The sequence below is a fragment of the Capsicum annuum genome, chromosome 7 (assembly GCF_002878395.1).
Source record: "Capsicum annuum cultivar UCD-10X-F1 chromosome 7, UCD10Xv1.1, whole genome shotgun sequence".
Taxonomy (NCBI): domain Eukaryota; kingdom Viridiplantae; phylum Streptophyta; class Magnoliopsida; order Solanales; family Solanaceae; genus Capsicum; species Capsicum annuum.
Genome location: NC_061117.1, coordinates 25,350,255 through 25,422,343, shown reverse-complemented (window position 1 = coordinate 25,422,343; position 72,089 = coordinate 25,350,255). Strand labels below are relative to the sequence as shown.

Sequence of the window (72,089 nt, the reverse complement as noted above, 5' to 3'; positions counted from 1 at the left end):
TGTAGGTGACGTGCTCATAATATGTATTTATATACCTTATCTTCGACTTTGTTCATTCAGTCTATGATATCTACTGAGTACAAATGGACTTTACTCATCCCTACTGTGCCCTTTCAATATAGATATAGGTATGAGTGCATCGTGCGACAGCTGAGTTCATAAGGAGATTTGTTATACATTGAGGTAGTGGCCATTTTATTCTTCCAAAGTTGACTTCCGACCTCATCCGATCTAGTTTGTATCTTATTTTAGATTTTGAGACAGACTTGTAGTTTTCCAAACTCTCGGTAGTATTTTCAGATTTTGAGATGTATTTAGAGTGTTATTACATTGTGACACCAAGATTTTGGGATGGTTTATGATTTTTATTTCTCTCAAACTTCTTCTATTATTGTGCATGAATGGTTGGTCTTCATTCTAGAAGTCTCGCCTTTGGATTGGTGTTATAATTTTCTATTACATATCAGTTTGGGTGATCGACTTACTTATCAAGGCTTAGCCGTAATAAGGGCCATCATGACTTGAGTTTTTGGGACATGAAAAATTAGTATCAGATCCAAGTTCATCGATCATATTTGTGTAAGAACAGGGTGTCTTGTAGAGTCTTGTGGATCGATATGTAGACGTTCAAAAATATCTTCAAGAGGCTATAATATATCTTTAGGAAACTTTTCTTCTTTTATTCCTTATCATGAAGATTTTTCTATACCTTATATTCTAAACTGAGTTTCACTCTTTTGTACGTATATGGTGAGTGTTATATCTTGTTTTGATGATGAGCAGCTGACAACGAGGGACCAGGTCCCTAGATCTTCATAGAACCATAGAGCTGTCACATGGCCTGAACAGTTGTGTCTTCCAGTGTAAAAAATTATGCAGGTAAGATGTGTACCTTTTAGGACACTTGGTCCAATCAGATTTCTACCCTAATAATTATTCCACTATAAAAGGAAAAGAATGTTGTTCAATGAATCAGTTTTTGTAAAATCAAAATTAAAAAGAGTGAAAATGTGAAAACTCAATCCAGATTCATTGCTTAAGTATTGTTCAAGTTTTTATATCTTTATGCACTAAAAGAGTAAGGGTTTTTTTGTTGAGTTCTAAATTGTAAACGAATTACTCAATCTGTAAGAGTAATGTTTTTTTGTTTCTTGAGAGTGCTTAGGTAGAGTTTCCTATGTTCAATATTGGTTAGAGTTAATCAATATTGGAGTGAGTACTTGACAGAGCTGTCAAAGTAGGTTTGTAGTAGAGTTATTAAAAGAAGGTGGAACCTAGAGTTAGGTTCATTGGAGTCTGTAATGAAGAGGTTGATTATTGTGGACTGTTGAAGTGCTTGTGTGGGCAAGCCATGGTTTTTGCTCCCATGATAGAGGAGGTTTCCATGTTAAAATCTTTGTGTCTTTACTTTCCCACAATGTCTTTAGTTTTCCAGTGCTTCATTATTGATTGTCTGTGACTGACTTTAAGTAGCCTGGTCCCTCACAATATGGTGCAACCCTCTGAGTTTCATCAATAGTATCAGAGCCAAAACACTCTAAAAGGTTAACACCTAGAGTGATTTAGTTATTATGGTTTTTCCACCTAATCTGGAAGAAGGGAAATCTACCACTAGACCACCTAGATTTAATGGGCAGTTTTACGGGTGGTGGAAAACAAGGATGTTTGGTTTCATTATGGATAAGGATAGTGAGCTAATGGATGTAATAATAGATGGTCCTCGTGTCCAGTTAAAGAGGTCAAAGAAGGAGAAATAACCAGAATGGTTGTTAAAAGTCAAAGAGAGTATAATGATGAAGATAGAAGGAAAATTAAGAAGAATTACAAGGACAAGAAATTGCTAGTTTGTGGCATAGGGCCTGATGAATACAATAGGATTTCTATATGTGAAAATGTTAAAGAAATCTAGGATTTCTTGAAAATTACTCATGAGGGAACTATAAATGTGAAGGATTCCAAAGTTTACATGCTAACTATTCAGTATGAAAGCTTCACCATGAGAGAATGAGAAATAATACAGGAAATACATACAAGATTCAGTTCTATCATAAATGAGTTACACTGCTTAGGAGAAGTGATTCCTTTGTATAACCAAGAGAGAAATTTTTTTGAGATTCTATCTAAATTCTTGTAAAGTGGATGGCATCACTGAGGCAAGAAACTTGAAAAATCTCACCTTGGATGACCTCATTCGCATTCTAAAGACTCATGAGCTCATGAAGTAGCAAGGACAAGAGAAGAAGGAAGTAAAAAAAGGAAAAATATTTTGCATTGAAGGATTTTAAGGTAGATTCTAATGAAGAAGACACAGATGTTGTCTAATTGGCAAAAAGAATTGTTAGAGGTATGAAGCAAAGTGGACAATTTCAAATAAGAGGAAGCAGCAACAAGAAGATAGGCTCTGTTGTAGTTTGTCACAAATATATGTCCTAATCATTTCATCAAAGATTGTCCTATGAACAAAGTGGATTACCAAGAATTCCTCAAGACTGGAGGTTACAAAGAAAAGAACAGAGACTAGGTCTCTGTAAAATTAAGCAAAAAGTCCGCAGTTGATTATGTAGTAAGGCAGGCCCTAACATTGTGGGGACATTCTTCCAGTGAATCTGATGAGGCTAAAAAGGCTGAAGATGTGTCCATGCTAGCTGTGGAGGAATGTGAAGTTACCAATAATTCTTTGTTAGCTCTCATGGCAGACACTGAAAAATGAAAAAGAAAATGAGGTAACTCTTTTTGACATTAAGAAAAATTTAGATAATTAATCTGATCGAAAGATAAAGAAGCTAGAAAATGTGTTGATTGATTCAGTGTGTGAACTGAGTACTTAGAAAAATTCACCAGAAGATAAAATAGAGAATCAGGAGCTTTAATTGATTGCTCTAACTCTCCAGATTTTTGAAATAAAAGAAAGTTTGCTAAGTTGAAAACTGATAATTTGAGCATATCAAGTTAACTAGAGAATATAAATGAGAGATTCTAAAAAGAACCTCATGAATGCACTCAAGACGAATGAAGACTTAGAATGGGACCTAGTCTGTTTGAGGAAAGAACTTAAAAAAATCCCTATAATGGACTACATCCTTACAGATCCTTTCTAACTTAACTAGTCAAGGTATTAATAATAGTAAAGCCCTTGGGAACTAGTACAAAACTCAATCACCTGGGTTTCAAGGAAAGGTTGTTCAAGAGGTCAAAAACAAAGTCTACAAACCTTTATACACTCACTGTGGAAGAGATGGACACATAAAGAAAAATTGTCAAATTTGGAATAGAGCAAGAATGAACGGTGTTAGATATATTTTGCAACGGAATACCTATTGTAAGGGTTCTAAATTTTTGATAAACATGAAGAAGCTATTATTTCCAAGATTGGCCAAGAAGTATTTGATTACATCCCTGTCCTTCTACTGGGAACTCAAACTCAAGTGGGTTCCAAAATCTAACAAATGATTCTGTTTGTAGGTGGAGAAAGGGATTACAATTAGAACTATCTTCTTGATATGTAATTGTTCAAAGCTATGACTGAAAGGTCTGATTGTATTCTATATCCCAAGACACTCTAAGGTACAGGTGTCATATGTGGAAAGGGTGAAAAAAATCAAAAAGAATGTATGTGTCGGTTACACCTAAACATGGAAGATGTTGATGAAGATGATGATAAAGGATAAATTTGATACATAGGGGAGTGATGATAGTGATGGTGATCCAAGATCTCAATCACAAACTTCGGCTCAAGTAGAAGAACTTTAAGAAGTGTCTAGTCACGATTTTATAGGGACCTGGTCCCAGTGGAATTTATCTTAGAAGGTCAAAATGGAAGCAAATATCTTCTAATCCCCCTGGATATTCTAACTTCATATTTGGAGATAGGAGTGCAAACATGAGCCAAAGTCAAAAATCTCATAGTTTTCTTAGCACCCTTATCCTAAAAGTGAGCTAAAAAGGTAAAAAATATTCTGAAAGATGATGGCTTGTTCAAAGTAATGCAAAAGGAACCTTGGAAATTTAAAGGATGCTAAGTCTAGGACCTGGTCCTCAGACCTTTTTAAGAACAAATTCTGGTGTAAAGCATGTATTAAAACTAACAAGTTGTGGCTGGGATTGATCAAATATACCTGAGCTACTAGATGGATAGTTTATCTTCCTAAATTTCAATATGTTTAAGAGACAGGTATCCTTGGTAAGATAGGTACATCATGGTATAACTCAGTACCATACCCTTGCAGGTATATACGCTTGAAAATAGCTTAGAACAAAAATAGTTAAGGCAAACAAAAATAGAAAATTAACTCAAAAAAGAGAGGGAGCTGGTCCCACCTCTTAGGTTAGTATTATTTAGCGTACCTTAAAAATTATAAAACTCCTATCGAAAAGGCCACATGTTTGATGTGTATATTCAAAAGGCACCTTTTAATGTCAAATAGTCATCTGCCTTAATTACAGATCAAATCGTATGAATTTTATTCTTATTCAAATTAACCCATATCATCTTCTTTAATCTACCCCTTATCTAAAATGAATAAGTCCTTTTCCTTTTTTCTCAAAATTTTTAAAATAGCAGAAACTCCATCTTCCTCAACCCCCATTAATGATCCAGAATTTGTTAAATTCATTGAAAATCAGTCTAAATAACCTCAAAACAAAACCTTCATTTCCTTAGCACCACATACCAAAAAATAAATTGCCTCAAGTTCTCAACAAGAACCTGCATTAAATATGTTTACTGAATCTTTCTTAGAAAATCCAGAATCCCTAACTGAGTTTATTCCTTCCTCCACTATCAGAATTGCTACTAAGTTAGCCAAGGAGGTGGATTTAAAGCAAGGATTTGGTTCACCAATTGAATAAGAAATTCCTCAATCTGATGTACCTTCTTCATCAGTAGACCAAAAAGTTACCCAAAGATTCTCAAATCCCTACTTTTATGAAGAACCAGAAAATCCTAAAGTCACAGTCACCCTATAAGTACCTGGTTCTCCTACATCCTCTAAGTCAAACCCAATCTTTTGCCAACTGTGTGATGATAAAATACCAATGAAAAGATTGGATCTCTCCAGCAATGAAACTTGGGTAGCTAAAAATTTATTTTTATTTGTATTTGATCCCAAGGAATGCACTGTTAGTATAGAAGAGAAAATAGAAGGTGAAACGAATGAAAAGACAAATAATGAAGATATTGGGCTATCTTCAAATGAGGAGGATAAAGATGAAACACCTCTGAGGTGGTCTACAAAGAACTAAAGGGGAAGCAAAGGCAAGGAAAAGGTGATTGATACTGATGTAAAGGTTGTTAGATCATATTCCACTCGGGGATTAGAAAAGAAAGAGTTGGAAGATGCTATAAGGGCTAAAAATTCTTTAACCACTAGGAGAAGAAGGCTTAAGAAAGTTGTTGTAGTAAAAGAGGAGAAAAAGGTTAAAGTTGTAGAAATTTGTAAAGGTTAGGGCATTAATTCAGACGTTGCTGCTGCAACTGAGAAGAGAAGACAATAAGTTCATGTTGCTAGAAGGACTAAGTCCTCCAATACAAAGTTTAGTAACCCTACAATAAGAAAAAAGAAACATATTATTGTAAAAAAGAAGAATGTCTCTGAGGGACCTAATCCTAAGAAGAGAAAAGTTGTTGAAAAGAAAGAGTCAAGTAGTGTGCCCAAAATAAGAAGAAAAGAGGAAGAAAAGAAGGGTAGTGTGCCCAAAATAAGAAGAAAAGAGGAAGAAAAAAAAGATGCATCAAGAGAAGTAAGAATTACTGATTTGAAAACTCAAAAGGCATTGACTTGTAGAATGTTTGATCCCAGGATTTATGATAAACTTGAAATGACAGATTTAGTTGAGTATGTGTAATGCCCCAAATCTGGTACCCAAAATGCTACATGGTATTCATGACCCTGAAGGACCACAAGCTAGCTCATGACTAATATATGTACTTGAACACTATATGATATATTGTATAAATATGGAAATAAAGGCTGAAAGGCCATAAGGTTCAAAACTAAGATATAATATTTGATAAAATATAAAATCTGGGTGGGCTATGAAAACTATAATTGAGTTCTTACCTAGTTATAAGGAGTTAATGGGACATGTTCCCAACTAACTCCAACTACTATAATAGACTAAGTAATGATGAAATAAAGTAATGTTCAGGTCCTTGAAATATGAGGACTCACTGCTAAATCTAGCTGTTGAAATCTGGAATGCTACTGATGCTTTGGAGCTCGTGCTTCTGAACCTATGGTATAAAACACCATAGCGCAAATGTGTCAGAACGTTTAAATGTGCTGGTATGCATGTGAGGTAGGCTGAATTCAAAGGGTTCACATGCATGAACTATACTAACTGACTGGATAACATGAACGAGAGAGCACATGCATGATTACATAATAACTATAATTGAGTTTGTAATAACCTGATTTTTGAGATTGAGTACTGATAACATGAGATTCTTATAACTATATAACTGATACTGAGTGACTATATCTGACAGTCTAGGTTCTGATAGAACTAGCTAAGTTCTGTACTATTCTGAGTTGATGTATCTGACAGTCCTAAATTCTATAGCACTATCTAAGTTCTATTACTGAGATTGAATGACTGTATCTGATAGTCCAGATTTTGTAACTGAAACTTTAGGAAGTAATCATCTAACAGACAAGCCCCTAATAAGCTATTATAACTATGTTGGGGTCCAATTTGTAACCCCAGTTGGAAGGGTGTCAATACCGCGCCACTGGTAAGGACAATCTGTGAGTAACCCTCATATAATAGGTAAATCTAGTGAGAACAGTGGGAACCCTCATATGAAAGGTTAAGACACCTCATCTACCCTTAGATAACAGGCTATGATGTCTCAACCTACACTGGCTTTGTAGTTCAGGAACGCAAGGATTGCTTCTAAGAATCACACCCTCATATAATAGGTGAGTTCCCATCCTCGGGTTTACTCAGTGCTAATTCCTACTCCTATCTGAATAGACACTGAACTTGATTAACTGAACTGGACTAGACTGAGTTTAATAACTTTCATGGACTGACGGAAGGCTATTGAGATCTGATAACTGTCTGAGATTTCTGACATTACTGGATTACTGAGATTTATTGGAATTTTTTATATTACTGGACTGATACTGAATTCACTAAGTTTTCCTGAGTCACATGACTAGCTGAATTATATTGAACATGGCTTGATTGAGAATATCGTGAAAAGATGACACTGGCTCTAGGCACAGAACTAAATTGTAGAGTATTAAATACCCCTAGGGCTCGATATCATAAAAGTAATTAATGGCATAAATTCTAAGGCACAACAATGACTACACACATATGCATAATCCATTGACTAAGACATTTCATCAAACACTTGAAATGCATTAACTTGTATATGAATGGGGATTTCATATTATCATACTAGTATGGTACTTTTCCTTCCCATAGGCATTTAATCAAACACATAGTGAGCATAGTATATGTAAACTACATTGCACAACAAGTAAACATCATTATTAAATTTTAGTGTCACAATTCAAGTGTTTAAAACATGGGTTTACATGAATCTACATATATAATAACCAATTCCAAATAAAATTTATGCCCAAACATGGATTAGAATTCAATTGGTCATTATCAACATGAACAAAAACAACCCAACATGGAAATCATAAAAATCCATATACTTGAACTTTGAAAAAAGATTCTTGAGCTTCATGGATGAAAAGAGTCCATGAATGAACACTATGCATACCTGAGTTAATGAATTTGGAAGGATTGATGGAGAGTTCTTGTGATTTGGCCCTTGAATTTGAGAGCTAGGGTTCTTGTTCTTGAGAGAGCAACTCAATTTGGAAAAAATAAAGTGAATAATGATATCCTTAGTCATGTAGGGTTAAATTTCATGTTTTAAGGCTGAACTAAAATCATGGGAAAAGACCCATTTAACCCTGCATGCGTCTTTTAAAATTAGTGAAAATTTTTTTGACCTGGACCCCTAGCGCGATGCGGCGCTATTACGCCGTGTCATTGAAATTTGACAATTGGGAAATTGGATGATGGCGCGATGCGGGGATATGGCGGAGTTCACTATATTTTGACAATTGGGATTTGGGAGCCCTCCACGATGCGGTGAAATTGTGAAGTCTTACTGGAAATTGACGAATGTCATTTTGTCTTATGGCGTGATGCACCACTGACTGAAATAACGGTGTTTTATGACTGAAATTTGAAATAGTCATAACTTCTTACCTAGTTATCAATTTAGGAGAATCTTATATCAATGGAAAGCTTATTGAATTTCCCATATGAAAAAAGTGAAAATCTTGAAAATGCTATATGTATAAAAGTGGATTCATCTTTAAAACAAGTTTTTGACATCCTTGGGATGAATTTAAGCTAGATAGAAATATGGGGTATTACAATATCTCCCTCCTTAGGAACATTCGTCCTCGAATAAAACTGATTAAGATTGGAGAAACTATAAACTGAAATACATACTGACCACAAAGAATAAAAGAATGTCTACATGACTGACATTTCTAAGATTCATACTAAGATGCATATCTGATGCATGATTTCATGACTAAACTGACTCATAAATACATAACTGAGATTTTTGATAATTGAGTTTCTCACAAGGAGAATGCATGTCTGATGCATGAACACATGACTGATCTGATATAGGAACATATGATTGAATATGCAATGGTAAATGGATACCAAGTTTTAAAAATGGGAATCTGAGCATGAAGCTGGTTTGTAACTAAAATCTAAACGTGAAACTAAAAAGCTTAAGGAGAACTATTACCTTGAGCTAGATCTGAGTTAGTGGAGAAAAGGTGAGGATACTTGGTACGCATGTATTCTTTTGTTTCCCAAGTAGCACTCTCAATAGACTGATTCAGCCAATGGACTTTGACTAGAGGGACTCATTTGTTCCTTAGTCTGCAAGTCTGATAGTCAAGAATTTTGATCGGAATCTCATCGAAAAAGAGGTTATTCTGAATATCTATGCTCTGAATAGGGACTACAACCGTTGGGTCACCTAGGCACTTCTTAAGCAAAGAGACATGGAAGATTGGATGAACTAAGGCTAGATCTGAAGAAACCTCAATCTCATAAGCTACCTTGCTAAAACGACTGAGGATTTTAAAGGGACCGACATATCGGGGACTGAGCTTTCCCTTCTTGCCAAATCACTTCACTCCCTTCATGGGAGATATCTTTAGATAGCATAGTCACCAATCTCGAACTCAAGATCTTTTTTGCACACATCTGCATAACACTTCTATCGGCTCTGAGTAGCTCGGAGTCTTTCTCTGATCATCTGAACTTTTCTGAAGGCATCGAATACTAAGTCAGGCCCTATGACTGAGGCCTCATTAACTTCAAACCAATTGACTAGAGATCTATATCTCCTACCATAGAGTGCTTTGAATGGAGCCATCTAAATACTGAAATGATAGTTGTTGTTGTATGTAAACTCAATCAAAGGCAAGTGGTCATCCCAACTTCCCTTGAAATCAATTGCACACGCCCTTAGCAAATCCTCCAAGGTTTGAACGGTCCTTTCTGGTTGACCATCTATCTGGGGATGGAAGGCTATACTGAGATAAACTTGAGTACCAAGACCCTTTTGGAATGCTTTCCAGAAGTGAAAGGTGAACTGGGTACCTCTGTTTGAAATAATAGATAATGGAACACTATGCAATCTGACCAACTCTCTGATGTAGAGTTTGGCGTAATCCTCAGCTAAATAGGAGGTATGGACTGGAAGGAAATGAGTTGATTTGGTCATTCTTTCTATAATGACCCAAACTGAATCATGCTGATGACGAGGTCGAGGCAAACCCATCACAAAGTTTATGTTCACTTCTTTCCACTTCCAAGTAGGAATATTGAACTCTTGCATGGACCCAATAGGCTTCTGATAATCTATCTTAACCTGATAACATATAGAGCACTTAGCCATAACCTCTACAATATCTTTCTTCATCCTACTCCACTAATATATCTCCCTCAACTCGCGATACATCTTTATGGCCCCTGGATGAATAGATTAGTGCGCACCATACGCTTCTGTAAGAATTTGTTTCCTCAAGTCATCTACACTTGAAACTTACAGACGACCCTAACAATGAAAGACACCATCTTCCCCTTGGGATAAAACCTCTACTTTTTTATCCTAGACTGACTCTTTCAACTTGACAAGGCTGGGATCTCTTTTTTGTTTTTCTTTTACTCTAAACCCATATATCATCCTCCTCTAAATCAACTAAGCAAACACCTAGTCTGGCAAGCTGATGGACTTCCTGAGCTAACTTCTTCTTACTATCCTCAACATGAGCAGCACTACCCATAGACAGTCTACTAAGAGCGTTGTCCACTATGTTGGCGTTGCCCGAATATTAAAGGACACTCATGTCATAATCTTTCAAGTGCTCTAACCACCTTCTCTGACGAAAATTAAGATATTTTTTAGAAAAGACATACTTAAGGCTCTTATGATCTGTGAACACATCTATAAGAACACCGTATAGATAATGCCTCTAAATTTTTAAGGCAAATATTATGGCTGCTGACTCAAGATCATGAGTAGGAAATTCTTCTCATGGGGTTTAAGTTGTCTGGAGGAATAGGCTATGACCTTACCATGCTACATGAGGACGCAACTCAAACCTACTCTGGATGCATCATAATATACTACGAAACTATCTGAATCATCTGGAAGAGCCAAAACTGGAGCTGAGGTGAGTCGAGTCTTCAACTCCTGAAAAATCTTCTCACAAGGATCTGACCACTAAAACTTGAATTTCTTCTGAGTCAATCTGGACATAGGGGATGCAATAGAAGAAAATCCCTCAACAAACCATCTATAATAGCCAGCCAAACCCAAGAAACTCCTGATATCTGATGGAGAGATAGGTCTGGGCTAGTTTCTTACTGCTTTGGTCTTTTGAGGATCTACTCTAATGCTATCACTAGAAATGATATGACCAACGAATGCTACTGACCTTAGCCAAAATTTGCACTTAATGAATTTGTCGCACAACTGATGATTTTTTAGAGTCTGAAGTATGATTCTATGATGGTCTGCATGATCACGCTCATTGCATAAGTAGACCAGAATATTATCTATGAACACTATGATGAATGTGTCCAAGTACTGCTTGAACACACGGTTCATCAAGTCTATGAAAGCTGCAGGGGCATTGGTAAGACCAAAGGACATGACTAGGAATTTGAAGTGACCATACCGAGTTCAGAAAGCTATTTTTGGAATGCCACATTCTCTGACTCTGAGATGATGATAGCCTAATTTGAGGTCTATCTTAGAGAAATAACTGGCACCCTAAAGTTGGTCAAACAAGTTATCGATTCTGGAAAGTGGGTACTTGTTCTTGACTGTGACTTTATTGAGCTGACGATAATCAATGCACATTCTAAGAGAACCATCTATCTTACGTATAAATAAGACTGGAATACCCCACAGGGACACACTGATCTGATGAATCCCTTATCTAGGAGATCCTTCAATACCTCTTTCAGTTGTTTGAATTTTGTAGGTGCCATTCTCTATGGAGGAATAGATATAGGCTGAGTATCTGGAAGAAGGTCAATGCTGAAGTCATTTCCCTTTCGGGAGGAATTCCTGGAAGATCTTTGAGAAAGAAATTTGAATATTAACTTACTACTGGGACTGATTCAAGACTAGGAGTTTTGGAACTAGAATCCTTAACATGAATAAGACGATAGACACATCCCTTAGATAACATTTTCCATGCCCAAAGGTAGGAAACAAACTGGCCTCTGAAAGCTGAAATACTACCCCTCAACTCTAGGACAAGTTTATTTAGAAATTAAAACTGAACAAACCTTTTTCTGTAGTCGACTGTGGCATAGAAGGAATAAAGCCAATCCATGCTGAGAATGATATCAAAATCAGTCATCTCTAATTCAACTAAGTTTGTTGAGGTGACTTTCTAAAATATCATAGCTAGACAGTTCATGTATACCCATCGGACTATGATAGTTTCACCCACTGGGGTAGATACTGAGAAGGGCTCTTCTAAAACTTTGGGACTGACTCTGAATCAACTGCTATATAAAGAGTAACAAAAGACAAAGAAGTTCCTGGATCTAGCAAAGTGTAAACATGCAAGTGAAAGATCTGTAATGTACTAGTAACCACATCAGGAGAGTTTTCCTAATCCTGTGGCATTGCCCACTAGTAGCACTGGAAGTGGCACCCTACTGATTTGGGCGATCGAACTAGGCTAAGGAATGGTTAAGCTGACCCTAAGGACCTGGCTGAGGACAATCTCTGACTCTGTGGCCCAGCTTACCACATCCAAAACAAATACCACTGCCCGCTTTGCAAGTACCCTGATGGTGCTTGCCACATGTCTGACAAAGAGGATAGGTTCAGGTACTGCTAACACTACCCTAAGATTTAGAGCCTGGTGCCCTATCTCTATTTCCATCTCTGAATTTCAGCACTGGAGCACTAGATGAAGAAGGAGATGGAACGGATAACTTAGGATAAAAGTGAGAACGGTTTACTCCCTCCGACTTAGGCTGATTAAAATTAAAGCTACCTATCCTAGCTTTTTTTTTCTGCTTCTCCCTCCTCTTAATATTTTGCTCTTCTATCTATTGAGCATAGGTCATAAGCCTGGCTAAAGTCATGTCACTATTTAATATTGCAGACCTGCACTCATTGACCATACTATAGTTCACCCCAGTAACAAACTTACTCATCTTGGCCCTGCTATCTGCAACCACATGAGGAGAATATCTAGATAATTGAGTAAACTTAAGAGAATACTCTTTCACCGTCATGTTGCCCTACCTGAGGTTAATAAATTCTAATACCTTAGCTTCTCTCTGCTCTAGGGGAAATTATCTATCTAAGAATGCAATAGAAAACTCCTCCCACTCAATAGGCCCTGCATCTATAGCCCTCTCTGGCTTCCAATATTTGAACCAAGTGTTAGCAACATCCTGCAATTGATATGCAGCTAGATCCTTACTCTCACTAAAAGTAACCCCCATGATATCCGTAACCTTCTGAACCTATTCAAAGAATTCCTGAGGGTCCTCGTCTGTTTTAGACCCAAAAAGATGGAGGATTCATTGGGGAGAAATCCCGAATCCTGGTTGCAGCTGAATTGGTCACTGGGTTGGCCGAAATGACAGCTGATCGTTCATTCTGATACTAAATTCACTAAGATTTCCTGAGTCACATAACTTGCTGAATTCTACTTAACTTGGCTTGACTGAGAATATCGTGAAAACATGACACTGGCTCTAGGCACACAGCTAAATTATTGGGTATTAAATACCCCCAAGACTCGATATCATAAAAGTAATTCATGGCATAAATTCTAAGGCACAACAATGGTTACACACATATCCATAATCCATTGACTAAGACATTTCATCAAACACTTGACATGCATGAACTTGTATATGAATGGGGATTTCATATTACCATACTAGTATGACACTTTTCCTTCCCATAGGCATTTAATCAAACACATAGTAAGCATAGTATATGTAGATTACATTGCATAGCAAGTAAACATTATGATTAAATTCTAGTTTCATAATTCAAGGGTTTAAAACACGGCTTCACATGAATCTACACATATAATAACCAATTCCACATAAAATTTATCACCAAACATGGATTAGAATTCAATTGGTCATTATCAACATGAATAAAAACAACCCAACAAGGAAATCATAAAAATCCATATACTTGAACTTTGAAAAGAGATTGTTGAGCTTCATGGATAAAGGAGTCCATGAATAAATACTATGCATACCTGAGTTAATGAATTTAGAAGGATTGATAGAGAGTTCTTATCATTTGGCCCTTGAATTTAGGAGCTGGGGTTCTTGTTCTTGAGAGAGAGAAACTTAATTTGGGAAAAATAGAGTGAATAATGATATCCTTAGGTCATGTAGGGTTAAATTTTGTGTTTTAAGGATGAACTAAAATCATGGGAAAAGAATCATTTAACCCTGGACATGTCTTTTAAAATTTATGAAAAATTTCATAACCTGGAGCCCTGGTGCGATGCGGCGCTATCGCGTTGTGTCACTGGAGTTTGACAACTGGGAAATTGGATGACGGCGCAACGCGGGGATATCATAGAGCTTTACTAGATTCTTACAATTGGGATTTGGGAGCCCTCCGCGATGTGGTGAAATCCAAAGTCTTACTAGAAATTGAGGAATGTCATTTTGTTTTATGGCTCGACGCTCCACTGACTGAAATAACGGTTTTTTACAACTGAAACTTAAAATAGTCATAACTTCTTGCCCATTTATCAAATTTAGGTAAATCTTATATTAATGGAAATCTTATTGAATATCTCATATGACAAAACATGAAAATATTAAAATTACCACATGTATAAAAGTGGATTCATCTTTAAAATAAGTCTTTGACATCATTGGGATGAATTTAAGCTAGATAGAAATATGGTACTACAGTATGTTAGGCACCAGGGATGGTTACACATCCTAGAGGAACCAGCTCCTATGGTTTTTGAATAGAAAGTAGGAGAATTCTTCCATTTAATGAAATTCTCAAAAGATGGGTTGATCTTGACAACTCAGGTACAAAGAAAAGATATAAAACTGGATGAGGAAGCATTGGGAAGGATTTTATATGTTCCTATAATTGGTTTGAGGACTGTTGTGAAGCAGGATCCCTCAACTGAGTTCATGATTAATACATCTAAAGTAGGAGGTACATCAATAGCTAGTGTGAGAAAGAAATTTCTTACAAATGAGTTCCAACTGGTATATGAATTTGTGAACAAGGTCCTCTTTCCCAGATTATAGAAATGAACCATTTCATCTATTGTCGAGATGCTCCTAACTAAGTGCTTGAGCAAATTTGATCTGATAAGTCTTCATGCTCTTATGATAGAGCACATGAACAAAATGGTTGCTGGGAAAGAAGGAAGACATAGGATGCCATATGGACACTTCTTAAATAGAGTTATTGACTACTTTGGAGTTATTGGAACAAAGGGGACTCCTGGAATATTTAAACAAAGGTTCACTCTAACAACATTTGTTGAGAATGAATGCATTGAATAAAAAGTGGGAACTGTGTCCCAAGTGTGAGAATTATTGGCTTCTTAGGAAAGTTTAAACAAAAAAATAGAGGAGATGAAGATCAAGCTATTTTCAAATGATGCTGAGACTATTCACTTAAAGATACAGAACTAGAAGTTGTTCTCAGAGGGACTTGGTGCCACTGAGAAACTTACAGTAGAAAATATAAAGCTCCAGGGCAAGGTTGCAAAACTTACTAGTGAGGTACAAGGATTGAATGCTGAAGTAAAGGCCCTTACTAAAAACTTGTTCGATGCTCATTCTACTGAGTCTGCTAGAATAGACTTGTTGCTAAAATCCTTCTCTCCTATGTCCCCACAACCGGATTCCTATTGTCAAGTTTCCTGTGTCATTTTCCAGTTCCTGTCTCTATTGTGGCTTATTCAGACAATAGTTTTATATTTTATTTGGAATATTTTAATGGTTTTGATCCTTTCTAACAATGAATGAACTTTTGTTTGTGTGCTTCATCTATTTTCTCTTTAATTTAAAAGTTGTTCTTTATGTTAGTGTTGCCCTAGTGTTCATGGGTTAACTATCTTATGCTTACTTTATCTTTATTTTACTGTTATTACTTTTCAATGATGCCAAAAGGGGGAATACTGAATGCATAAGGTAGGGATAGGTGATATGTGAAGAATGCTCAAATGGTGAAGAAATATAGACAGATTGATAAGGGGAATAATGATCAAATGCACATTACATTGATAGGGGGAACATTGAAATACAACAATGAGTTGAGTTTTTCATGTCAATTGACAAAAAGGGACCAGGTCCCTAAGTTGTATGATATATTGACAGGGGAAGCAAAGTGTAAAGTGATAGGGGGAACACTCACTGACAGCAGAGGTAATCCTCCAACTCTATAAGGTAAGTTAATTTGATGCTCAAAGGTTATGTGGTCGATTTCTATGGTTTTTCATTATCTTAAAGGAGGAAAATTGATATATCTTGTTTTGATGATGAGTAGCTGACAACAAGAGACCAGATCCCTAGGGCTTCATGGAAACATACAGTTGTCAGGTGGTCTGCACAGTTTTGTCTTCTAGTGTAAAAAATTATGTAGGTGAGATGTGTACCTTTTAGGACACATGTCCCAATCAGATTTCTACCATAATCAATATTCCATTATAAAAGGAAAAGAATGCTTCTCAATGAAGCAGTTTTTACAAAATTAGAATTGAAAAGAGCGAAAAGGAAAAAACTCAATCCAGCTTCATTGCTCAAGTTCTTATATATTTATGCACTAAAAGAGTGAGTGTTCTTGAGTTGAGTGCTTTGTAAATGAATTACTCAAGATATAAGAGTAATGTTTTCTTTATTTCTTGAGAGTGCTTAGGTAGAGTTGTCTAAGTTTAATATTGGTTAGTGTTAATCAATATTTGAGTGAGTAATTGATAGAGTTGACAAGGTAGGATTGTAGTAGATTTATTACAAGAAAATAGAACCTAGAGTTAGATTAATTTGAGTTTGTAATCAAGAGGTTGCTTATTATGGACTGTTGAGATGCTTGTAAGGGTAAGCCGTGGTTTTCATGCCTTGAACAAGGAGGTTTCCACATTAAAATCTTTGTGTCTTTACTTTCCTACAATGTCTTTACTTTTCCAATGATTTATTGTTGATTGCTAATGATTAAATTTAAGGGACCTGGTCCCTCATTGTATGGTGCAACCCTCTGAGTTTCATCAGTGTGAAATAGATTTAGTGAGACTAGGGATAAGGAGATGTCAACCAAGAAGAGAGATCATCCTAGGGTATGAGGTGGGAGTTACAGACAGGCTCTAAGTAGAGGACGGGCATGAGTATCTACCCCTTCCAGAGGTCGTACTAGGGGAATCTGATGTTGGGTGTATTTATGCATTCTAGCATTACTATTCTAGCCTTGTTTTAAGGATAAATCTTATTCTATATGTGTTGATAATAATAGAAATGAGCATTCCTGTGTCCAAGTATGTTCTTACAATGTTTAATGGTGTTTTCACATGAGTTTTGATTCAATTTGAGCATTTAGAGTTTAACCAAGAAAACTAGTGTGACTAGCTTGAGCTAGGTGGTTGTCTAGTCTATTGTGTTGGGTTATAATATGTTTTAATGAGTTAATAAGGTTTTTATTATATATCTATATGTGAAACAAATTATTTATAATGTTCAAGGGTCAATTGGATCAAGAAAACATTCAAAACAAAGAGGTGAAAATCAAAGTGAAATTAGCCTATGCTTAGCTTGTATTTTGAGTTCACCGTCTTGGATGTTGTCTTGTTTTGAGATCTAATTTGTGGATTTTAATGATTTAGGATGGTTTTTAATGGATATTAATGATATATAAAGGATATACAAGCTTAAAATCAAGTAGAAACAACTCAATAAGGCTCAGAATGGCTCAACGAAACCGAAATGTAGAAATTGACTCCATTTGGAGTCCTGAAATATATTGGACCATGGAGGGCGCGTGACAAGTCCAATGGAATCATATAAAACATCAATGGATTCGTAAAAGGATTTAGTTTAATAACCATTGGCGCGTGTATAAATTTATAGAGTGTATGGAGGCTCCATAATGCGGTGAAATCACAGTGAAATTCTGGAAATTGACTCACTGGTGGTCAAAATGGTGGACCACCAGTCTTAGGACTGACCACCAATTCGACCACCGAGTTAAAACAGAACTCAGTATTTCAATAAACTCAGTGAAGTTCGAAAAGGTGAACCACCAGCTTTGCGACTGACCATCAAACTGACCACCAGATTCAAGATTTCAAAAAACTCACTGGTGGCCAAAATGGTGGACCACCAGTCTTTCGACTGACCACCAAACTGACCACCAGACCTAAAACAGAAGTCCATATTTCAGTACATCCAGTGAAGGTCAAAATGGTGGACACCAGTTTTGTGGTGGACCACTAACTTGGACGAAATTTTTCTGGATGCAAATTTTAATTCCTTTTTACTTGGGAACATATAAATACTAGTTTTGGGTTTTATTAGATTATCATTATCATTATCTTTGTTTCATCTTTTATCATAGTCTCTATACTTGAAACTCTCTATAAGGTAGTATTTTTGGGAATTAAGCAAATCTTGTGGATCTAATCATTCCATGTCTATTGAAGATTCAAAAACAAATTCTTGTAACCTTTGTAAGTAAATTTTGAATTTATTTATGAATAATACAAAGATGATTTCTATTTCTACTATGGATATGTGTGGCTAAGCCCCCATAACTAGGGTTATGGGAGCCTTGATGTGAAAAATGGATTTTGGGTTGTGAATCCAATTGAGTTCTATGAGTAATGGACATTGTATAAACCTTTCTTCACTTTAATGACTTTTCTTGGTTCCAAAATTGAAGAGTGAGCCCTTAAACATCACTTGTTCAAAAAGGAAAGTGTGTGTTGGGAAAAGAAAAGGTTTACATGAATTCTCAAGGCTCTAAACCTTAGATTAATAATGAATGCCTTCGCAGGATTGATATACATGAGAAAATAGTTGAATAAATGATATATCCTTTGAGTTTGAGAGAATTGAGGGATAAATTACCCAATCAAGTTGAGAAACTAAAGGGTAAATAATAAGAATGAACTACTCTTACAATGAAAATTTTTAATTGGAACTCATAAGTGATTCACAACCCTAATTGTTTAAGCATCTTAGTAACCATAACTCTGGTTTATTCAATATCATTGAATTACTACTTAAAAAATGAATCATTTGATGGAATAACTCTGTTACAATTAATTAGGACATAATTCACAAATTAAAAACCCCTATTTTATCTTTTCGTATCATTTATTTGAATTCAACTTGTAGCTATAGTTTTAAATTATTTTAATCGCCACTCATATTGTTCCCTATGGATTCGACCCCAACTCCAAAGTTGGGTAAATATATTGACGACGACTTCCTTGCACTAAATTGACGTGTAAGTTGATCGTTATCAAAAATGGTACCATTGTCGGGGAACAATTTGGCGTATTGAGTTGGTTTGGACTTTTAGCTTACTTGATTGAATTCAAACTTGTAAAAATTTATTTACTTTAATTTTTTATTTTATTTTATTTTATTTTTATTGTCTTACATCTTTTTGAGATGTCAACCTAGATATATGGCTTTTGGAGTGATGATGATTTGTATGACCATTCTTGTGATTATTATAGGGGACCACATTATGAGGCTTACTGTCTATATTTAGATGGAACTATAACTTGGTGTTTAACTTGTGGTAAAAGTGATCATTCTAAAGATATGTGTGCTACCACGATTCAAGCGAACAAATTGATAAAACAAATTTTAGAGAATCAAACACAGTCATGGGAAGAGCTAAAGGAGTTACTACTCACACCATATTTACTGTGGCTAAACAAAGAAGAATATGAGGAGGACATTAGCCAATTTGAGGAGAAAACTCAAGAATCACAGTCACTCGATTGCCATCTTCAACTTGAGACTGATATTAAGAAGGTGAATAAAAGTGAGTGTGTAGTAGTAGTGTAAATTTTGAAGTAGAATTAGTTGGGCCTCACTTGAAGCATTTTTTCACATTATGTATAGATGATATCTTGTCTGTGGAATCATCTAAAATAGTGGAAGAATGTGAAGATGAGGAACAAGAATCCTATATTCTTTATTTTACACTTGATAAGCAACATAAAAATGCACCTCACTTTAAGACCGAGTTATTTACCATGCATCATCCATTACTCGGCTTCTTAATCTTTGTACCACCCACTTATAAGTGAGGGAAAAGGATGGACGATAAGTTGGGGCTGAAATTTATATCCTCACGGTGGAGGAAAAAGTTGATTTTGGTCGAGCCGCGACCCTAAATTAGGAGCTTCTTGGAAGGCAACCCAAGCTAAGGTATGTTTTTTTTTAGTTTTGTGTAAGTTTTTATTTCACGTAGTTTTTTGTTTTTGGTTGATTCACAGGTTAATGGGAAGTATGAGTACCATAAACTTGAGCTAAGGAGCATGGCATCAAATAAGTGTAGAGTCACAATGATCTCCTAGATGTAAAAATGCATCTAGCTAGGCCTAGAGGCCTCAGGGAGTATTCCTATCACTTGATTTAACAATTCACTTTGGGGACAAAGTAGGTTTTTAAGTGTGGGGTGGGGAAATTCTCAAATTTTGGCTCAACTTAAAAATTTTAGGTTGGGAATAAGTGAGATATTCTTGTTGGTGCTATTTTTTATTACATGATGCAAGTGAGTTTGTTTGTAAAAATATGTTGAATTGCTATTTTTGAGACTCTTAGGTTCATGATGTGACTCTTGTATTTGTTGGCTTAAAAATTGAATTCATGTTGTTGTTTGATTGAGAGTCTGTGATGATCCTATTGAGTTGAACATGTACCATGTGTGTGTAAGGTTTTTGTATATTCCTTATTGCATGTGAAGTCTAGAAGTTGCTCGGTGTGTGTGTTAAGCGAAATAAAGAATGTGAGTTTAGGAGATGATTTAGGCATTTCTTTGATAGCCTTGTTTTATACCTTCTTTTGTTACACTTGTGCATTATCTTAGTTAACCCCATTGATACTTTAGCCTTTTCTTTGGAAACCTCATATGTAGCCTAATCCCTTCATTGATAGACCATAATTTGATCCAAAAAAAAGCTCCTAAGTGCTTTAATTAAAAAAAAAAACTAAATTAGCAAGGAGTTTGTGAAATTGAAGAAGGAGGAAGGTGAAAGTGAAATTCTAAAGAAGTGTTCATTGTGTGTCCAAATTATTATGGTTAGGAGCTATAGAAAACATGAAGGCAATTTTAGTTTTTGGTTGCCCAATTTTTGCTGCAATGAACCTGTTTTGGCCCTGGTAATTTAGGACATGTGCACCTCAACCAAAGTGAATAGCTTTAGTTGAGGGTGGCTACTATAGGGGTGTGTAACAACAACTGGTGTATGAAGAAGAGCTGGGAATTAATTTATGATATAAAAGTAATGTACTCCTACCATAGTTTTTGTTAATGCATTGAACAAAATTGAGGTGAAATGATTGATGTGTGAAAGTAATGAGTTGGGTTGATAGAAAGTGATTTTGAGAGGTTTGTCATGTATTAAAGCGCTTGGGAGAGGTTAGTCACTATTCTTGGCCAAAATAGTTCCTACCCATTCCTTAGCCTACATTACAATTCGAAAAAGACCTAATTGATCATAAGCTTTACATTCGACTATAAATAGAGCATTACACTAAGGGCAAGACTATGGTTCATTATGTGTAACTTGTGAATTCTTTTCGAGAGTGAGCATAATTTGATTCTTGTACCCATTGTTATAAATTTCATTATTGTGAGTGTTTATGGGTACCTCTCTTGTTGTGAGGGGCATATGTTTGATGAATATGGGTAATTTGTAAGATGTATTTGACTGAAAAAGGATCATGAGTTTTCCAACAAGGAGAGTAAATTCTTGAGGCTAGGATATTTTGGAAATGGGATTCATGAGCTTTCTATTATATTTGTGACTTCCTTAGTGTAGACACTTGCATTTTGTGTAGTTATTGTAGTACTAGCTGAATGTCTTGCATATATCATAAGATCATATTTCCCAGATCGTGATACTTAGAGTGAAGATTTGTTCGAGGATGAACAAGCTTTTAAGTGTGGGGTATTGATGTTGGGTGTATTTATGCATTCTAGCATTACTATTCTAGCCTTTTTAGCCTTGTTTTAAGGATAATTCTTATGCTATATGTGTTGATAATAATAGAAATGAGCATTCATGTGTCCAAGTATGTGCTTACAATGTTTAATGGTGTTTTCACATGAGTTTTGATTCAATTTGAGCATTTAGAGTTTTACCAAGAAAACTAGTGTGACTAGCTTGAGCTAGGTGTTTGTCTAGTCTATTGTGTTGGGTTATAATGTGTTTTAATAAGTTACTAAGGTTGTTATTATATATTTATATGTGAAACAACTTATTTATAATGTTCAAGGGTCAATTGGATCAAGAAAACATTCAAAACAAAGAGTTGAAAATCAAAGTGAAATTAGCCTCTGCTTAACTCGTGTTTTGAGTTCACCGTCTTGGATGTTGTGTTGTTTTGAGCTCTAATTTGTGGAGTTTAATGATTTAGAATTATTTTTTAATGAATCATGATGATATATTAAGGATATACAAGCTTAAAATCAAGTAGAAACAACTCAATAAGGCTTAGAATGGCTCAACAAAACCGAAATGTAGAAATTGACTCCATTTGGAGTCCTGAAAAGTATTGGACCATGGAGGGCGCGTGAGAATTCCAATGGAATCATGTAAAACATAACTGGATTCGTAATTGGATTTATTTTAATACCCATTGGTGCGTGTAGAAATTTATGGAGTGTACGAAGTCTCCATAATGTGGTGAAATCGAAGTGAAATTCTGGAAATTGACTCACTGGTGGTCAAAATGGTGGACCACTAGTCTTCTGACTGACCACCAGTTCGACCACCAAGTTAAAATAGAGCTCAGGATTTCAGTAAACTTGGTGAAGGTCAAAAAGGTGAACCACCAGCTTTGCGACTGATCACCAAACTTACCACCAGATTCAAGATTTCAAAAAACTCACTGGTGGCCAAAATGGTGGACCACCAGTCTTGCGACTGACCACCAAACTGACCACCAGACCTAAAACAGATGTTCAGATTTCAGCACATCCACTGAAGTTCAAAATGGTGGACCACCAGTTCTGCGGTGGACCACCAACTTGATCACCAACTTGGACAAAAATTTTCTGAATGTAAATTTTAATTCCTTTTTACTTTGGAACATATAAATACTAGTTTTAGGTTTTATTAGATTATCATTATCATTATCTTTGTTTCATCTTTTATCATAGCCTCTATACTTGAAACTCTCTGTAAGGTAGTATTTTTTGGAATTAAGCCAATCTTGTGGATCTAATCATTCCACCTCTATTGAAGATTCAAGAACAAATTCTTGTAACCTTTGTTAAGTAAATCTTGAATTTATTTATGAATAATACAAAGATGCTTTCTATTTTTTCTATGGATATAGGTGGCTAAGCTCCCATAACTAGGGTTATGGGAGCCTTGATGTGAAAAATAGATTTTGGGTTGTGAATCCAATTGAGTTCTATGAGTAACGGACATTGTATAAACCTTTCTTCACTTTAATGACTTTTCTTGGTTGCAAACTTGAAGAGTGAGCCCTTAAACATCACTTTCCGAAAAGAAAAGTGTGTGTTGGGAAAAAAAAGGTTTACATGAATTCTCAAGGCTCTAAACCCTAGATTAACGATGAATGCCTTAGCAGGATTGATCTACATGAGAAAATAGTTGATTAAATAATATATCCTTTGAGTTTGAGATAATTGAGGGATAAATTACCCAATCAAGTTGAGAAACTAATGGGTAAATAATAGGAATCAACTACTCTTACAATGGAAATTGTTATCGGAACTCATAAGTGATTCACAACCCTAATTGTTTAAGCATATTGGTAACCATAACTCTGGTTTGTTTAATATCTTTGAATTACTACTTACAAAATGAATCATTAGATGGAATAACTCTGGTATAATTAATTAGGACATAATTCACAAATTAAAAACCCTAATTTTATATTTTTGTATCATTTATTTGAATTCAACTTGTAGCTATAGTTTCAAATTAGTTTAATCGCCACTCACATTGTTCCCTGTGGATTTGAACCCAACTCTAAAGTTGGGTAAATATATTATCAACGACCTCCTTGCACTAAATTAACGTGTAAGTTAAGCATTATCAGAATCTCCCATAGCCTGAGGTTTAGCATGCTATTGATGTGGGTCCTACTCAGGTCCTTAGAGTTATTCCACCCTTATCTTGGAGGGTCTAATGATTTGTTTGCTAACTCTTTTGTAGGGTGTTCTGTTGAGTGCACCAAATATTTCTCAAGCTTCTAGTGTTGTACCTTCATCTGTACCAGATTGTGCTTATGGTGTTCCTTAAGTTTTGAGAATGGTTCCTTCATCGATACTAGAATCTACTTATGGTATTTTGTAGGTTTTGAGTATTATTCCTTCTTCTATTACAATGTTGAAGCATGGTATTCCTAGTCCAGGAGTTTAGCCATCATCTATTTTGTCTTCTTATGTAGGATTACAGCCTATCAGATAAGTTTAGTGGTGTAATAGGTGAGGATAACTATGAGTTATTAATTGATTATCCAGAGAAGTTGTATAAACTGGGATTGATTAAGCCCCATGGAGTTTCTTACACTACCTACTAGTTGAGAGATGTAGCTAGAGATTGATGGAGGTCACCTTTTAGTTGCAGACCTCTTGGTTTGCCAAAGATGACTTGGGATCAGTTTGCTGAGACCTTTTTGGATAGGTTCATGTGATTTAGTTTGAGGGATCAAATGAGAGACTAGTTTGATTATCAGGAGCAGGTCTCTATGTCTGTTGCTGGGTATGAGTCACTCGTTTATGCCTTTTCCAAATATTTTATTACCATCATTGCCATCGAGTCTAAGAAGATTCAAAAGTTTGTAAAATTATTAGATTTTCACTTTAGTTGGATACTGCCTAGCTGGTAGTATTAAGATGTCATTTCAGAGTTTAGTAGATCAGGCTAAGATAAGTGAGTCTATCCTTCGAGCATCCCATAGAGTTGGCAAGAGGGGTCCCCATCAGGGAGAGTTCCATGGTCATATTCCTCGAGAAAGAGACTTTTGAGGTTCCCATGGGTACCATGGTAGACCAATACAGACAACCTTGCATGGTTGAGGTATCAGGTCTTCTGGTTCAATGTCTTTGGGTAGTTGTGCATCATTCTATGGTGGTCGTTCAAGCTCAGTCTTACCTTCTCAAATTGAGTTTGGCTATAGAGGTTTCTATGTGTGTGATAAGTTTGGCCATGTGACCAAGGATTGGTCCCGCTGTATTTTCAGGCCTACTCATAGATAATGAGAGGTGATCCTCGTGGTTTAGAGGTACTATTAGAGGTACGCGAGGCAAAGTAGTGGTGCCCATGGTGGTGGTCACGGTTCTTGATATAATCCGAAGCTACACCTCTAGTTGAAGAAAAAGCGATCAATTCAAAATATAGCAACCCAACTCAGGTTGGTGTCGAACACATAAGAAATACATAGAATTTTCTCTCAAGTTTACTGAAATCATGGGCAGCATAGAAACTAAATGAGGGGATTGTTGTTGTAATCTGAGAAAAGTAACAAGATGTGCAATGCTTTATTAACAAGATGTGCAATGCTTTATTAATCAATCTAAAAAAAAACACTAGGACTATGTTCTCCTTGGTTTCTCAACTTCATAGGTTTATCGTGCTCTATTAAACCAACCTAATATCTTGTATGTAGAATCTGATAAGTTATGTATCACCAAATCGTCTTGTGTACTCATTGGTGAATTTCACTCTTTACCTTTTGAGTCTCAGAGTGTCTCCTATCTAACTCTTTTTCTAGATCCTAGATTAACTATTACCTTTTGAGTTTCTAGTTAATTAGATGTAGATAATTAGCTTCAGCCAATAAAGATGATTAGACTATATCGATAATTAACCTTCAAATTACTATTGTGATCCTTTTTTCTGAATCTCTACCTCTCTTGTGATGTAAGTAGTGAATATAACGTAGTATCCTAACATGTGTAACTGTTAAGAAATCTATTAAACTGAAGATGATCACAATACATACAAGCATATCGATTTAGAACAACTTGGCACTTTCCTTGCTTTGTTAATCTGCCAGGGTTCCCACAACCCTAGATAAGGGATTTAGCCACTCATTATTGCAAGGCAATCCATGGAATTTAGTGAAGAAAGCATAGAATCAATATTGCAATAATAGATGAATAAAACCCAAAGTCTCAAACTGAATAATCAACCAAAAACAAGAATGCAGTAATTTCAAGATCAAAATTGAATCTCGAAATCAAATATATGTTTTTAAAGTATCAAGAGTGCATAAACTAACTAAAAATGTCAAAGGGGTATCTACAGAGTACAAGGAAACCCTAGGAAACTAATCCTAAGTAAAAGAGGAAAATCAGAGTCAGTGACCTTCTACAGGGCCACCTATGGGGCGTAGGTGGCACCTACAAGACATAGGTGGTCATACCGTAGGTGCTACTTCTTAAAAATCATGAGAAACTCTCTGAACTTATGTCTTCTAACACCTACAGGGTGTAGATTCTACTTAAAGCCCGTAGGTAGTCCTCCGTAGGTGACAGTAAAAAATTTTCATCTTCTGAATCTCTGGACTTTAACTTTCTGGCATATATTCTAACACCTACCCCACGTAGGTAGTACCTACAGGGCATAGGTACCCATGTAGGTGTCCAAAATCATCAAATTTTTCATCGCTTCTCTTGTTAAGATCCAAAACATGGTTTCCTGCAAAACACAACACAAAATACATCATATCTAACAAAAAACCTAAGTAACTTGCATATTTTCATTGTTTTAATCATCGAAAGTTCAATGAAATGAAATCATGTCAACACTTTCAACTTAGAACATTTGCATTTCCTCAGGAAACATAGCATAATAAAATAAAATAATGACGCTTAACTAGGAGTAACCTAAGCTATCTATGACAGTCAATCATCAACTTTAAGCTCAAAACATTACCCTCTCCTATTTCAACACTTCAAAACCAACTGTGTGTATCAATGCATCACAACAATGTGACATAAAGGAATCAAGATATGGCATTATATTATCAACAAATAACCATGCATATGTACAAGTTATACTACCCAAACCAGTAAGCAGCTTGCAACACAACTCATGCGCCTTCACATAAAAAATGTTTCAATCACTCATATGAACTCATGTATGTCAATGCAGGGAAGATCAAGAGACACTCACTCTCATAAAAGATATTCCAATCCATGTGCTTAGAATTCCATAGGCTTGCCCTTATTTTCTTTACCTTAGCTTTCAGACAGTCAGGTTAGGATCACTATAGAACTTTACTCGGCATGTAGTGTACGCTTAGGGGTTGGTATGGTACATATTGACATTTTTAGTAACTAAATCTCATTGGGACTATAATTACTTTGGGGCCCACTTATCAACCAATTTTCTTTTATTCCACTCTTATTTCTCCCTTTTTATTCTTTTATTGCATATTCAGGTTGGCTGTTGTTCCTTGTATTCTTTCTTTTACTCTTTTTCTAAATTTTTCTAAATTTTCTTCTCTTTTATTATTCTTATGTATTTTCTACCATACCCATCCCTACTTTCTTTTCTCTTATTTACACTTCTTCATACCCACTTCATAATATGCACCCCTAGGATAGCCACCCTCAACTTAGGCAATTTGCATGAGTTGAGATGCATAATGTCCAAGGAGGGCTAGGGCTAAAAATAGGTTCAGTCTAATAAGAATGTAAAGGTGAAAGATGTAACAAGAAAACTAGTCTATACAGGCTAAAAATTAGGAATCAAGGGATACTTATTCACTTTTGGGAGGTCATTTAGGCTAAAAGTAGATTAGCTTCAAGAATGGCATATGATCCTTTCCTAATAGACTATCCTACTACTTAGGCAAGTATAACAGCCTGGGAGTACACCTCGGATGCCACACGGTGCTTACAATCACAAGTGACCCCAAGCTAACCCATAAGTTGGTACTTATTGCTGAGCAATAAATAATATAGTGATACTGAATGTGTGTGGAAACAATAGAATGTGCCATAATGATTAAATACTTAAAACAATATAACTGAAATCCACAAGTCTAAAACATAAGTGAAAATGCTAAAAACTGACTGATAAAACTGACAACTACTGACTATCTAAAATGTCTGAAAGCCTCTAAAATGACTGAATACAAGTTGATAGGACAAAACCCAACTAACTCCAAATGTCTAACTAAAATAAATATGAATTGTCCTTAAATGTATGAGGACTAACCACTACTACTGTTACTGATACACGAGAATGTCTAAATGTGTTCGGGAACTTGAGCGTCCAAACCTATGATATGAGACATCATAGTATAAGAAACAAGTATGCATTCAGTACTTTGAATATATTAATATACTAGATAAGGTTAGGGTGATATGCATGGGCTCATGTACATTAATAATAACTGACTAAAAGGAATAACTTAAGATAACTAATGAACAGTATGCATGAAAATTGTAAAATATGAGAATGTCTGACCAAGCATAAAACATGACTCTGAAAAAGTCTGTAAACTAGAAATACTAAAAATATAATAATGAATAACTGATAATTGTATGTTATGGTCAATATAAACCTTAGCTGAATCACATGAAAACTAAACTAAAACTATGGGAGCTAGCTACAACCAACATGCCCCAATATATTATTAGGATCCAACCTGTGATCCCAGTTGGAAGGGTGTCAGTACCATGCCATGGGTACTAACATTGGCTTTGTCGATCCACTATCTGATGTCCCAAAGAACGAGGGTGTCATGCCTAACTGATGGGGGACCCCTCAAAGTCTACAGTGGCACCGTAGGTCTGGAACCTAGGGACTGCTACTAACGCCTCATGCCTAACTGATGGGGGAGATGCTATCCCTAAGTTCACTTGGTGCGAAGTGTTACTCCCAACTAAAGACACTGATTCCTAAACTGAACTAATCTTGACTGAACCAACAACTGACCACACTAACTGATTTGAGGATAATTCTTACGGTTTATATGAGATCATTCTAAAACTATTTAAATAGCTAAATTTTTGGGTATTCATAACCCCCAAGACTTGATAACAAAATAGTAGAAACATACTAAAGCTTCGAAAGCACCATGAGTAATCATTTTTCAAAATCCAACCATTTAGGCATTTCATCAAACACTTGAAATTCATGGATTTAAGCATGGGAATAGTTTAACTCATGGGATAATAACATAACATCCATACTAAAATCATGGGTTAAGGATTTAATATGCAATGATCACCCTTCAAGTATGTCAAGGACTAATTCCAATGAAAATATATCAAAACATGATATAAAAATTAAAATTCATAGGAGTCTATGGATAAAATTCATGCTAACATGTAAATATCATAATTTTAAACTTGAAAGCAAATTCTTAGACTCCATGGGTAAAAAAAGCCCATGGATGAACATCTAACATACCCTAATTGAAGAATTTATGGAAGTTCTTGGTGATTTCTTGAAGTTTGAGCTTGAATCTTGAAGGGGCTAAGGTTTGTTCTTGAGATGGAGGTTTTCTTTTGAGAGATTTTATGTAAAAGATGACTAAATATTCTTTTGGGGGCTTCAAATCCTGTGTTTTTACGGAATGGGGTGATGGGAAAATACAATAATGCCTCTCTAATATTAAAATTCATAACTGGATCCCCTATTGGGCCCTTACCGTAATGTGCCAAGGCTTCCATCGCTATTCCACCATGATGCACCACAATCGCAGTGACTTGCTATTTTCGAAATCCAAGTGTGGTCCAAACCTCATCTGAAAAATCAAAAACTTACCCGAGACATTCTCCTTACACCCCTGAACATGAATTAACTCAAAAAATTACGTCTTGGGGTCGGAAAGGTTACTTTAAAAATCATCTAAGTTAAGAGGCCAAAAAAATAAGGCTAAGTCTCCAACACTTAGCTAATTTTTAGGTTCTAAACCTCTTGTACATGTACTATGGGCTGAATTGAGCTAAGACTAATACAGGATATTACAGCAAGACTAACCTGGTAAGTTCTGGATTCAGCACACAATGAGAAATAAGTAGTATCTCACACACACATGGCACAGGATTGCATCAAAAACTACTATCTATTCGGTTTTTGTAATTGTTAGCTATGATTATTATGTTCCTCATTATAATGACATAACGAGATTGATAATTGTCACACATATATCCACATCACACAGTTTAAAATAATTTTTTGGAGGTGTGTCATTTTTCTTAAAAATAAAAAACAAAGTACATCAACTGCCCTAGATACTAAAAAATTCTCCTAGTTACACTAAAAAAAACACAACAAAATACGAAATAAAATACAACATGACTCAAAATTACCCTAGACATATTGGTTCTACAACCATACCATGGCTATCAGGAAAAAAACACGACAACAAAAACCCATTGTAGATATGGTATAACTCACCCCCAACTAAAAGACTATGCAATATCCTTAGTGTAGAAAAATAATATAAATCAAGTGAATGAGGACATACCTAGGAAACACTAGGCGTCTGTGTCATGGTAATCCCCCTTGGAGGGTGTCTTAATTGGCAAAGGCAATGGTAGTGGTGATGCACTACTAGAGAATTTACCCACATCTAGCTCAGCACGACTCTGCCTATCAATAACTGTAGACTTCTTTGAATCCTAAGTGGCCCTTTTCAGTCTTGATCATATAGCAGTTAGGAATTTATAGTTCCTCCTCTCTAACTTTCTTCGACCCAACATTGGGGACATACTCATCATCAGAAAACAAATCCAAATACCTAGGTCGGCATGGTATCATTGGTTGGGTTAATATGGGCATCTCAGGAGGAATAGCTGGAATATCTCTCATTAAGAGAGATTACCTTAGCGTGCAATTTACTTATCCTCTTTAATCCTTGTTATATCAGGTGCCTTAATATCCATAAACCATTCATATACTCTCCTCTAAAAAGCATCAATATATTCATACAACTCGGCCTTCAACTCTAACATCCCAATCCTCATAGCATCCTACATCCAAGTCTCTGTGCTCTCGAAAGTTATCTGGACCCAAGGCTAGATATGCTTATATAATATGGAAATCTCAAACTCTACCTTATTCAATTGGGCTGTTGTCTCATCTTACTTATCTACTAGATATTGTAAGAAGACTCGAGATATCGCAAATAAGACTTGAGCAGTAGAAGTGGTAATGGTGAAAAGGGGCCTAGAAAATACCCCACTAACTCAAAAGTTGAGGCCGAGGCTAAAGTAGATGTAGCTAGGATCCTCTCCCTCTGAGTGCTTATCTCGAGTGCCTCTCTCTACTTACCCATCTCAAAATACATACTCGTATCTATATCACAACTTGATCTATCACTAGGCTCTACAGGAACTGATGGGCCCTCAGACTAGGCTGGAATTACTATCAGAGGCCTATGAGTCCTCTTGGTAAGGATCAAGTTTGCTAAATCCTTAATCAAACTCATCTAGGATACACATGTTTCCTTAAATCTCTGATCAACACCTGGAACCTTAGGTACACCAGCCTTATTGCAAAACTACTAAATGAGGCAAGGAAAGAAAAATGTAGTTATATCATCAAAAGATTGCTCATGTAGCTTATACCTAATAATGGCTGCAAAGTCTATATTATATCTATCCATCAGAATCACGATCAATACAGTTCCATCCCATGTAAGAAAGTTATCTGCAGAAGTCAAATAAAATCAATAACGAACCACTATCTACCAAAACTTTATGGCAAAATTTAGCGCCGCCTTCAAATTATGCTTCATTCCCTCGATCTAGGGGGAATCATCACCAAGGTTTAAAATGTAATTGGCTATCCATCTCGCCATCTCCACCTTTTGTATCCTATGCTCATCATCCTACATAACACATCTCTCTCACACAAATTTCTATAGGAAGTCATACTCTATAGCAGATAAAGAAGTTGTATAATTCAATCAAAAGAGAACTCAGTGGATGGCCAATGTTGAAATATCAACCATGACCCCTCTCACTAATGTTTGCTCTAACTAGAGCTGCTCTACATCCTACTGCCTCTAGGTATGGTCAAAGATACTGCAACAATGTAGGAGGAACAGAACTCTTACACCAATGCCTGTCTATATAAACCCTGGGGTATGGTCATCCACCCAAGCTGATAATGATCAAACACAGCCTGCAAAAGTGGTGCTCCAGCTAAACTAGATAACTCAATTCATCTCTCCTCCAAAATAAACCTCTTGTTTCAGAATGCCACAGTCACAAATATATCTTAATCATAAATCATTCATATCCCCTTTACACACCACTTTGGGTTTACCTCAGCATAGGCTCAACTGATATGTAAGTAGGGTCATAAGTCTCGTCAGTCTAGGTTGGTGGTTCTATGTCTGGTGCTGGCACCTGATGAGATATTTATGTTGTACCCTCCTCAAACTAGGGTACAGTAGATGATGGCTCAAGAAATTCTTCAATGGACTCATCTTGCGACCCCTCCTCAAACTGGGGGTCCTGTAAGGTGCCTATGCTAGTGGCACTAACTCTACCTCCTCCTCCTCCTCATCCTCTTCCTCCCTATACTAGGGAGGGTATGGTGGTGACAACCTGGTTGACTTTACCCTTATCATGTAAACTACTTTCTTAGCCTTTAGTTGGGCCCTATCTTGAATAGATGTGGGTCATCTACCTCACTATGTATTTTATGGGAGCTAGATGCCCAAAGTCTTTCTAAAAATATACTCTGTAGCAAACTGCCTCTCGGTCTTAGTCATGGGAGTGCTGATCTAGCGGGGGAAATAGGATACTCCTCCACTAAGACACTGTGCTTGAGAGATTTGTCTCTATGCCTCGATGGTCCAGCCTTTTTTGGTGCCATGATACCTAAAAAAACTAAGTGTTAGTGCCTGAAAGAAAAAAAGGGAGTGCAAAATTTGAAGAAAATTCAAAATTATTAAACTTTGAATTTTTCCAAGATTTTTCATCCCAATATAGTAAACTTTTAGCCCATTCAATCCAATAATGCACATTTTACTTGTACTAATTTCCAAAACACAGTCAAGGCACACAAACTTTTGGGTTTCATCACCTTTTCAACTTCTACTTCCAAATAGGACATGATCACAGGTTTTAATTTAAGAACAATGCCCTAATTTCAATTTTTTTGATTATTCTATGCTCCTACAAACAAGGATTTTGAGTTTCTCATAATTTTCAAGCATATCCAAGTACCAACTCATTTATTCTATGTTAATATGATACTACACTATTCATAGGAGCCAAGAAGTTTACCTTGATTGTTTATTTTGAAATATGAAAGTAGAAGCTTGAAGTAGTTTCAAAACCCTAGCCTCAAAATATTTTAATGCATCCAAGTGATAGACTAAGGGATGAGTCTTGTCTTATATAGAAGTTGAGAGTAAATTGGAATGTTTGAATTTCAGTGGGATTTGGAGCTTTGAGGATCATGGGGTCTAACAAAAGGCTTTTAAGTGTTTAAAAGAGAGGGTAGGCTGGTTTTGGGTCGGGTTAGGCATGGGTAGTCCCAATTTTTCTAAAAAAATTGGGCCCAAAATTTTGGATCACTTACAGCACTACCTACAGGGCATAGGTAGCATCTACGGCCTATAGATGCCCTGTCGTAGGTGACCTTGATTTTTGTGCTCTTTCCTTACTCCCAAACTTTTTGTTCTAACACATATTACACTATTTACAAGGTTGTAAGTGGTAGTTATGACCTAGTAAATAGGTTCGTATCTAAAAGTTCAGAAATTACCAAAAATCCTCAAAATTTTCTTTTTGCATTGATTGCTCAAGTTACCTTACCCGAGTGGGACTTATGACCATCATGAATGGTTTAATGAGTCCCCTTAACTAGAATATTTTGAATTAAGAAATGATTTACCATGTTCCATGTTGTTCCTCATGTTATAGACCTACCAAAAATCAATATGAACACTAAAATAGTGGGTTGTCTCCTACCCAACGCTTGATTTAACATCACAACATGACATGTCTCTGTTGGTTACTCAGATTCACCAATAATACCATGGTTGCCTTCTATGCAGTGTTTGATTTATCACGACATGACATGAGTACGTTAATTACTCAAAATTCATCAAGGTAACCAATGGAGTAGCCTCTCGGGTCATCAACATAATGAATTATTGACCCCACCCTCAAATCGGTAGGCTACTTCATAGTTCTGCAGACTTTGAATGTGACCTCCTCATCATTCAATCTGAACTTGAGCTCTTCTTTTTTTATGTCTACCATCTCTCTACCCACGTCTATAAATGGACTTCCCAAGATTATGGGTATCTCAAAGTCAACTTCACTGTCTAAGATAACAAAGTCAGCCGAAAAACTAAAATTGTCTACTTTCACCAAAATATCAAACGATATTCCCACAAGTTTTTTCACTGTACGGTCTGGCATCAACAACCACATAGTCATAGGTTTCGAAGGGCTCAAGCCCAATTATTTCAACACTTCCAATGGAATCAAATTAATGTTGTTTCCTAAGTCACACAATGCTCTGGAAAACTTAGATGTCCCAATGGTGCATGGGATCGCGAACGCACAAGGATCACCCTTCTTTTAGGCCAGATATCTAGAAGTAATTGCACTACAATGGTGCAACCCATAAATATACTCAAAACTAACAGCACTCTTCTTCGTAACCAACTCATCATAAACTTGGCGTACCCAGGCATCAACTAAAGCACCTCAAGAAGAGGGATATTTAAGCTCAACTATTTCAGTGCTCAAGCACCTCAAAAAGAGGGATGTTCAAGCTCAAATCATTCAGTTAGGTGATGAACTTCTTTTCTTCCTTCACCTGCTTCAACCTTTGTGGAAAAGGTGGGGGAGGTCATGGGATTTTCTTCACTTCAGGATCATCGACCCTTCCCTTAAATCTGTCCTTCTCAGTATTGCCATCAACACCTATCGCTGATTCTGACTCTACTTCAAATGTCTCATCAACCATAACACTATCATTCCTTGGCTCAGAAATAGTAGGCATAGGGGGATCAACAATTCTCTTATCACTTTGAGTGTTGATGGCTAAACAACATTTTTAGAATTCTAAATATTATTTCTTGGAAGGGTACCTAACTTTTTCTAATTCAAGGTTGCAGACATTTACCTAAACTATCTCACTAGTTGCTTTATCATAATAGCATGCGAATCTACCTTTTGGGACAATCCTAAGGTGTCTACCCTTATCTCTTTAAAGTAATTTTCTTAACGTTCGTAACCCTTTAATAGCTAGGAAAAGATGTCCTCCATCCTCGACTCAGTGTCACAACTGCCTAGCAGAACATATGCACCACCCTTCTATTTGTAGTCATCCTTTTTTCTCTAGTCACCATCGGGCTCTCTACTCCAATCTTTGTACCTATCCTAGTAATATTTCCAACCTTAGCTCCCTTTCCTAGAGTTCCAAGAGTCTATGTTATACCCTTGGCCTTTTTCTTGAAAACTTGCCAATTCTCGATCTAAATATCTACCTCTTTTTCTAAGTCAGAATCATACAATCTAGAGGCCTTACCTTGTAATACAACTTCATTTTAACTTCTGAAAATTCATCGTTGTGAATTGCTTCATCAGTATCCCAATATTAATTCTAAGATGCACAATCTTTTGCCCAACTGAATCATCAACCACTCTATGCTCGCTGGAAGCCCTAATATCATAACTGCCATCTACCCTCTCACCTCCTAAGTACACCATCATCAATTGGTAAGAGAAATTTGTTCCAACATTTTTTATGCTACTTCCCAGCATAGATGCATGAATGCTCCACCAGTGATTGTATCTGCCACAGCTCTGAAACTAGTTTTTAGGACTCGATAAAATATTTTAAGCAAATTAGTCACTAAAATTCTGTGATTCGGCACCATCATTAGCTTCTTCTTAAACTGAAACCATGCCCCATACATCAACTCAAAATGTAAATACCTGAAGTAATATATCTTATCTTTCAACTATAGCATTCTGGTCGGTGGTAAGTATTGATAGGTTGGGATTACTTGTGTCCTGCCCCTTCTATCTCTATCTCTATTTTCGCTGAAGTCTTCTTGATGATAAACTGTTGGTCTCCTTCTCACTAAATCTACCTCCTGAGCTAATCTATTAGTTTCTACTTCCTTCCTCTGTTCAGCTTCTGCTTCTTCCAATAACTGCTCAGTGTTTCTATCTATTTTCTCTTGAACTGCACTAGGAGGGGGAAAGGTAAGTCATGTAGATCATCCAAACTCCTTCAAGATCAACTTCTCTTTTATGTTCTAATATCCTACTAGTTGGATGTAGTATTCTCTCTGGTTCAGGATTAAGTGAGAACAAAGGATTGACTCTACTCTTTGTGTTAGGCATACACCGACGCACACCCAAATAAAAACAACAAAATATGAACCTGAAAACTTCAACAACTTTAATCAACAATCATAACATATTCCCCAGCAATGACATCAAAATTTTGATATTGCCTAAAGCTACAACTCCAATTGAATATAAAGCGGTCGATGCAAAATATAGTAACCCAACTCAGGTTGAAGTTGAACTCACAGGTAATACATGGAATATTCTCTCAAATTTTCTTAAATCATGGGTAATATAGAAAGTAAATAAGGGATTGTTGTTGTAATCTGAGAAAAGTAACAAGATATGGAATGCTTTGGTTGTAATCAATCAGAAATGAACACAAGGACTGTGTTCTCCCTGGCTTCTCAACTCTGTAGGTTTATCGTGCTCTATTTAACCAACCAAATTTTTTACATGCAAAATCTAATAAGCTATGTATCACTAATTGTCTTCTGGGCTCACTTATGAATTTCTCTCTTTACTTTTTGGATTTCAGAGTGTCGCCTTACAAACCCTTATCCTAGATACCAGATTAACTTTTAACTTTTGAGTCTATAGTTAATTAGACGAAGATAATTAGATTAAGTAGTTAAAGATGACTAGCCTATAACGATAATTAACCTTCAACTTACTGTTGTGATTCTATTTTCCTAATCTCTACCTCTCTCGTAAAGTAAGTAGTGAATATAAGATGGGATCTTAACATTTGCAATCATTAAGAAATCTATTAAACGAAAGATGATTACAATACATTCAAGTGTATCTGAAACACCCTGGTTTCTGGACCTTAGCAAATTTCCTTGATTCTGGTTTCTGGGAAAGATACAACTTAGGGGAATAAGTCGTACACTTGGGTACAGGTGGTAAGGTCCAATCATATGCTGACTAGTGTTGGTTGGTGGGATAGATGTAGTTACTGGAATGGGTATGAATTGGGTGGTATGAGTCATATCGATACATATGAGTAGTTTGGTCACTTCACTAAACCTTAGACTTTGTAACTTAAGTTGGATCAATGTACGAGTGGATCACCATGAGCCGTAAGTTAGGGTACGAGTCATACCATGGACTCATATAGTGGTCAATGTTAAAACCTCCTAAAATTCTATTTTGATAGGGGTACACTTGATGGGTACTAGTCATATACTTAGATACGACTTGGGTTTGGGTGTGTCATACATTTAACATTGTTGGTCCAAAGGGGAAATCCTAGGGTATGAGAGGTAGGTACCACTCGTACAGGATGGGTATGACTCGTAAGGGTCAGTTGTACGCTATGACTGGAATTAAGTGCAGTTTAAGTAAGGGCAATCTAGATATTTCTCCACTTATTCTAATGAGGTCCCATGACTTATATTGTACTTGGGAGGTTATTTCCCTACTATTCTATTCTTAAACACTTAGAAAACACTCTTAAATCCTCTCTTGAGTTTTTGGGCAATGAAAGTTAGGGTTTCACCTTAAAGAGTAAATTGGGGCTTGTCTTGGTGATTTCTCTCCATCATCATCTTGGTTTAAGGCTTTTTCTCTTATCTCATTGTTAGTTCTGACTAAAGGCATGGATTTTATACAATGTTTTCATGATTTGAATGTCTTATGATTTTGGGTTTTCAAATATGATTTGGGGGTTTTGTCTATAAATACTTGGTTATGGTTTTCCCGTGTTTTAATCATGCTTTAATAAGATCAAGTCTTTGCAAAAATTAGCCACTTTAATTAGTCAAGTTAGTTCTTTTTGGTAAACCATTTTAAACGGACGCTTCTAAGTTCCTTAAAGGTAGGGTGTTAATTGAACCCTTACCCAGTTTCTCTAGTTTAAAGGTTTATTTCTATTTTTTAACCTTTCAAGATCTTTTAAGTTTTCTTAATTTTTTTCTATAAGAATCAAGTGGTGACTCTGTGAATTTATAAATAATTATTTCAAAATTTTCTTGAATCTTTTGAAATAGTTTTAAAGAGATAAAAACCATTTTCTTGCTAAAAGAAATCTGGAAAGGATAAAATAGAAATGGCGACTTTGCTGGGGATTTAACTAGGTTCTAACCAAATATTTGAACTAACTTATTTGACTAACTACTTGGGTCTGTACTATTTAACTATTTGTTTGCATGTGTGTTTAAATTTTTGCAAAATCTAAATTAATGCATTTCATGGCATACTTCCTCATTTGAATATATAAACTATTTTGGGGTTTTGCAGATTTCCCGGTCCCCATTTATCAATTCCAAATGAAGTGTTGGAAGTATAACAATTTATTGGCACGTTAGGTATCTAATAGCTGTTAGTATTTTTAAACCCAAGTTATCCACTTGGGAACCTGGTCAAAGCCCACTCTAGATACCTAGGATAGAGCGCAACCAAAACCTTTTTTAGGCATGAGCCTAGGATGACCCAATACCTGAGGGGGTATTGGGTCTATTGGAAAAATCTACCTTTTGTCTATTGACCACGATTCCATAATATACAATCATCCTTTATGTGTTTTAATTGAAGGATATAATGTCGAATTATATTGTAATACCCCATATTAATCTTAGCTCAATTCAGCTCATAGTTGCATGTTAAGGGGTCCAAGCCATGAAATTTTCACTAGGTGTTGATGACTTAGTCATTTTCAATACCCCTAAACTTCGATGATTTTATTTTTAACCTTTCCAACCTCGAATATCAATTTTTGAGTTGATTCATGATTGGAGTTTTTCAAAGTATATCTCGAGTGAGTTTTAAATTTTTTGGACGAGTGTATGGGCATGTTTGGAAAACTAAAATAGTAGCACCATCGGGATAAGAGGGCGCCGCCCCTTCCAGTCCACCGCTCTAAGGCGGGTTCCGCCTAGCCTAGTCTATTGCTACAGGGCATGTATCGCCCCTCTTTGTTTCGTCCAGCTTTGTTCTTCACATTTTAAGGATATTTTGGTCCATTCCCTTCAACTAAATCATCGATAACGCAAATTTGGGACTTCCAAGGAGCACTTTTTCCCTTTTTCTCACATATCCTCTCAAGAAAAAATCTCTTTCTTCCCCAAAGCAAACCCTAACTCTTTCATAAGAAATCAAAGAACTCAAGCTTCAAGACAAGAAATTCTAAAGGAATCTTCAAAAATTCATCTAGTAATGCATGTGGGATGTTCATCCATGGGTCCCTTTCGCCCATGGAGGCCAAAATCCTCTTTTGGTTTAATTTATGAGTTTATAGGTGTTCTTGATAAAATAGATTCATAAATCTCTTGTTAATTCAATTTCAAATTATGGTTACAAGTGTTTTCACGTAGAATGAGTTATATCATCCTTCAAGTGTTGCGATTCCCATGTCATGTTCCATTGATTTCAGGATTAACCCTCAAGTTATGAATTTAGTCATGTAATCGTGTTGTTTTCCTCATGTTTAAGGCATTGCCATGTCTAAGTTTATGATTATTACATGTTTGATGAAATGCCTATGTTTTGATTCTTTGAATTGTAATTTCCTGCTATAGTATTTCAAGTTTGATATTGTATTTTATAATCATTCAGTGCTGGTGGGTTATGAACACCCAATACCTAGTTGTTCTACACGATTTCAGTATATCAGAAATAACTTCAGTTGTACCATGAGTATTATCATTTAGTCAGTTGTTATGATCAGATTATGATGAGCAATATTAGTTGTATATTCATTTGTACCTAATTGTGAGACCCTGCAAAGTTCCCTCGTAGTCTAAGCCATTAGAGCCTATCAAGTGAAGCCTAATTTTTCTCTAAAAAGACTAAGGAATGGCTTCCAAAGTGATTAGTGTTTAAACCATATGGAATTTTTCTAATTTTGACTTTTTCTCGGGTGGAAAATTGAATTATCTTTCCAATGAAACCTATTTCGTCAAAATCCAACACCGGAAGAGAAAGATATGGACGTTTTATAGAAAGCAATCAAAACTGCTAGGTGCGACAAGAGGGTCGACAGACCATCAAGCTAGCGATGGACCGTCGCCCAAACCATCGCAGAGGAGTTAGTGAGACCTCATTCTGGTTAAGCGTGACGGCAAGGCCGATAGACCATCGACCCAGCCATCGCAATCAAGGTAGAAAGTCCAATTCTAGCCAACGTGCGACGGTCAGGGCTGACGAACCATCGCACCCACCATCGCCTATTCCGTTCAGTGATTTTAAGTCATTTTTAAAAGGGATTTTTGGTCTTTATTCACCCTTTTTACACTCGAATATATCCAAAACGAAGCACATAGCTCCACATTCTTCATAGACATCAAAAAGTAGGGTTTCCTCTCAAGATTAACCCCCCAGAGAAAATCCAAATCTTCCTCCAAGAAATTCAAGAACTCACCATAGATTTTACAAATTGAGTCAAGATTGAAGCTCCCCAAGTTAAAGGATTCAAGAACCAACTCTCAAGAGTTCCAAAAAGAGTCTCAAGCAAACTTGTTCATCCAATTTCACAATCTAAGATATGTGGGGTTTGAGCAAGGGTAATCCTTTCACCCTTGTGCCTAAAGGCGTATTTTAAAGTACAAGTTTTCTACAATTAATGAGATTTTACATGAAATTGAGTTAGGGTTTTTCACCCATTATCATTAGTTGCAAGGTTTTGATACTTCCCGTGAATTGAAAGTCAAATATCATGATTTTGCATATGTTTCTATGTTTATTGAGGAGACTTATAGATTTCAAGATACCTTATCAGTAATTGTATTCTTAAGCATAAATTTTGAGATGTTGACTTGAGATTTACTATTTGGGTCAATATACCCTCATTTTAAGATTTATTGTTCAAGACTATTTGGGTCATGAGTACCCCATAACTAAGCTATTTTCAGATGTTAGTTAAAGATTTGACCCCTTGGGTCTAAACTAAGATAGGAATCTATATTTGATTATGATTTAAAGCAAAGAGGAATATATTTTGGTCTTCATTATAGACCCTTGAGTTATTTTAAGATGGATTTCCTAAAAGTTTTGAGTTGAGTATGGGAGTAGTATTTAGCACCGAGTTGGGTATGATTCCAACATTTCATGCGCCAGAACTATGTGCCACCGTAGGATTGAGATTTATAGGCCTGAGGTCGAGATTGTGATCACTTAAGTTAAGGCTCTATTCTGATGGCAAGGGTAGAATAGCTCTCCCCAAAGTGGGCAAGACATTGGACTCCATGTAGCTCACATGGTTTATGTCGGTTAGAAGAAACTTCTGAGTCTAAAAGAGTTCCAGAGTTCCCAAGTGTTAAAAGTTCCTAAAAGTTCTAAGTCCTTAAGTTTTAAAGAAGTTTTACGCTCCACAAGATAAAAGAATGAGTTTGAAAGTATTGTTTAAAGCTTCCTTTAGCCTTCAAGTACTGAGATTAAGAGAAGAGTATTGATTTTAAAGTTAAGTATAATGACTCATGAGATTTGTGTTACATGTTTCACTATTTATGATTTACAAGTTTTATATTTTAGACTTATTCAAGCCATGTGAGTCATTCATATTAGCATGCATGTTTTATAAAGAATGATAACATTGTTTTCTGTAAATGTATACACCTCTATATACTCAGTACATTCCCAAAGTGTTGATCCACATATACGTCTGTGTGCTACATTGTCTTATAATATAGGTTCAGGTGCTCAGTCTTAGCAGTGACCATGATTCTCGAGTGCCTTTGCCTACATCCCGTAGTTGGTGAGTCCTCATAGTTTGAGGAACTACTTTTCTCATATTTCCAGTTGTTATTAGTTTCATATCAGTTCGAGTCAGTTGGAGGTCTGTCCCAATAGCTCTCCAATTTGAGTAGTAGAGGGTTTGTCAGACGAGACTAGCAGTTGTGTTTTAGACGTTCAGTATTTGATATTTCAGAATATGTTTTCCAGTTATTCCAGTTTTGAGTTAAAATATCATGGTATTATTATTTGGTTTGACATCCCAAAGTGATAGATAGATATAGTAATAGGCTCAAAGGGTTAGCTTGGGGCTACTTATAGCCTTTAGCACTGTGTGATGCTCCGGGATAAGATTTTGGGGTGTTACACTAAGTCAGCCTAGATCATACCAGTGTCAATTAAGTTAGGAGTAGTATTTAGCATCGAGCGAACCTAGGGATAGGGGCTCACCCGCCAATTGGGACTGGGTCCTTAGTAGCAGTCCCTAAGTTCAAGAATTATGTAGCCAGTGTAGGATTATGAGATGCCACCCGTCAGTTTAGGAAAACACTCTCTTAGGGGTCACCCGCTAGTTTAGGACTAACTCCTTAGTCCTTTGGGATATTAGATTAGTGGATCCACACAACCAGTGTTAGTACCCGTGGAATGATACTGACGCACTTCCAACTGGGATTACAGGTTGGACCCCGATTATCCCAGATTAGGGCATGCCGGTTAGATGATACCTCACATAGTCTTAATATAGTATTCAGTATATTTCAGTTCAGGTTTGCTTGACCAAGTGTACAGAACCTCAGTTATTTAGTTATACAGATTTCAGTTATTTAGCTTACAGATTATTTCAGAAACATATTTATACTTGGTCTTGCATTCATAAACCTTATATGACCATGCATTTATGATTATTTATTCCCATGTATTTCAGCCAGCCCTCGTCTCATTCCCATGTATTTCAGCCAGTCCTCATCTCATATACCAGTACATTCAAAGTACTAACCACATACTTTTTTTGTGCTATGTTGTCTTATAACATAGGTTTGGACGCTCAGTTTCCAATCACTCTTAAATAGCTCAGGGACATTCAGCAGCAGTAGTGGTGGGTCCTTATTTATCGAGGAAATGATCTACCTATTTCAGTTATTTCTGTATTTTCATATGCTCAGTAAGTTAGAGTTAGTTGGGGGTATGTCCCATCAACTCTTCAGTTAGATTAGAGGCTTTTGAACACTTAGTTAGATAGTCTGTCAGTCATTTCAGTATTATTAGTTATTATAAGATATTTCAGATATGTTATAATTCATGTTTTAGTATCCTGTTTTATAGTATTTTGTCAGTTTATTATCCGCATACGCTATATTAGTGCTATTATATTTAGTGCTCGCAGCAGGTACCAGCTCATAGGTTAGCTTGTGGTCACTTGTGACCGTAAGAATCATTGTCGCGACTAGGGGGTAGCCTCAGGTTGTGACATATATGGACCATTGTCCCTTGATATATTTGGGTCAATGGAATATCTTACAAACGACATGTATATCCTTCAAACGTTAGGCTTACCTTTGGCTTGAAAGTTCTCATCTATGCTAGGACACATAGTAACTGTTTATGTGCTAAAGTGTTTTATTGTTTTCCTTTGCCTATATTTTCTTGATCTATGTGTTTAAATAACATATCTTTGGCTTTAAACAAGAGTAGTCCATTATTCTACTTCAAAATCTTAGACGATTAATAGGCATACAAGACTCAAGATTTGAACCCTTCCAAAATACCCTTAAAAGTCCATCAATTATATTCGTTCCAATTTACCCCACATTTTATTCAAAATTTTATTAGGTCATTGTCCAATTCAGATAAACCACGCTGCTCTTACAATTGTTTTCTCTCACACTCAACTATAATTACAGTTGTCCAGATATTCTATTTAATTACAGTTGTCCAGATATTCTATTAATGGAAAGACTGTGTTGTCTTCAAAAGAGCTTTCCGAATAAACCTTTTAGAATATTTATTCATAAACACCGATATCTCCAAATCACTTTGTTCATTCTAATTGAAAATCCATCAAATGGTCAAAGTTCCGATCATTCAAATACTTTTTCAAAGCATCCTATTATTCGAATTATGGACTAATATGTTTCAAACCAAATATATGTCATTTATTTCATATATTAGTTTGGTTAATTATTATGATCACAATCTAAGATTTTTACCTTTTGAGTGTTTTTCTTTTCTCTTAGAGAGAGGCTGATTGTGTTGGTATTCAAACTCGCCCGCTTCACAAAGACAAAAAGTAATAGCTGGCAGAACATTAGTATTTCACACAATCTAAGGTCAAGAAAGCAACTACGGATTCGTCAGTTCTTGTTTGGGCTAATAGAAGGACTCATTCAACTATGGATCCTAGTTTGATTCACACAAATACTTCATCTGAGTCAGTTCCCACCTTCTCTGTGGCAATGGTCCTGAGTGCCTCAATAGGAATAAAAATAACCCCAGAGCTCATTGCTGATTTGGGGCAACAAATTTTTGAGCTAAGGGTTATGGAGATCCAAAGTAGAACACCTTCTCAGACTCCTCCAAACATGACTCTACCTCCTAATTCTCGACAAAAGGGGCCTATATTTTCGATATCAAAAGAAGTTGATCAGGAAGGTCAGTTTTCTCATGCTTCTTAGAATGCCTCTTTTGTATATGAATTCTCTCTTCCAAAGGTTTAGAACATATCCTTGTCACAACATACTTCGCCAATGTATACCTACGTTACTGCCCCACCAATAACTATAACTCAAGGGTTATACCACTTAGATGCTAATCACTATTCTAAAACAAAAAATAATCCAAGAACGTACACTGATGAGACAGTAAAAAGAAAGCTCAAGGCCTTGGAAGATGAAATAAGTATTCTTTGGAGGCTTGGGAATAACCAAAGCATTAAGTATGAAGAGTTGTGTGCATTTCCCAAGATTGAGTAGCCTATTTGCTATAAGATCCCAAATATTGAAAAATTAGATAGGTTTGGAGATCCCTTCTTTAATTTGAAAACCTATTGTGAAAATTTGATTGGAGTGGGCAGAAATAAAGGAATACAGGTTAAGCTATTTAGTCAAAGTTTGAGTGGAAAGGCTCTAGAATGGTACACTAAGCAATAAGTGACTAAGTGGAGCACTTGGGAAGACATGGCAAATGCTTTTAAGGATCACTACAAGTTTTATGTCGATATTATTACTGACAGAATCCCTATCACAAAGATAAGGCATAAATTAAATAAGAATTTTTATGAATATACTATATGCTGGAGAGAAGAAGTGACCAGGGTACATCCTCCTATGGAAGAAACTGAAATGATCAATTACTTCATCCATGCACTAAATCTAGAATATTTCTATTGCATGGTAACAATGGCTGGAAAAACATTTATTGAAATTTTCAAAACTAGAGAAATGATTGAGGATGGCCTTAAGACAAAAAGAATAATAAATTTGATTGAACTACAATCCACTCATAAGGGCTTCCAGACTAGTTCTTTCGAAAATTGAAAGAAAAAAAAAGGAAGTAATGGGAGTGACGATTCAAGCAAGTTCTTCCAACTACAAGCAACCTCCTCGATACCAACCAAATGCTTGACATGATCATTATCCGATCTTCAATGCCCAAGCAATATATCATGCTTAACCTCCAACACTAAACTATCAAAATATTTCTCCTCGTTCCAATCATGAAAGGAAGCCTCCCAGAATTTTCATGTCATTGGATGAATCTCTTACTCAGATTTTTGAAAGGTTGAAAGACGCAAAACTACTTCATCTAGTGGAATCAAAGCCTGTGAAGAGTTATGCTAATTGGTATAATCCAAACAAGCGACGTGTTTACCACTCTGGAGTTGTTGGACATGATATAGAGAAATATATAACTCTCAAGCACAAAATTTAGGATTTGATTGATAACAAGGTTATAATGCTCGAAAAAGCTCTGGCTAATGTTAACAACAATCCATTGACCAATCAAAAGAAGCAGTCATTGGCACCATTAATCAGAAGAAGCATGAATTTTCCACAAAAGGTGCCCTTTTTTCATCCTTCTATCCTGCATTTGGAAGTTGTTATTTTATTTTCTTGTAATCATATGTTCTTATTTTACTTCCTTGTAATTGCATTCTGTCACTTTATTTCCTTATAATCGCACCTTATGATTTGATTTTCATGTAATTACACCCTTTTAGTTGTAATGAACTACATTCGGCCTGATTTTCTTTGTGAAATATATAGGCGACTTGTATTAGTTTCGATCACATTATTAAAAGTATTAAATATCCCTTTTATATGTATGAACTATGTTTGAGCTGAATTCCAAAGAATGGGATACGTAGGCAGTCAATGTCGGCTTCGGTCAATCCCTAAGAAAAATTATCTTTTCATTTTATGTATGAACTACGTTTCACCTGAATTTTCAAGAATGAGATACGTAGGCGGCCAATGTTGACTTTGGTCAATCCCATAGAACATTTATCTTTTCATTTTATGTATAAACTATGTTTGAGCTAAATTCCCAAGAATGAGATACGTAGAAAGCCTATGTCAATTTCGATCAACCCCTTAAGAGAATTATCTTTTTATTTTATATTAAAACTACCTTTCCTACCTCAATGGAATGTGTAGGTGCCATGTTAACGGTTATATTTCCCGTAACATTTTTCTAGAAACTATGGAGAAAGATCTTAAATATTCATCAAAAGGATCCTTTCCCAAGTTAAATAAGATGATATTGAAGCATGTAACTGGGGCAATAATTTTTTAGAAGGTCTCAAAAATTTCACAAAAAACTTGACATTTGCTACAAAGTTCAAAATAATCCATTGCTGAGCTGAGATTGGGGCATAATTTTTGAAGTTCTCTATACTTAAAGTACTCTATATCATAACAACTCAAGTATTTTGCATTTTAGACCATACTCATAAATCTCACAAGTTATAAGAAAGTTTGGGATTTATATGTTAAAGAGCAGGGCAGGATTTTTTAAGACGATCCTCAAAAATTCCACAAAAGTCATACTTCAAGATCAGAGAAGTTTCGAAATCAATGATCAACAAGGTGAATCAGGAGAGCAATAAAATACCAACACAGTCAGTATCTCAAAACCAAGAATTTTCTTTGGATGCAGGAATAGTGAAGTCACAAAGTTGACATCGTTAAGCATGACAATGAGCATTATCAGATCCACTGTGGTCTTGCCATAATAATCCAGACAATTTTTCTCCTCTATTTTCCTCTTGATTTATGTTTCTATTACTTCGTCATGATCTCTAACACTTTCTCTGATTTTATAAGTAAATGATCAGACATAACAACGGAGATGCAGAGATATTTTCCAAGCTACTATCTCTAAATCATCATTAGTAAAACAACATCATCTTTATTTTAAAATATATCTTCTATTACACTCCTGGCTTAGTTATGACAAATTATCATATTATTAATGAACATTGTTTAAATTATACAGGTGACATTGTGCAAGATTGACTCTAAGAAATAATGCAAAGGTATCCTCTCATAGTTTGAGAATTCAACCTAGAAGCTTAGGACATGCACAAATCCTTTGAAGGAATCCTAATTCAACTACTTGAGGTAGATTTGAATTGAAGAAAAATATGGTGCAGTTGCTGCACAACAATGGACAGTTTACCGAGCTATCACATGAAGATCCACAAGTCCACTTGCAAAACTTTCTGGAGATCAGAGACACATTCATCCCTATGGGTGTGTCAACTGATTATGTGAGTCTAACACTCTTCCCCTTTTCACTTTTGGGGGAAGTAAAAAAGTGGTTGAATACTGAGCCGACAGTTTCAATCAGAACTTGGGATGACTTATCCCGAAAGTTTCTCATTTGCTTCTTCCCATCCAACAAAACTGTGAGACTACGCAGTAAGATTTTGAGCTTTAAGAAGAGGCCAGATAAGAAATAATATCATGCTTGGGAGATATTCAAGTCTCTTCTTTGGGACTGTCCATATCACCAATACTCCAATAAGGTACTAGCTCACACCTTTGTATAGGAACTTGACCATAACACAAAATTTTGCTAGATTCAGCTGTAGGTGGTCAAATTTTGAAAAAGACATGATGAGCTATACACTTTGTTAAATTGTATTGCCCAAGGAAATTCTTATTGGCATGGTGATACCTCAAGGAGATCGGTGAAAAGGGTTACAGTAATGATTGAAGTTGATAGCATCACCGCCTTTGGCTCCTAACTTTTAGCTATGCAAAATCAGATGATGACTTAATTCAGCAAGTTGGGTGTACACCATACTCAGGTATAGGTCAATGCAGTGCAAAAAAAACCCATCATGGTGTGAGATTTGTGCCAACAATGGCCACTCTATAGATATGTGTGGTGTTAATCTTGAATCCTTCAACTTTGTGGGAAATGTACAAAAGTCAAATTATGGTAACGCCTAAGATCAAAAGTGGCAGACTCATGTAATGTATCTTTGGGGAAACAATGAACAACAACAACATAATACTCAGTAACACCAAAGAGACTCTAAAAAAGATTCTGGCCAACCAAGAACAGATGGCTACTGAAATAAAAAAAATCAACAAGTAGCTCACAAGCAGTTAGAGCAGTAGTTAGGGAAATTAGAGTAGGCACAGATTACCAGACCTCAAGATGATTTTTCAAGTGATAATGAACCTCCAAAATAAGTAATGAGAATTACTTTGAGGAGTGGTAAAGAGCTAAATGATAGGCCACCAAAGATAAATAAGGAGGTAAATATAGAGTTGGTTCCTCAACCGATTATAGACTTAGTTGCTGAAAATTTGGGAAAGTATGAGTACTCAAAAATAAAAGTTGTTGAGAAGGAAAGACCACTACAACCTTTCCCATAATGGTTCCATAAAGCAAAGAAGGATGCATGCTTCAAGATATTCTTTGACATGTTTAGACAACTTCACATTAACCTTCCTCTTTTAGATGTTTTATAGGGAATGCCCAAGTATGATTAGTACTTGAAGGATGTGGTAAATAATAAGGTAAAGTTGCAGTATATAGCAATGGTGGTATTGATAGAGGAGTGCAGCTCTATGGTAGCAAAAACAATTCCCAAAAAGCTTAAGGACCCAGGGAGTTTCACCCTTCCTATACAGATTAGTGATGGTGAAGTAGTCCATACCTTGACTGATTTGGGGGCAAGTATAAATTTTGTGCCTCTGTCCATGTTCAGAACTATTATGTTGGGCGATCCAAGACCATGCCCGTTGAGGTTGTAATTGGTTGATAGGACCATAGTTACCCAATGAAATAATTAAGAATGTACTCATAAAGATTGGTAAGTTTGTAATTCTTGCTTATTTTATTATTTTGGATTATGATGCAAATTATAGGGTACCAATCATTCTGGGGTGTTCATTCTTAGCCACCAGAGAAGTGTTGATAGATATGAGAGAGGCCACTCTCACAATGAGATTGGATGACGAAGAGGTGGTTTTCAGAGTTTATAAGCCACTTAATCCACTTCCCACTATAAAGGTTTATGTATGATAGCAGTGATGGAAGTGGATAAGTATGAGGTGCTAGAAAATACACCACCAAATAACTCTTCAGACAGTTTCATTGAGTTGTCTGAGCCATCACCTAAGCCCGATAAGATGATAATTGATGATCCTGAAGAGGCTAGTATTGAGAAAGATATTGACCTTGAGAGTACACACTGAGAAGGTCAAAAATGGATAACAATATGGCCTCAAAATAGGAGAAAGAGGATGAAGAATTCAACTGAGTAGTGATGTTGGGTCATGCCACAACACGAAATCAGGCACTTCATGGGAGAAAACTCAAGTTAAGGTAGGTTTTATTTTTTAGTATTTGAGTGTTTACTTCACATAGTTTTTGTTTGTATTTAATCACAGGTTGATGGGGAGTCTGAGTACCGGAGACCCAGGCTAAGGAGCATGACAAAGACTGAGTGTGGGGTTCTCAGACCCTCTTGATGTTATAAGATGATACTAGCTAGGACTAGAGGCCTCTGGGTGTATTTTCTATCCTTATAGAAGTATTTTCTATCCTTACTTTTGATTTTACTATTGGGACAAAGTATATTTTTAAGTGTGGGCGGGGAAATTCCCATGGTTCGGGTGAATTGATGTTGTACGATCTTAATTTCTAGTTGTTTTTCTAGTTTTTACCTAAATTTGAAAAAAATTACAAAAGAAAATTGATTTTTAGTTTTAGTCTTAGTTGGGTTAGTTAAGTAGGCACACACTTCATCCACCTCGTGGTTGTTCTTTTTAGTTCTTTTCTATGGGGATGCCCTTTGAACCCAATATTCTTTTTCTTTTTAGGAGCAAATTTAAAAGTTTTGTGACTAGGTTAAGTGAGATGTATTGTTTCATGTTATACGTGATTACATGATGCAAGTGGGTTATGTGTACAAGTGTGTTGATTGTATGAATTACTACTTTTGAGACACCTATGTACTTGTTTATGACTCTTGTACATTGTTGGCTTAATGTTGAAAGCATTTTATTGTTTTGTTGACAGTCTATCATGATCCTACTTGAGTTGAGCATGCGCCATTTATGAAGAGAGGTTTTGTGTATTCCTTATTGTATTTGATGTCTAGAACTTTCCTGGTATGTGTGCAAAGCAAAATAAAAAGTGTGGATTTAGGAAATGATATAGGCATTTCTTTGATAGTCATATTCCAAACCCTTTCTTACCTACCCTTGTGCATAATATTAGTTAGCCTCATTTAGCCTTTGGCCTACTCTATGGTAGCCTTATATGTAGATTAATCTCCGTCTTTGTTTGACCTTAACTCAATCTAAAGCTCCTAAGAACTTTAGTGAAAATTTAATGAGTTGAGGAGTGTGAAAAATAAAAAGAAAAGAGGTGAAAGTAAGACCCTCAAGAAGTAGCTATTGGTGTGGTAAATTGATTTGTTTTGATTGGGAGTTGTGTGATGAAAAGAAAGAGAAGTGTTAGAAATCAAATAACGCATGAATAGAAAATACTCCCATTGTATTGTATGTAAAGTAGCTTAATCAGATGGGGCAAAACTATAATACCCCATATATTTCTAAGCTAGAAAATGAACCGTTGTTCCTACACATGAAACCTCCTATCCTGCGATTCATATTTGAGTACATGAATTAGGATGAGTATCCTAGTGATAATAGAGCTTATGATGTGTTAAGCATGTTCATAAGAGTCACTTAGAGTAAGCCAAGCTAAGAACTTTTGAGTCCACCAAGTTTTCATGTGTAGGTTATCTTTAAACAAGCGTAACTTGGTTTATAGGTTGTATTTTGGCAGATTTATACCCTCCAAATTGTATGTAATTGAATTACCTTTCCATCGATACCAAATTCGCCTAAAACAGACACCCGGTGAAGAACTTATGGCGATTTAAAGTTTCAGCAGCGTCATTTCAGTTAGTGGCACGTCGCACCACAAGCCAAAATAACGTTTTTCAATTTCCATTATCTCTCCGAGATTCCACCGCATCGTGGTGAGTTTCCAGGTCACAAACAGAGGGCAACGTGATATCCCCGCATCGCGCCGGGGGCCCAAATCGGGTAATTTTCACATAAATTAAATGACGCATCTAGAGGGGTAATTGTTACCCTATATAGATGTTATTATTTATCAGATACTTTATTCAGTTGAACTTTATGGCCTATTGTTCATGTTTTCTCATTCTACAAGTATATTATGCACTGTACAGATACAGATATTAGTCATCGGTTAGCTTGTGGTCCCTCGGGGTCATAAGCACCGTGTAGCATTCCAATTCAGTAAATTAGGGCGTTACAAACTTAGTATCAGAGCCTAAGGTTCAATAGAATCCTAGGAAGTCTGAAAGATGCATCTAGTGAAGTATTGTGCATGGGTGTGCTGAGCGCCACATTTATGTAAAAGAGGCTATGAGATGTTTAAGAACAATTTCCCTTCTTTCAGTATTCATGTCGTGCTAGTGAGCATAATCTCAAGTTAAACTCTTAGTCAAATCCATTCTTTTTTTAATTCAGAATATGCCTCCAAAGAGAAGAAACCAGCCCGCTCCTCAGAATGAAGATCCTTTGGGCGAACATGTTTCTCATGCGGAGTTTAGGGCCGTATTCACCACACTTGCTCAGTCTGTGGCTTCCCAAAATGAATGGCCACCAGTTATTTTGGCCAATCCAGTGGTCAACTCAGCCGTAGCTAGGATTCGAGACTTCACCCGAATGAACCCTCCATCTTTCTTTGGGTCTAAGTATGATGAAGACCCTCAAGAATTCATTGACCATGTCCAGAAGGTCATAGACATCATGGGAGTTACTTTTTGTTAGAGTACCGATTTAGCCGCATACCAGTTATAGAATGTTGCTCACACTTGATACAAATAGTGGATGTCTGAGAGGGTATATGGTGCAGGTCCTATAGAGTGGGGGTATTTGTCATGGCTTTCTTAGACAGATTCTTTTCCCTAGAGCTGAAGGAGGCAAAAGTTCTTGAGTTCATCAACCTCAAGCAGGGAAATATGATGGTTAAAGAGTATTCTTTCATATTTACTCAGCTAACCAGATATGCCTCTCATGTGGTTGCAGACAACAGGGCTAAGATGAGCAAGTTCATGTCAAGAGTGAATGATAGCATGGTAAATGAGTGTAGGTCTGCAATGCTGAACAGTGATATGACTTTGGCCAGGCTCATGACCCATGCTCAGCAAATAGAGGAGCAAAAGATTAAAACTAGGGAGAGGCAGAAAAAGAGAGCAAGATCAGGCAGTTTTAGTTTTGCTCAACCCAAATCAGAGGGAGAAAACCGTTTGCAGTTCCTCCCTAAGCCAGCAGTTCCAGCTCCTTCTTCTGCCAGTGCCCCAGTGCTGAAATTCAGAGATGACAACAGAGATCGAGCACCAGGCTCTAATTCTCAGGGCAGTATCAGCGGTGCCCGAACTAATCCTCTATGTCAGACTTATGGTAAGAACCACAAGGGTACCTGTAAAGCTGGTAGCGATGTTTGTTTCGATTGTGGCAAGCCAGGCCATAGGATTAGAGATTTTCCACAGTCAGGTCTACAAGGTCAGCAGAATTGTTCCACAGCCCAGTCCAGTCGCCCAAATCAGCAGGGTGCCACTTCTAGTCCTGCTAGTGGGCAACACCCAAATAGACTCTATGCTCTTCAGACCCAACAGGATTAGGAAAATTCTCCTGATGTCGTTACTGGTACGTTACAGATTTTCCATGTTCATGTTTACGCTTTGCTAGATCTAGGTGCATCCTTGTCTTTTGTTACACCTTATATAGCAGGCGATTTTGGAATCAATCCCAAAATTTTAGCAGAGCCCTTTTCAGTCTCTACCCCAGTGGGTAAAACTATCATAGCTCGGTTGGTATACAGGAAATACCCGTTTATGATATGTTAGAAAGCCACGTCATCAGATTTAGTCAAGTTAGAGATGACTGATTTTAATGTCATTCTTAGCATGGATTAGCTTCATTCCTGCTATGCCACAGTTAACTGCAGAAATAGGATAGTTCAATTTTAGTTCCCGAATGAGCCCGTACTAGAGTGGAAGGGTACTACTTCATCTTTCAGGGGTCAGCTTATTTCCTACCTTAGGGCAAGGAAAATAATTTCTAAGGGATGTGTTTGTCATCTCATTCATGTTAAAGACTCTGGTTTTGAATCTCCTAGCTTTGAATCAATCCCAGAGGTTAACAAATATTCAGATGTCATTCTCGAAGATCTTCTACGCATTCCTCCCAATAGGGAAATAGACTTCGGCATTGACCTTATTCCAGATACTCAGCCTATTTCTATCCCTTCATATAGAATGGCACCAGCAGAACTCAAAGAACTGAAGGATCAGTTGAAGGATCTCTTAGATAAGGGATTCATTAGACCCAACGTTCCCCTATGGGGTGCACCAGTCTTATTTGTGTGTAAGAAAGATGGTTCTCTCAGGATGTGTATTGATTACCATCAGATCAATAAAGTTACGATTAAGAACAAGTATCCTCTTACCAGAATAGATAACTTGTTTGACTAACGTTAGGTTGCCAGTTATTTCTCCAAGATAGTTCTCAGATCAGGCTATTATCAGCTCAAAGTTAGAGAATGTGACATCCCGAAGACAGCTTTTCGTACTCAGTATGGTCACTTTAAATTTTTAGCTATGCCCTTTGGTCATACCAATGCCCCAGCCACTTTCACAAACTTGATGAACAGTGTTCTCGAGCAGTACTCAGACATGTTTAGCATAGTCTTCATAGATGATATCCTGGTCTATTCTCGCACAGAGTGTGATTATTCATACCATCTCAAAATTGTTCTTCAGACTCTTAGAGATCACCAGCTATTCACCAAATTCAGTGAGAACGAGTTTTGGCTAAGGTCAGTAGCATTCCTTGGACATATTATTTCTGGTGATGGCATTAGAGTAGGTCCTCAGAAGACCGAAGCGGTAAGAAACTGGCCTCGTCCTGTCTCTCCATCAGATATCAAGAGTTTCTTAGGTTTGGATGGCTATTACTGGTGGTTTGTTGAGGGATTTTCTTCTATTGCATCCCTTATGTCCAGATTTACTCAGAAGAAGGTCAATTTACAGTGGTCAGATCCTTGCGAAAAGAGTTTTCAAGAATTAAAGACTCAACTCACCTCAGCTCCAATCTTAGCTCTTCCAGATGGTTCAGATGGGTTCGTAGTATATTGTTATGCATCCAGAGTAGGTTTGGATTGTGTCCTCATGCAATATGGTAAGGTCATAGCCTACGCCTCCAGGCAGTTAAAGCCCTATGAAAAGAATTATCCTACTTATGATCTTGAGTTGGCAGCCGTAGTATTTGTCTTGAAGATTTGGAGGCATTATCTATACGGAGTTCAAGTAGATGTCTTCACAGATCGTAAGAGTTTCCAATATGTCTTTTCTTAAAAAAATCTCAATCTTTATCAGAGAAGGTGGTTAGAGCTCTTGAAAGATTATGACATAAGTGTCCTCTATCATCCGAGCAAGGCCAATATTGTGGACGACGCTCTCACTAGACTCTACATGGGTAGTGTTTCTCACGTTAAGGATAGCAAGAAGAAAATCACTTAGGAAATCCATCATCTTGCCAGACTAGGTGTTCGCTTAGTCGATTCTTCAGAAGGTGGTGTATGTGTTCAGGATAGTTATGAGTCATCACTAGTTTCTGAGGTGAAAGAAAAGCAAAAAAGGGATCCTAGACTTGTCAAGCTAAAAGATTCAGTTTAGAATCAGAAAGTAAAGGTTTTCTCCTAAGGAGGAGATGGTGTCATTCGTTGTCAGGGTCGTCTCTGTATTTCAGGTGTAGATGATTTAAAGCAGCGAATTCTTGTAGAAGCGCATGGCGCATGATACTCTATTCATCCAGGGGCCACTAAGATGTACCGCAACCTACGGAAGATCTATTAGTGGAGAAGGATGAAGAGAGATATTATAGAATTTATGGCTAAGTGCCCTACATGTCAGCAGGTTAAGATAAAGCATCAGAAATCTAGTGGTTCCATGCAGGAGTTCACCATTCCTACTTGGAAGTGGGAAGAAGAGAAAATGGACTTCGTGATAGGTTTGCCTTGAACTCATCATCAGCATGATTCAGTTTGGATCATTGTAGATAGAATGACCAAGTCAGCCTATTTCCTTACAGTCCATACCTATTATTTAATCGAGGATTATGCCAAACTCTATATCAGGGAGTTGGTCAGATTACACGGTGTTCCATTATCTATCATCTCAGACAGAGATACCCAGTTCACCTCTCACTTCTGGAAAGCATTCCAAAAGGGTCTTGGTACCCAAGTTCATCTCAGTACAGCTTTTCATCCTCAGATAGATGGTCAAGCAGAAAGGACCATTCAGACTCTTGAAGATATGCTAAGGGCGTGTGCAATTGATTTTAAGGGAAGTAAGGATGACCACTTGCCTTTGATTGAGTTTGCATACAATAATAGCTATCATTCCAATATTAAAATGGCTCCGTTCGAAGATCTCTATGGTAGGAGGCAGATCTCTAATCGGGTGGTTTGAAGTTAGTGAGGCCTCAGTCATAGGGCTTGACTTAGTATTCGATGCCTTAGAGAAAGTCCAGTTGATCAGAGAAAGACTCCGGGCTGCTCAGAGCCGACAGAAGTCGTATGCTGACATTCGTAGAAAGGATCTCCAGTTTGAGGTTGATGACTATGTCTATCTGAAGATCTCTCCCATGAAGTGAGTGAAGCAGTTCGGCAAGAAGGGAAAGCTCTATCCCCTATATGTCGGTCCCTTCAAGATTCTTAGTCGCTTAGGCAAGGTAGCTTATGAGCTCGAATTACCGTCAGATCTAGCCTCAGTTCATCCAGTCTTTCATGTCTCTTTGCTCAAAAAGTGTATAGGTGATCCATCAGTCATAGTCCCTATTCAGAGCATTGACATTCAAAACAGTCTCTTCTATGAGAAAATTCTGGTCAAAATTCTAGACTATCAGACTTATAGACTAAGGAACAAAGAAGTCTCTCTAGTCAAAGTTCTTTGGAGAAATCAGTCCGTTGAGGGAGCTACTTGGGAAGCAGAAGCAGACATGCATACCAATTATCCTCACCTCTTTTTCTCTAATCCAGATCAAGCTCAAGGTAACAGTTCTCCTTAAGCTTATTCAGCTTCCCGTTCAGTATTCTATACAATTTGGTATTCAGTTCATGCTCACGTTTCATCACAAATTTGGCATCAAGTACCATTCCATATTCAGTCATGCATTAATGTATCAGTCTATTGTATAATCATGCATCAAATATGCATTCTCATTAGGAGAACTCATTTATCAAAAATCTCAGTTATGCATTCATGAATCAGTTACTCATGCATCAAAAATGCATACCCAGCATGATATGTTTAGCTTATCAGTTATGTCCATCATAAGATAATGTTCCAGTAGTGTACGTCTTGTACATACTCTATTTTATCATCTATCCCCATTTCAGTCAGTCTCATTCGAGGACGAATGTTTCCAAGGGGGAGATATTGTAATACCCCGTATATTTAAAGCTAGAAAATGAACCGTTGTTCCTACACATGAAACCTCCTATCCTGTGATTCATATTTGAAACATGAATTAGGATGAGTATCTTAGTGATAATGGATTTTATTATGTGTTAAGCATGTTCATAAGAGAGTCACTTAGAGTAAGCCAAGCTAAGAACTTTTGAATCCACCAACTTTTCGTGTGTGATTTCACATAAGTCATATTTGAATGAGCATAACTTGGTTTATAGGTGGTATTTTGGTAGACTTATACACTCCAAATTGTAGAGAATTGAATAAGCTTTCCGTCGATACTAAATTCGCCTAAAATGGACACCCGGTGAAGAAGTTATGATGATTTAAAGTTTCAGCAGAGTCATTTCAGTCAGTGGCGCGTCGCACCGTAAGCCAAAATGACATTTTTCAATTTCCAGTGTCTGTCTGTAATTCCACCGTATTGCGGGGAGTTTCTAGGTCACAAACGGGGGGCAACGCGATATCTCTGCGTTGCGTCGGGGGCCCAAATTGAGTAATTTTCATAGAAATTAAATGACGCATCTAGAGAGGTATTTGGGTCATCTTTCCAGCCCTATATATATTCTATAAACACGGAATTAAGCCCTTATTTCACCAAAACAAACTCTTTTTCTCAAAATCCTCTCAAGAACACATTAGGGTTTTTAATTGGGGATTCAAGTTCAAGCAAATTTCTCCATCAATCATCAAGATTCTTCCATCTAAGGTATGTGTGGTGTTCATCTATGGATCCATTTTGTTCATAGAGCTCAATAACCATGTTTTAAATATTATATTGTGATTCTCTTGTTGTGATATAACCATGTACATGTTGATGTTGTTGTTTAAGTTTCAAGATGATATCTAAAGCTGTTTTCATGAAGTATATGTGTTCGTTAGTTGAAATCCATGAACTTTATGTGGTTTAAAATGAGAAAATTCATGAAAACACACCGAAGCTAAAAGAATGCATTCAAAGTGTTTGATAAAAGACCTAGGATGATAGAATTCATGTCCCATGATTTAATAGTACTTAAATGATAAGTCCATGCTTTATGCTTTATGATTTCACGTGATTGATATGCATCATTGTTGTGATATGGATTGAGCATGATATTGAAGCTATGCAAGTATACACATGTTGTATGAATTTCCCTTCCATATGTAAGATGTTGAGAACTATGCTTAGTGTGAAATCCTCTACTTATGATATGGTGAATTATGGACTCCATTTTATGATCAAGTCAGTTATGTGTGTCAGTTTTCTTCCATCGAGTCCTGGGGGTACTAGTACCCAAAAAATACAGTTGTGTGCCTAGAGCTATGTCACGTTATCATGATAATATCAGTCAAGCCATGATCTATAGAAGTCAGTCAGTCATGTGACTCAGGAAATCTCAGAAATCTTATGATCTCAATAAATTCTTATATAGTAGTACTATTCTGTCAGTCAATGGAAGTTGGTTACTCAGTTCATGTACAACCAGTTAAATCATCTTCAGTCTCTTCAGATAGGAGTAGAAGTTAGCACCGAGTGAACCTAAGGATGGGAACTCACCTACAAGTTTAAGGTGTGATTCTTAGTGGTCATCCTTGTGTTCCAGAACTACGTAGCCAGCGTAGGTTGAGACATCTTAACCTGCCAGATTAGGGTTGATGAGGTGGATTAACCTGTCAGTTTAGGGTTCCCACCATTCTCATTCGAGTACCTGCCAGCTAAGGGTCACTCACAACTGTCCTTACCAGTGGCGTGATAATGACACCTTTCCAGTCGGGGCAGAGATTGGACCCCAACCTAGCTATATGTGTTATTGGGGTATGTCAGTTAAGCAACTACCTCCCATAATTTTAGTATCAGTCTTAGTAAAAGGACTCAGATAGTTTTTCAAGATATAAGAACTGTCAGATACAGTCAATTCAATCATAATACGGAACTCAAGTAGTTCCCTCAGATTCAGGACTATCAGACACAGTCATCTATGTATTCAAAATTCTAGTATCAGTCATGTTAGATATCAGTAAACCATGTATTAGCGTATAGATTCAAATATCACGTATTCACGATCTCAATTACTAAATATGCATGCTTGCACTCTCACGTTGATATTAGTCAGCCAGTTAGCATTGCTCATGCATGTAAACCCTTTTGCATTTCGCCTACCCCACACGTATACTTAGTACTTTCAGTTGTACTGACGTATTTGTGCTATGGTGCTTTCTTTTATATTACACCATAGGTTCAGAGACACGAGTTCCAGATCAACAGTAGCATTCCAGTCGCAGAGTTGTAGTGAGTCCTCATCCATTAAAGGGTGATATTATTTTATTTTATTCATTATTTCAGTTCAGTTTTGCTAGACGGAGTTAGTTGGAAACATGTTCCTTAAACTCCTTATTTTAGACAGCATTTAGAGGCTTTCAGATTTAGTTTAAATTTTAGATTCAGCTTTCAGTTGTTTTTGGGGTATTTGTTACCCTATGTGGATGTTATTATTTATCAGATACTTTATTCAGTTGAACCTTATGGCCTATTGTTCATATTTTCCATATTCCTCAAGTATATTATGCAGTGTATAGGTACAGATATCAGTCATGTGTTAGCTTGTGGTCCCTTGGGGTCATAAGCAACGTGTAGCATCTAGTTCAACAAATCGGGGCATTACAAAAACAAAAGATATGTATGAATGTAGATGAGGTGGAAAGTTTGGTTGTTAGAGGTTAATTTACTGTATATGTGATGTATTAAAATGCTTAGGGAGGATGTAAAAATTATTGGCCAAAATAGTTCCTACCCATCCTTTAGCCTGCATTACAACTCGTAAAGACCTATTTGATCTTGAAATTCAATATCCTGATATTAGTGGAATACTACACTATAGTTAATCCTATGGTTCATCTTGTGTAACTTGCGAATTCTTTGTGAGAGTGAGCGTAACTTGATTGTTTTACCTATTTTGTGATAAATTGCATCTTCATGAGTGATTATGGGTAGCTCTCTTGCTGAGAGAGCACATGTTTAATGATAGTTGGTTTATTTGTATGATCTCTTTAATTGAGAAATATTCATGAATTTTCCGACTTGGTGAGTCAATTCTTGAGGTTAGGATGTTTTGAACTAATGTTCTTAAGCTTTCACTTGTGTGTAACATACTTAGTGTAAAAAAACTTACATTCTGTGTAGTTATTTTAGTACTAGCTTGAATGTCTTACTTGTTATAGAAGTATTGAGTCTTCTCTAATTATTATTCTTATAGTGAATATTTGTTTGAGGATGAACAAGGCTTTAAGTGTGCGGTGATTATCTAAGGTGGATTTATGCACCTCGGTATTGTTATCCGGGCTTATTTGGCTTAGTTTAGAGGACTTCTATTGTGATTAATGAGAAAATATTTGTATAAATAATGAGCATATAAGAGATAAACTACTTAACTATAATGTTTAATGTGTATTTCAAACAAGTTTGGAATCAATTTGGTCACTTAGAGTTTAGACGAGAAAACTAGTGTTACTAGCTTGAGCTATGTGTTGTTCTAGTTGATCTCGATGGATTATAGAGTACGTAATGAATTACTAAGGGCATTATTGTGTAAATTATGTGTGTAATAACTTGTTTATAGTGTTTAAGGTTCAATTTAAATAAGTCAAGAGTCAAAACTAAGTTAAAGATCAAAAAGACAAAACTAATACTCTTAGCTTAAGTTACTAGTTCATCGTCTTAGATTGTATGTTGTTTTGAGCTCTAATTCATGGTGTTTTATTCTATAGGATGCTTGATGCTATGATAATGATGATATATTGATGATACACAAGCTGGAAATCAAGTGAAAACGACACCACAAAGCTTGGAATGGATGGGCAAACACATGGGACAAGAATTCACTAAAAAGGGACGTTTTGGAGTCATTGGTGTGCCACAGACCTTAGGTGTCGTGTTAGGGCAGCACCATGCCCTTGGAGGAATCCTAAATGACAAATTCCAGTATCTCACTATGATTATAGTGTGACATGGACCCTAGGCACCGTGATAAGTACGTGGCACGACCCTAAGTGAAAATCAGCAGCTTTGGTCCTACTATAAATAGGACACTTAGGGGTCGTTTGGTAGAGCATATAAGATAATACTAAATAGGGTGTATTAGTAATGCTGGAATTAGTAGTGTTGAAATTATTAATACTGGGATTAGTAATGCTGGGATTATATTTTTTTTATGCAGTGTTTGGTTTGATGTATTGAAAATAATATGTATTGTTATATTTTAAAAAGAATGTTTTTTGTTTACACAAAAATCCTCGACATACAATAACTTTGTATATTTACTTTGCAAAGCTTTATTATTCTTTTTTTAAACTAAAAAAATCAACAATATAACTAAAATAACTTACTTTGGAATTTTAAGATTTAATCATTCACTTGCAAGAATTTTTTTTTTTTTGTAGTTATCTTTTCTTTATTTATTCATCATTTGTTTGTTGTTCGCACTTTGTAATTTTCTTATGTTGGAGGGGGCTACATGTAATTTTTAATGAGACAATTGAATCGTTGTTAACATAAAATTGTATTCCGTAAAGTGTTGAATCTAAGCAAAAAAATTATTTTTATTTGTTAGATATTCTATTTACAAAATTAAAGCTTTATGTAACCATGCAATTTGTTTTTGAGCTTTGACCAATAAGTAATTTTAAAGTTAATGGAATAGTTTTTTTATGATTAAAATTATTTTGGGGGATATTATCATCTTGAAAATTGAAAAGAAATAACTCACATTGAATAAATTAAAAAAGATTTAAAAAACATTTAAAAGATTTTGAGAGCATTTTTGTCTTTATTAATATTTATCCATGGATTACTAATCCCACCAAATTGGGTATATTAGTTATATACCCTATAATACCATGTAGGGTATTTAACTAATCCATGTATTAGTTATACATTGCTTCTTATTTGCTACCAAACATTGTATTAATTTATTCCACATTTTAATACATGGATTAGAAAAATAATACCCCTACCAAACGGCTTCTTAGTTGTTATGTTGCACACTACGAATGACCTTGGGACTTGAAGGGAGGCTGGAGGGTTTTTCTTCCATTTTTTTGATTTGTTTATGAATTTTAATATATATTTATTCGTTGTGATTGCGGTTACGTACATGATTGGCTAAACTCCCTTTTTCGGGGTAAAGGCTAATAACATGTGTATTATAGTTATGAATTGATTTCATTTGGTTGTTTATTTATCCTTGCTATCACTATTTTAAGGATACGCGACATTTAGAATACATGCATAATCATCTTGTGAACCCGAAATGAGGAACAAGAGGATAGAACATGGGATAGATAGAATAGAATTGTAATCTTTTAATTAAATAGAGTCATAATTTGCATTTAGGATACAAATATACCTATGTTCTATATTTGGTTCAAGTATGGGATGAAATATGAACGTATTTAACTTAGTTCTCAGATCCCCCACCCAATGATGTAGTTGTGGGGCTAAGTTAGATAATCGATTAGAGGTTCGGAAGGCATAATCATAGTATAGACCCTTTGAACCAACAACCAATATAATCAACACAACCAATGAAGTTCTATAATGTAGTATGATTGTTCATAGTGCCTTAACCCTGGTTTCTCTCCATTGTTATTCAAGAACCTTTAATTTACCGTATTGTTAAGTTTACTCTTACTTTACTCTCAAACAATCTTGTGGTTACATTAGCACTGAGTTAATCTTAATAGTGAAACTTGAATTGGATAGTTGTTAACACAAGTCTCTAACAAATTGATACTTGGCTTGTAAAAGGCCACTATATTACTTGGTGAGACCATGTACACTTGCGTATATGCTTGCGCACAACAAGTTTTTGGCAGCTACCATGGAAACTCCATGAATTAATCACCACTATAGCAAGATTAGGATTTAAGGACTATTGACCCAGTACATGCACATAAGGTGCAGAAAAAATAAGGAATGATTACGAAACATGTGTACTCAACGACATCGTCGATCTGAACCTCAATGAAAGCGATGACAAGGAACACCAAAACCAACCATCCAAATCAACCAAAAGAGCTACACTCAGGAAAGCTAACCTAGTCTAACAAGTATAACACAACAATAAGAGTATCAACACCAACTCTCAAAATTTGTACAATATCATTCAATCACCAAATACAGTAACTAAACAAAAACTAAAAAATTATATAGAAACGATGTGATAATGTGATTATGCAATGAATGACAGTATATACAAACTGCTCTATCTATCTAGCTGAGACCCATAGGGGACTCGCGAGGTCCATGTATCACCTAGAATAATTTTTTCTCGGGCATAAAAATTAATGAATTTGTCTGAAATCATTTCCCATAAGGCCACCAAAAATTGTTTTTCATTGGGCATGGAAGTCAAATTAGTAAAACCTACCTAGAATGTCTTTCATCATCATGTAAGACATTTTAAATCAATCTTTTTCAAAATGTCAATTTACAGTACTATGATATGAGTGAGTATGTATGAATACAATAATAAGGAGTAATACAAATATCTCAATTCCAGGCTCACAAGGCGAAACATTACAATATTCCAAATTCAGGCTCACAAGGCCACACGTGAATATATATATATCTAGTCCAAACTCACAAAGTCACACAACACTACATGTCAAGTTCAAGCTCACAAGATGAAATAATACAATGTCTCAAATTCAGGCTCACAGGGCCATACTCACCTTACTAACATGAGCTACAAATTTAGAATTCATTAATCTAGATCAAGTAATTAAAATTACACTCATAGGGGATGCACCATTAATATCACACCTATCAAGTTCGATAGAAATACTAATCTACAAATCGATGGTAACAGAATACTCACTAAGTCGTTAATTCAATTTGTAATATAGTAGTACCCATATAAATGCTTGTCACACATATATGGGACCCCGTTTTCATTTCTTCTAATTCAATCAATTAACAGTTAAGCATTTCGAAAAAAAAAGTTAAAGAAAATCTCAAATTTTCTTAAGAAAGCCTAATGAATCAAACGGAAGCTTTGCCCTTCTAATTTACCTCTAAATGAGTTTAATCTATTTGAATATGAGTTCTATATAAGAAAATGAAGCTAATGGTACCCATATTACCCAATCTTGAATTCAGGCTCAAGAAGTCAACTTGAAAGTCAGCCACGGCCCCACAAGGGTAAAATTGGAATCTATTAAAATTTATGTTATCCATAGTTTAGGAGTTTAAATTTGAAACCCCATTAAAAACAGAGTTGAAATTGAGTTTGAAATTATCAAAATATCATACTTTATCTTTTCGGTAAATCTCCAAAATTAAGGTTGAAAACAAGGATGTGAGGGCGAAATCATGAACTAATTATGAGGAATACTAAATTTATGATATAGGATCTTACCCAATGAAGAAACATCAAAATCCTCCTTTGAAACTCCTTGAAACAAGCTAACAAACCTCAAAAATAGTGAAAAATAATTTTTGTTCAAAGAATAAAAGATAATACTACTAGTGAAAAGATCTTCAAGATCACAGTCGAACCCTTGCGCTTGCAAGGTTGACCAAATCGGACCTATCATGATTGTGAGGATCTGGCCACATTCAGTATTAACTAACCTGGCCCACTATCATTCTTCATCAAGAATGAGATACACATGGAACTCCTTCTTTGTGAGCATGAGGGTTGGGTCACGAACACGATGAAGAAATCGCATGGCACCTACAACATCAATTTAAAACAAAAATACTTGAGCTGTAAACTCTTCAATGGACCTGTGACATGCATTCAAAATTCTGTAAACACAGTTCAACTATATTAATAGACTAAATTAAACATTTCAAACTAAAGGACTTTGTCAGAATTCCCAGCAGAGATCATTAATATTAAGTGTTGACTAAAGTTAACTCTTAAGATTAAATTTCCAAATATCGTTTAAACGCTCAAAATAGTATTGAAAGTCTTAAGCCCAAAATCAACCATGCTACTAACTCAAAATCAATGTTTTATAGCTAATGAAACTGACGAATTCTTACACAATGCTCGGATCTTCGAATGTTGATCAAATTCAACCATTCCAAATCTAAATCTTTTAAAAATAAAAAAAAGTTACTTAGTTCTCAATTAAATGCCCCGGGAACCGCACCACACATTCATGCAGCCCACAAACACCAAATCACAACTACAGAAAAGGGGTAAAATGATCAATCCCACAAAAATCTAAATATCAAAGTAAAGATTGTGACATTAATTAGACTTTTGAGAGTTGAAATTTTCTTTAAAAATATTTTTAGTTTTCAATTTATTTCAAATTTTAACCAATTATATTATATACGTTTATTTTTTTCTATGATTTCTCGTCATGTAAGTGTTTTAGTCTTCTAAAATAATTAATTTTTATATAATATATTGTTAGTGGAATGATAATTTTATTTTTCTTAAAAGAAAGAAAAAGATTCCATAAAACTCGATTTATTTTCATGCATATTTTTAATAATTTTAAAATTTTTTTTTTGTTTGTATATTTAACCCAAATCTAATTTTATGAATCCCTTAGTAACTTTTAATCTTATTGTATCCTTTCTCTTTCTCTTTAAATTATTCATCGTTAATGTTTTTTTTATGGTTTTTCCTTTCTTACTTTTCTACCTGTTTATTTTCTTTATTAAAGATATCAAATATCTTTTTTTTCCTCCTACTCCCTAATAACAAAGATAATTAACCAAGAAAATAATGTTTTTCACATCATAATTATAATATAACGAAATACTATCACACAAATTATCAAATATAAAGATGTATAGATATTATTATGCATTAATTCCTCAATAAATAAGAAAGTAAGAAATGAATCCTCAGTTGAAATATGAAAAAAAATCAGACAATTAAGTTGGATTTGCAAGTTTAAAATAAAAAATGAACTCAATATTATATATTGGTCTAATAATTTTTTTCATTATTAAAATTACTTCTTTATACAAATTTAAGTGTCTATTTGTGCACATTCAAAGTTTGAGGATATAAATGCCGGCTAATGCCTTGATTTTGAGTAAGACCCACATCTATCAAAGAGATTATACATCTCTTAGTGAGGTAACACACTCTCACAGTTTCTTAGTGATTGTAACATACAAACATGTATCCAAAATAAGAATCTATTGATAAAACATATCACTGAAGTCATATTTATTGTATTAATTGGTAATTAGCGGGTAGTTAGTAAGTTAGTTAGAGTTGTTAGCTTTAGTGGTAGTTTGGTCTTTTTCACTCTTAGATGGACAGATTAGGAAGATATTTTTCTTTTCCTCTCTCGCTCGTGTAAATATATAGATCAATGAGTATCAATAAAATAGTTTTTCATTTCTCCCAAATTAGTGGTTTAGATTTTCCATTCTCGGCAGAAATTTTATTTCATCCTCTCCATTCTTAATTCTTATCACTTAATTAATAATGGAGAAATTGGGAATCATCAAGTTCAACATGGTATTAGAGCCATGACGGCTCGTTCTTCCGCATTCACCATTCTGTTTTTCCTTTTTCAGAATTTGATTTTTCTCACTGAATCCTTCATTTTTCGATTCAATCTCTCAGTTTTCTCACTTTGTTTCATTATTGTTTCAAAAATCTTTCCTCCATGATCAGTTTAGGATTAAAGATCTAGGGAAACTTTACCATTTTCTAGGTTTGGAGACAATGTAAAGGGGGGATGGCATTCTCATTTTACAAAAGAAATTTACTACTGATCTCATAAAGAATTTGATTGTTCTCACTGCAAACTAACCTTATCACCTCTTGAGACACTGAAGGAGCCTTGTTAAATGATCCTACCTTTTACGGAAAATTGGTAGGAAAACTTAATTTTCTGTCATATACCAAATTAGACATTGCTTTCAGTGTTAAACATCTCAGTCAATTCCTTCAATCATCCAGATCTTAAGGCTACTTACCATGTGCTCAGATACTTGAAGAATGATCCCAGCCAGGAAATCTTTATATCCAAAAATACAATCACAGTATTACTGGTTATTGTGATTCAAATTAGGTTGCTTTCTTTGACTCTAGAAGATCTGTTAGTGGGTACGTTGTGTTGATGGGAGATACTCCAATTAGCTAGAAACTTTAAAAGCAAACTACCATATTCTTATTCTCAGTAGAAGCAGAATATAGAGCTACCAGGAAAATTGTGGGTGAACTTGTGTGGTTATAGATATTATTGGTTGAACTTGATCTAACTTGCCCCTTGCCAATCCCAGTTTTCTGTGACAGTCAAGCTGCAGTTCATATAGCAAAAAATCTTGTCTTTCATAAAAGCACAAAACACATAGAGGTGGATTGTTATTTTGTGAGAGACAAACTCTAAGAAGGATTGATTACTCTACATCATACCTCTACTGCAAATCAGTTGGTTGATCTACTCACCAAGGCACAGACAATCTACACAAGTAGTCAGTCAGTGAATTATCTCCTTCCAACTTGAGGGGGGAGGGGGTGCTAAAACATATCAGTGAAGTCATATTTATTGTATTAGTAGGTAATTAGATGGCAGTTAGTAAATTAGTTAGAGTTGGTCGCTTGTAGTCGTAGTTTAGTCTTTTTCACCCTTAGCTAGACAGATTAGGAAGATATTTTTCTTTTCCTCTCTCACTCGTGTATATATATGGTTCAATGAGTATCCATAAAATAGTTTTCATTTTTCTCAAATCAGTGATTTAGATTTTTCATTCTCTGCAAAAACTCTATTTCATCCTCTCCATTCTCAATTCTTCTCACTCAGTTAACAATGGAGAAACTGAAAATCATTAAGCTCAACATCTACCATCAAAATCTAGGTTTCTAAGAGAACTCATCTCAAAGTTAAACTTCCTTGTACTGCTAATAATTTCTACATCTATAGAGTAATGTCAATGCCAAAACAATTGATGTTACACTCCGTCAACTATGAAAATGAGAGTTCATGTTTATTTAATTGGAAATGGGAACATTCATAGATGTATAAAGAAGAGTAGACATGAGAATATCAAAACACAACTAACTTATGAACCACAATTGTAAAAATCAAAGTAAAAGGAATGAAGGTCGAACATAATGTAGTCAATTTCTAAATTGGAAGATATTCTCTCAATTTTTTTACACTTCTTTTGCTATGTATGGTACTTTTTAACTGTGTCGTGACTACTTCAGATTAAGTTGCGATTCAAATACGAAAAAAAAAATTAGGTATACAAACGTAGTATATTATAAAGCAATCAAGAGAGTAATCAGTTCAGGTACATAATTGGAACAAAATAAAAATACCTGATTCAACGATATTGAAATATTTGGTATGTAAAGCCACAATTTAATAGATATACATCAAAATCTACAATCTACTTAATATAAATATATAATCTAGATAGAAATTAATCATGAAAACTTATGAAAATGGAAGAACAACTTGTCAGGCTAAATTTATCCAAAAACATTAAAGTTAAAGATTGATTTCTCATGTTGACGATATCAATCACATACATCTAATTATGGGAAACAATTGTACATTTGTACAAAAGAAGGTGTTTTTTCAAATCATGAATTGTACATTTAGGGGTCGTTTGGTAGAGTATATAAAAATAATGCTAACTAAGCTATATTAATAGTACTTGTATTATTAATGTAAGTATTAGTAATGGTGGTATTAGTTACGCATATATTATTTTTTACAAAATGTTTTGTTTGATATATTAGAGATAATATGTATTTATATAATTTTTATAAAAGGATGTTTTTTACTAAATTGTCTTTCCTTAACCCTTCCTTCTAACCCTTCTGTGTACAAGGAACTAGCAGCAGTTATGAAAACCCACTTTTCATTTCTCCTCTAAATCCAAAGAGAAAAAATGCAAGATGATTTCTTTTAAAATTCTACATTGCTCAATCCAAAACAAGCTAGGTTGGCATAAATCTTCACTGTCAATTCCTCTATTGTTCAACCCGTCCGATTCTAATATCCAACATTTCCAGCTTAAAAAAAGGGCACTTTAGAGCTTCTCAACATTTTTCAATAACACACATTCACAATCCAGTACAAGCATACTAATCCGACCTAAAGCAAATGTTGTGAGAAAAGCAAATGTTGATTAAGGAGAAGGAAGAAGATGCAGAGAACATAACCTTCTCTTTTCCGTGGCAGAGTACAAAAATAGAATGAGCAACTTTTTAAAATGGTGGAAAAAGAAGGCGAAAAAAATAATTTAAGGGGTAATAATGTCATTTAATAAATTGATACATGTGTTGAAAGTCTTGCATTCTAATACATGAAAAATGATGTGTATTATTAATACAGACCTTAATACACAATAGTGTATAATTTGTACAAGTATTAGTTATACATAGTTACAAATATGATACCAAACAAGGTATTACTAATGCACAAAAACTAATACATGCATTACATTTTTAATACACTCTACCAAACGATCCCTTAGGGGTCGTTTGGTGTGAGGTATAAAAGATAAGTAGTCTCGGGATAAAATGAAAAATTATTTTATCTCATGTTTGGTTGGAGGTATTAGTTAATACCGGGATAACTTGCCCCACCATTTACACAATAGTGATAGAATAAGTTATCCCATATGGATGTTGGATAAGTGGTCCCGAATAATCTCGGGATAACTAATTTCGAAATTAATTATCACGGGATAATTATTTTCAACCAAACGACTCCTTAATATTAATGTACAAATAAATAAAGAAGGTCTATATGAAAGAAGGTGCTTTTTCTGACTAGGTCTCCGATAATATGAAAATTTATTTTTAATAAAATTACAATTATTAAATAATGGAGTATAAATACGAGAAAAGATATCATTTCATCATTAAACTTGTCCTCTCAATTTACTTTAACCCTTAAACTAAATTTTTATTTATTACTCACTTAACAACTTTATAGTGAATTAAATTCAACCTTTAAGTGAATCTCATTATTTTCTTACAAAAATAGCCCACTAATATATATATATATATATATATATATATATAAATCCTCCTTCCCCTTCTCTCTCCTAACACCCACCCCCTTCCCACCTCACACCTGTGTCGAGTGTTTCAAGCCATGTTAGGGAATCCAATTTAGGGAAAGTTTCTTCTCTAAAATTCACAAAGGAGCATCACAGTTCTCGAAGATTTGGTGTTTTTGCAATAGCAGTTCCACATCCTTCGAACATATATATATATATATATATATATATATATATATAAAATTGAAAAAGAAAGAAATAAAAATCTCCTCCTTCACCTTTCCCCTCCTTCTAGCTCCCACTCCCATCCCACCCCTCACCCGAGTCGAGTGTCTCAAGCCATGTTAGGGAATCCAATTTAGGAAAAATTTGTTGTCTGAAATTCACAAATGAGCATCCCAGTTTTCGAAGATTTGGTGCTTTTTGCAATAGCAGTTCCACATCCTTTGAAAATGAAAAACATGGGGCCAAAAGAATTTCCAACTTCTCAAATCTCAAGTAGCCCTTCCCCACCATTTAAAGTTGGTTGGTGGTGTTAATGGTGGTGGTGGTGAGGTGCGAAAAACCCAACTGTTATTTTAATATATGCAAATAGTCTCCCGTGGTCTATTTTGGCCGTTTTCGGTGAATTTCACTGAAAATGGGAATGCAGGGGACTGATCGGGTCTTTTTTTTTGTGAGATGGAAGGAGATGGGTGGTGGTCGAGTAGTTGCTATTCTAGTCTATTAATTCTCCCACATTGGTGTGAGAATGAAACTTTCAAGTTTTTATATTGAGAAACATTTACTCCATATGGTAAGTGAGGCAAGAACCAAGAGGTGCCTCATGTTGTTATCGTCGTCCCTTGGCTTTGGCTACTGCTTCGGCTTTAGATTCAGCAGTCCAAAAAAATGTGAAATGCTGCTTCGAAAAGGATGCAACCCTTCGACGAAATGACACACTAATTCGGAAAAAGAGATGTTTGTTCGGATGGTTATGACTGTCTAGAAAAAGACACAATAATGCGATGAACAGGCATAACTGTTTCAAAGGATAATCTTTTTGAATGAACCATTGCGTCTTTTCAGAAGAGGCACTTGATGGCTATATAAACCTGCATTTTTCCACAGGTTTAGTAAGAAAATTTTCTGTATTAAAAACACTTCTTGTCTTCCAAAAATACTTTGGGTGATCATTCAATCGTTGAGTGAGTTCGAAGAGAATTCAATCGTTTGAGGTACCACTACAGTCGTATTATTAGGCCATTTTATCCTGGGGGGAAATTCCACAAACCCGGGTACTTAAGGAGAATTATTTCCTTAAGACACTCCGTGAATTCGGAGGACTTGGCCTTTCCTGCTTCGTCTAATTTTTCTATAAAATTCTGAAAACACACTTCTTTGAAAGGTCGTTTTAATCTTGTGTTGAAGGTGTTGGAATACTTCATAAGAGTTCTTGATTTATCTTGAACTCGTGTTGAAGTTATTGTGCCGAAATACAGATTTTGTGTACCCGAAAACAATAGTTAAATGATAAATAATTATCAATTAAGTTAAACGATTAAAGTAAGTTGAGAGGACAAGTTTAGGGCTATTTTAATTAACTTCATAGTATGAAAAAGTTTATTTTATAATGAGCCTTATACAAATTAAAAATAATAAATGTGCAGTGTGCATCTAAACATTTATCTTCGTCACTGATGAATAGCGCATAAAAGAAGGTGATTTTTTGTTTTTTAAATAACACAAAAATATAGTATAAAACAAATTAAGAAGAACGAAAGCTTGTCTTTAATTTGGGTAAATACGAGGCAACCAATCCTAAGACTAGGAAGCACTACTGCATATGTTAGGCAAGGGGCACCTAATTTTAGAACCCGTCAACCCCCCTACTAAGAAATAAAAATTAGCGACCAACAAATTACGTAGTTAAAGATCAAATTTGTTGCTAATTCTATTTGAGTTAATAACTTTAACGGTCACTCAACTTTGGATTTTTACATCGAAAAGTTATTTAACTTTGAACTTTACTCATAAAGTCACTCAACTTTAAATATTTTATTCAAAAAGACACTCAACCCATTTTATTATTTTTAAACTAATATTTGCTTATTGTGAAATTTCTTTTAATAACAAAATTTTGCAAAATACAAAATATTCATATAATGACCCTTTTATCCTCATTCCCCTTTAAGTTAGGATTTGTAACTTCTCCTTCCCACTTTTCCTCATTCCTCTTTTCCTAGTTAGGGATTTCTCCTCTCCCTCTTATCTCGATTGAAGGTTATATTTCAAAATTTTACTTTTGAAGATGAAATCAAGGAGAACAACAAGTGAATCTCAAATAGAGGGCTCGAAGTGTC

The 72,089-nt window shown here is 35.7% G+C and overlaps 1 long non-coding RNA gene across 1 annotated transcript; it reads right to left on the bottom strand.

The window, feature by feature from the left end:
- Positions 1-26,036: 26,036 nt before the first annotated feature.
- On the bottom strand, positions 26,037-67,257 carry LOC107877744. The gene is made up of 3 exons (XR_001676493.2): positions 67,142-67,257; positions 64,375-64,477; positions 26,037-26,459 (listed from the first exon to the last, which is right to left on the bottom strand). It is a non-coding gene; the product is annotated as an uncharacterized LOC107877744 (long non-coding RNA).
- Between the last annotated feature and the right edge of the window lie 4,832 nt (positions 67,258-72,089).